Source organism: Lytechinus pictus, chromosome 2 (assembly GCF_037042905.1).
Source record: "Lytechinus pictus isolate F3 Inbred chromosome 2, Lp3.0, whole genome shotgun sequence".
Taxonomy (NCBI): domain Eukaryota; kingdom Metazoa; phylum Echinodermata; class Echinoidea; order Temnopleuroida; family Toxopneustidae; genus Lytechinus; species Lytechinus pictus.
In genome coordinates this window covers 70,184,514-70,246,340 of record NC_087246.1, presented here as the reverse complement: position 1 = coordinate 70,246,340, position 61,827 = coordinate 70,184,514, and the positions used below count along the sequence as shown (strand labels likewise).

Here is a 61,827-nt window from a genome sequence, read left to right as displayed (position 1 = left end):
GTCTTGCTAAGGAAATGATGCGCAGTGAGTGCGAAGCGCGAGCTGAAAATATGTGTCATTCCAATATGAAAACCAGACATCTTAAGCACGCTTTCAAATAAAGAGGATATAAATTGAATAAAAAATAATTTCATGCAATACAATACAAAAAAAAACAAGTGGGGATTACATGTATGTACACCATCAATCAACTCTTTTAATATTCATGAAGATATGCATAGACTATATTGTTTCACTAAAATAATGCAAATCTTTAAAATGGCATAATTTCGTTATTTCTTGTTCAATTTTGATCATATTTGCAGTATTTTGTTTATCTGCTTATTATCTGTTCGAGATCATATTTTTCAGCCTGGATGACCCCTTTAATGTGCATGAAAAGCGCTTGAATAATCGATATAGGCCTACTGACATGAAAACATGGAAAGGGGTATTTCAAACACTCACGCTTTGTTGGAATTTATAAATGAAATACGTATTTCGATAATCAAACATTTTAGCTATTCATCATTTTTTTTAAAATCACAAATAGGATGCGTAATTGCGTATCTCGATAAAACAAACTAATGAAAAAAAATCGCGATTAGATCATATAGATTCCATTAATAATTTATGTATTTGTGAATTTTTAGCCTCTTGTTTCATTCACCTTACTTTTTTATTATTCATTTCCCCATGTCCTTTTTAAAAAAAATTTTCCCCTATTTTTCTATCTTTTTTTACTATTGGCAAGCGGCGGGAGTCCTCGTAACCAAGAGAACTAACTCGTCCTGGTTACGGGACTGCGATTGTTACATTTTGTTTATTGCCAGAAACTTTAAAGATGAACTGTAATTCTGTGGCCCGGTTATTCGGTTTTCTCATTCCAACTTTGAACAAGAACGACAATAAAATTACAGTTTCCGTTTCCTGTTTATGTTTTTCACATTTTTTTTTGGGGGGGTGGCAAATTAAACTATGCGTTCCACATTTATCTTTATTTATTAAAAAAAGGTTATACGAATACCTAAATATGGAATTTCCTAAGCTAACAAATAAATACTGCAATTTGTAACTTAATTTAACTTCCGTAACGAAGATTGACAAGGGTAAATGCCACTCGAGGATTTGATGGTAAAGTATCTTGGGATTCCCAGAATTGGTCATGCATTGCTTAGGATCTTGCTTAGGATTACTTAGGACCAGAAACTTGTAAGATGAACTACAATTCTGTGGCCCGGTTATTCGGTTTTCTCATTCCAACTGTGAACAAGAACGACAACAAAAATGACAGTTGTCCGTTTCCTGTTGTGTTTTTATTTTTTATTTATTTTTTTTTTTGGGGGGGAGGGAAATTAAGCAATGCGTTCCACATTCATCTTCAATAAACTAAAAGAAAAATGTTATACCAATACCTTAATATGGATTTTCCTAAGCTAACAGAATAAGTAGTGCAATTTGTAACTTGATTTTAACTTCCGTAACGAAGGTTGACAAGGTTAAATGCCATCGAGAGGATTTAATGGTAAACTATATTTTGATTCCCAGCATTGGTCATGCGTTGCTTAGGATCTCAGGTTATGGATGAAAGTTATTTTAAGGTTGCCTCATTCAAATTATGAACATTAAACTAAACGAAAGATGAGCAATGATTTTTATGGTACTTTTTGTTAAATGTTATTTGGTAAAATCCTGCTTCTGAAAAAGAATATTGAATATTTTTGCTATCTTGCAAACATTTTTGCTTCAGTAAATAAAACTGTTGATACCACACTGAAACTAAATGGTGTGCATTTCTATTTCAATCATTTCAAAAGTGATTTAATTGAGTAACATAAGTGAACAATGCTAACGATTTAACCTCCGTAACGTTGACATACAGTGCTTGAGTTAATCCGGTCAGTACTTCAAATTGACGCAACAGCGACATGCCCCTTTTCTGTTGCCACTTTCTCATACATGGTACTTTCACAATATGTATTTTTCAACCCATTTTCTAGACTTCATTTTTACGATTTTTCCTCCCATCAATTGTAGCATTTTTCTGAGAATGACCCTGTGGCTTCTTATTTTACACACATGTATGATATTTTTTAATGGTTTCTTGTCAATTCGAGGGTGCTGATTACGAATCTGAATGATGCCACTCGTGTAACCTTGAGCATTTTCCGCAAATTGGCAAAATCCAATATGGCCGCCAAAATATGCAAATTACCCATGAAAATCATAAAATTGTCCTCACATCAGCTATGAAATGCATGAAATTGTGTGGCAGGAGTGAAATACTCTCTGAAAAAATAATTTTTGACAAAATATTTATTTTCCTGATATTGAAAATGGCCGCCATAGGCCATTGTATACTCTATATTATGTACAATATGAATAGGGAAAACTAATTTTCACAAAAATGAGCACTAAACTGCAAAAATTCGCGATCGATGAACAAAGTAATATATGCAAATCATCATTACTAACAAGATATATCATTTATTATGTCATATATGGGAACACTGCTGTATTTTGATATCCAGAATAGCTGCCACTGGCCCAAACAATATTGAGTACAATGGCCATGGGGGCCAAAAAATTCACAAGAGTGATCACTAAAATGCATATTATTAAGATTAAACAAGTGGAATACTGACTAAAAACATAATCGTTAACGAAATATATTATTAATATGCCATGTATGTGATGAATGTTGTATTTTGATATTCAAAATGGCTGTCAAAGACCCTAAAAGTATTATATTATGCACAATGAGAAAGAGGAGCAAAGAAATCACAAGAGTGAGCACTCAAATGCATATACATGTGATAAATTAATGGGATACCGTCTAAAAACGTATTTTCTAACGAAATATATCATTCAGGTTTCAAGTTTGTGTTAAATACTGTATTTTGACTTTCGCCATAGACATTAACTGTATTATGTACAATGCAAAGTGGGAAACCAATATTCACAGGAGTGAGCACCATAAATGCACGTAATAGTGATCTATGAGTAAAATATTGTCTGAAAGCATAATTTATATTAAGATATATCATTTATTCTGCCAGTTAGGTGATAAATACTGTTATTTTAAAGTCAAAATGGCCGCTACAGGCCCTTTCGTTATTATGCACAATGTGAGTGGGAACAAATCATTTCAACAAAATTTGGCTTTGCTTGGCCAAATGGTGATGTATGAGTGAAATATTGTCTGAAAACATGATTTATAACAAAAAATATCATATCTTCTGTAATTTAGGTGAAAAATACTGTATTTCAACATTCAAAATGGCTGCCATATGCCCTTTTTGTGAACATTATTTGTCTCCACTCAAATTGTATATTATACGATAAGGGCCTATGGTGGCCATTTTCAATTTAAAAATGCATCGTTTATCACCTTAAGTACACAACATTATGATATATCTCGTTAGAAACCATGGTTTTAGACAATAATTCACCCTTACATCACAATTCACAATTATATGCAATATTTAGAGTCAAGCAAAGCCAAATTCTGTCAAAATTATACGTCACATGTTACAATGTACACAATACTTTTAGGACCTATGGCAGCCATTTTGGATTTCAAAGTACAGCATTTATTACCTCCACGACCAATATATGATGTAATTAGTTAGAAATCATGTTTAAGACAATATTTTTACTCGTACATCACAGTTATATACATTTTATGATTCTCACTCTTGTGAAAATTAGTTTCCCTATTCGCATGTTACATAATTTAGTTAGGGCTTCTAGAGGTTAATTTGAATGTCCAAATACAGTATTTATCACCTTTATGGCAGAAGAAATGCTATAATTTATAAAAAAATATGTTTTCAAATAACATTTTACTCATACCCAACAGGATTATATGGATGTCATAGTCAAGCAAATCCAAATTATTACAACATTATATGTCCCCATTCACATTGTAGATAATACTGTTAGGGCCTATAGGGGCAATTTTGAATTTCATAATACAGCATTTATGTCATGCATGACAAAAGAAATGATGTCTTGCTATAAAACATGTTGTCAGACAATATTTTACTTGTAGATCACAATTACATGAATTTTATGTTTCTTACTCATGTGAAAATTAGTTTCTCCATTCGCATTGTACATGATAAATATAGGGCCTATGGCGGCCGTTTTGAATTTCAAAATACAGCATTTATCACATAAATGGCATATTAACAATTATGTTTTTAGTCAGTATTCCACTCGTTTATCTTAAAGGAGAATGAAACCCTTGAAACCAGCTGAATCCATATCAAAGAGAAAAATCAAAGAAACATATTGTTGAAAGTTTGAGGAAGATTGAATGAATAATAAGAAAGTTATGAGCATTTGAATATTGAGATCACTAATGCCATGTAGATCCTCCCATTGGCAATGCGACCAAGATCTGTGATGTCACAGACGTACAACTCCCTCATTACTTTAGTAGTTATTTCACTTATATTCTCACTTTTATAGAGTATTTCACAAGGTGAGGTGTTCTCTTTATGAGAGGACAAGTACAGAGGTTTCACAACATTATATCATTGATGAATCGTTTGTCATATGATTAGAATGAGCAAAAAGAGATGTTTTGGGGTATATTTTTCAGTGTCCAAAAGGGGAGAGTTGTTCATCTGTGACATCATAGATCTTGGTCGCATTGCCGCCGGGAGGATCTCCATAGCATTAGTGATCTCGACATTCAAATGCTCATAACTCTTCTATTGCTAGTCCTATTTTACTCAAACTTTTGTTGATCTTATTCTTTGATTTTTCTGCTTTCACAAAAGCTAACTTGCTCCAAGAGTTTCATTCTCCTTTAATAACATGCATTTTAGTGCTCACTTTTGTCATTTTTTTGGCCCCGGCCATTGCCATTGTACATTATACTCTTTGGGCTAGTGGTGGCTATTTTAGACATCAAAATACAGCAATGTTCCCATATATGACATAATAAATGATATATCTCGTTAGTAATGACGATTTGCATATATTACTTTGTTCATACATCGCTAATTTTTGCAGTTTAGTGCTCATTTTTTGTGAAAATTAGTTTTACCCATTTATATTGTACATAATAGAGTATACAATGGCCTATGGCGGCCATTTTCAATATCAGGAAAATAAATATTTTGTCAAAAATTATTTTTTCAGAGAGTATTTCACTCCTGCCACACAATTTCATGCATTTCATAGCTGATGTGAGGACAATTTTATGATTTTCATGGGTAATTTGCATATTTTGGCGGCCATATTGGATTTTGCCAATTTGCGGAAAATGCTCAAGGTTACATGAGTGGCATCATCCAGATTCGTAATCAGCACCCTCGAATTGACAAGAAACCATCAAAAAATATTGTATATATAAAAAACAAGGTTTGGTCAATTCTCTTATGGGGCCTATCCTGGACTATGATTTGAGGTTTAGTCTCGGCCACTCTATACATGGTATTATTTGTTAAAATTGAGTTTGTGCTTGCAGACTAGCCTGCATTAATTACTCCTACATTCCAATAGCAAAGGATACTCCTCCTTGCTAACAAATCACAAGCTCTCCTAATTTACTTATTATCACTCTGAATATACTTTAATCTTGGAGAAATCCCTGCAAAAGCTCTTGGAATTCTGAACAATCATACTTATGTATTGATAATTTTTTTTGGGAATATCATAAGGGTGAATTAAAAAAATTGTAATGAGTCCTTTGGGTCTAATTTCCAGTTATGCTTTATCAATTTCATCTCATTATACTTGTTCTAAACCCACTCAGTCTAGGCATTTGTGAAAACAAAGAATTATAAGTCTGGTTATAACTTTAAATACATTTATTAAATTCAGAATATATGTACAGATAATTATTAAAAAAACATTTCACATAATGTAAACATGAATAGTCCCAACTGAATCCCTACACCACATGTAACCCTGTCACTATTAAATTCATATTTTCAGGCTTTAAAATTAATTCCCCTTCTCAAAAATTATTCAACATTTGCAATAGTGGCATTTGATTCCTAATCTTGCCAAATCTGATATCAGATATGGAAGGATTAGATCGTAACCAATTTGCCTATAATTAAAAAAAATCAAAGCAGAAAATCCCAAATGAGGTGATTTTGTTTGCCCCAGAATACATGAATACTTTGAGCTTGTGGTTAGGAATTCTGTAGTACTTTGGATTCATGATTTTAAACTTTTATAGACACAGCTACCAAATCTGCATATCCCTCACTTGCCTTATATATTGCCCAATTTACATGAATAGTTGTTTTATGGTAAATAAACTTTCTTTGTTGTTACAGCATTTTATTCTGTAGCTTTGTGGAGATGGATAGTGCCTACTTTCTCAAATTACTAACCACAAAGTCAATAAATCTCCTGTCTTTACATAATGTGTAATTATGACAATACACATGGACATACCAAGTAAGGGTATACTGTACATGCACCAGGGACTTCACTTTATTTAAAGCGCCAAAACCAATCTAAAAGTGAAACAAACTATATAAGCACAATAAACAGCTTGCCTACTGAATATTTTGCTTATATAAACTCATATTAGTTTATTATAAAAGGCTTTATTTGATCGCATACATGTAGTTAGTCAGGTGGGTTGTGATTACATAGTTATGAACATCATTTTTTTTTTTTTTTTTTTTTTTTTACAGTTCACAGGAATATGGCACTAACAATGTCTTTGCTTAGATGGATAACAAAGACTTGCAGTTTATGTTCATAATTTGGTGATTACGTTGTTTGGCTCTATCCGGCCCAGATTATCACGAAAAACTGTTATATACTATCTGAATACAAGCTACACCAAATAAGCAGGAAATAAAACCTGACAATATCTAGTCCAGAGTTGCAGGTTTTTAAATTTGAGCATGCAGGAAAAGCCATCTATGATATGAGGTAGGTAAACAAATATTTTAGGGGTTATCTTGAATTGCCACATTGGGGAGATTGCTGAATTCATTTCAAGGGCTAGCTTTTTTTTTTCTCAAGCAATTATGCTGTAAAAGCATTTATCTCATTATTCTATTGTATGTAGAAACAGTAGAATACTGATTTTCTGAAGGTTGAATATTTGTGGGAGATCTTGGGGCAACTTTAAAAAAGATGGTTGCCCTAAAGCATTCCATTTTACAAATTTTAAGGGCTATTGTCATCAGGGAGAAATGACCCATTACTGTCATGTATTTCCTATGCTGTTCTCAAATAGTAGTAGAGTAAAAATAATAGATATCTGGAAAGCACAAAAACACAGTTTTTCTTCATACAAAACTTTGGATTTACATTGCTTCTGACACAGAATGTCAGAGGTGATACAAGTGAAAAGCACAACAGAGCCTACTTTCAAAGCCTTATAATTATCCTCAAGCAAACTACTCAGCTGGCAAGCAATGAAAATTAATAAACCTTGCTTTGCTATTTTGTGAAGCTCATAAGTTTTCAATTTACTTTTGGGTCAGGGTCTTTGAAATGTATCAGAAAGTATGATTTTCTAATCTAGAAAGGCACTTTGGTACACAAAAATTATGGCCAGAACTGTGTTGAAAAGTAGAAATTAATTAAATCAGAAAATAGCATTATAAATGGACATACCAACCTTTTCAACATGCACTTATCAGGGTCAATTGCATGAATGAACAGAATGTTAGAACAAAATGAAATACAAAATAGAACCAAAAAAGACAAAGGACACTAAACGTGGAGCTGTGATCAGCTGCCAAGATAATGAAATTAGGCTTTAAACAGCTGTTAATTTAAGCATTACCAACTTACATGACACAAGGGTAGGGCGGCACAGAATATGGTCCATTGTCATTTTTCGGTTATTGTTTTGTTTTGGCATTCTGTTCAAGCGATTTTACTCCGATCAATGCATAATGAAAAGTTTCAGTATGTCTGGGTTTAAAATAGAAATTATGTGTATTGAGTGAAAAGTGATGGTGTCCCTGGTGCTTACATGTAGTTTTGAAATACATTTTATGAAAAAAAACATCAACAAAAAAATGTGGTTTTTCATTTTCTCTGAAAAGGTTGCATATTATGGTGTAGCAGGAAACTGACAATTCATTGCAAGTCAAAACATTGGCTTCAAAATCAATTAGGTCTTACAATCATTTGCATAATTTGCGACCAATATGTCTGTTGCAACCAAAGGTATAAAAATTTTATTTTCGATGGCTACAATTGTTCTTTCTAAAATTTGGTAATGAAAGTTGAAACCGTTGTAACTTGCCATCAATTGCAAATAAATTGATACCTCTCCTCTCATTTTTTCAAACTTTAACCTTTATGTAAAAGTTTCTCTGATTTTTTTTTTTTTAACAAACAGTTCATAAAAGCAATGAAAGACTAAAATAGGCAAGTAAGAATACATATGACACTTAAATATTCAGCTTTCTTCAGCCTAAAGTATCTTCACTCTAATATACATGTATTCCTGGCTCAATGCTGGCATCAGTATTGTTTAAACCAAAACCAACAATAAGTTGCAGAAAATGAATTATGGGATTTCCATAAAACTTGTAAAAAGCACATCCTAAGTTTTACAATGATGTAACAAACCAGTCAAACGTGATCAACAGTAACACATATAAGTGCTTGTTAAATAGAAGGAATTCAGTGAGAAATTTAAAGAATAACGAGAAAACAAGGTGGAAGTTTGGAGTTCACTCAAGTATGAGGTGTGAACAATGAAATCTTGGTGAAACTGTCAAGTGGTCTGGAATATTAGGTACATGTAGTGTCAAACAATCTCTGGGATCTGTTTCATGACAAGATTCTTGACCATTCTTCCTAGATACAAAGATGGCCCGGTGACAAATTAACACTTTCCATTTCATGAGGGCATTTTTTTCACTCATATCCACAACATTTTGTGATAGAGATAGTACATGTATCTAGCCTTTAAAATGTGCCCTGAACATTTCATCACGGAATGATGATTTTTCATAAATTATATGAGATCAAATAAAAAAATTTTCTTACAATTTTAAGAGTTGATGTAGAAGGTTAATTTATGAGGCTATAACATTCCTGGATAACTAATTGTTGGTTGGGGTGGCTGGTCATAAATTGAACCTCCTTCTTCACACAAACACTGAATTTGAAACAATATTAAATAACCAAATTATTAGTAAAACTTAAGATGCAGTTTTCATAACTTATCTTAAATTGGAGGTCAGAATTAGTTCCAGAGGTAAGCAGTCATGAGTGCACATATATATCAGTAAATGAATTTTCCACAAGAAGTGAAGTTAGTTAGATGATATACATTGACTTATTGTTCAGGCATGAATTATTTGTTAATAGTTTTTGTTGTTCTGCTCTGAAGCGCCTTGAGCATTCAATCAAGAGGGAAAGTGCGCTATACTAATCTCATGTATTATTATTATTATTATTATTATCAATATGTGTTGTTCGATCAAAACTGATTTTACAGACTTCCACTACATCACAATCAATTACATGTTAAATGTAAAGAAATGATGTTGAATTTGTATTAAAACATGACACTGAGTGCATAACTTTTATAAGTCTATTCTACATGGATAGTACAAATGCATGCTAAAACTTGGTGGCTTTTTTTTTAATAAATCAATTCTAAAGTTAAAAAAAAACACCTAATCTTATATAACTTCAAGGACTCAAGTAACTTATCTAAATTTTAAAACTGTTCAGTCTTTATTGTCCATGAAAGGAATTTTATAAATATGCAGTTTATACTGTCTGTATTGGTAGAAAAGTGCTAAAAGGAAACTTAATGAAAAGCCTAATAACTTGTCACCCTTTTAGGGAAAAGTTTGTTCCCCCCCATCCGAAATTGAAGATTAGATAACTAAGAAGCATGATGTACTTTACATAAAACTTTCCCAATTATATGAAGTTCATGCGACCAGAGTTTTGTGAAACTTTGGTGGTTTTTCTTCCTAATACTAGTCATGAGCTTTGATTGTCATTAGATATGAAATATAAAGGAAAAAAAATCCACTATTGAAAACAATCTTCATCACCCATATAGCTGATGTGATACAGTGAAGAAAGACTTTCCCTACATTGATGATTTCTATGTTTAATGCCCATAGATTTTTTTCATTATTTCAACTGCATAATAATTTCACCGGGTGAAAAGGTTTGCACACAACAAGGATGTTTTCAGAAAAGTAGCAAACTATAAATTAGTGGTGATTTTTTTTTTTACCTGATCGCTAATAAAATATGAATGCTTGTAAGCATTAAGCAAGCAACCAGTGGACCAACAGCCTAAGGTCCTCTCTGAGGGGTCTGGTAACAAGGGTAAATGCCTTAACAAAGGGCACTAGTGCAGCAAGTGGGATACAAACCCTGGTCACCAGTATCCAAAACCTCCGCTCTACTGACTGAGCTATTGCGCCTCCATTTGAAATGCTCTAAAAGTGATTTCCAGCTCAAAGTCATTTGTGAGCCATCATAAGAGGAACTATATTGCGTTGAATATGTTCGGCAAATTTTTATCATTTATTCTTTCTTGATCGGTATCACCACTTCATCCACTTCAATAGGATTCTCATGCGACCCTGGAGAGTTCTGTCCAGGAGGAGCACTAGGGTTTCCAGCTGGAGGTGGCATGGGGTTGCTTGGGGCATAGGGGGGCGGTGGAGCTGAGGACGTTGGGGTCTTTCCTGTGGTACCGGCACCTTTCTTGGCATTGCTCCAAAAGGATTTGAAGATTGGGATCTTGTGACGGTAGTGACAGACAAAAATCAGAGCTGTGCAGCAGGTCAGGAGAAAAAGGGCAGGAATGACAATAAAAATACTCAGTGCAATGATGGCTGTCTTTTCAGATGTAGCTGAAAGCAAAAAGTGAAGGAAAAAATGACATGTTAATAAAATCATCATGTTCGACAAGACATGTAGGCTAAATTCATTATGTAATCTTTCAATAGTTTGAACTTAGCAATGTTTTCTGGTAGGCCTACATATAGGAAAATATTCATTCCATTTCAACTGTTGCTGTTACTTGAAGGATTTGACAACATCAGTTAACCATCTTGCATTTGTTGAACTTTTTGGTTTCTCCTCCTACACAGACGACTAGCCATCTAACACACTGTGAGGGATTTATGCCCCAAAGGCTCAGGAAAATTTTTCATGATTTGTTGTTTTTGGGGGTTTTTTTAGAGAAAAATTACACCGGGTTGGTGTTGAATACTAGATTCTGATTATTTTCTTAACTTCAATCATTCATACATATATATATTTTCATGAGAAATGTTACAGTTGTATTTAATTGTAAAAATCAATGATTAATTTTGGGGTATAGGTACTCTGTACAGAGTGGAAGAATGACTTCAGTCATTTGAGGAGCAGTGAAAATATAAGCAAGTGAATTTTTCATGAAAAAATGGACTGTCTCCATTTGCATGGACGTCCATTAAAAATTCAAATCAAATCGAGCGTTTTGGCCGAGTTAATTGCACCCGTCTGCTGGGCCTGGTAATACATCCTTAGACTACAACAGCTCAGGAATACTAGACCTATTCCATAAGTTGCAGATTCTCAATGGAAAAAGTTCTTACGTGTATCCTTATAAGCTCTAATCTTGAAAAGCTTGTGCGCATGTAGACAGCTGGCAGCCGTCTTTTTCGAGGAGTTTTTAAACATTATCTTATTTTTTCATTGAACTCCTTGTACACAGATGGCTTGCGAAGGTGTAACCCAGGGAGCCCAGGAGTTGACCGTGCAAAACAAAGGAGACACTGGGGCAGATTGGGGTCTCAATAGTAATCTTAATAAAATGTGGAAACAGAAATTATGCACTTACCACGATTATATGGATGAAGGTCTATCGTGACACACAAATCCTGACATCGAGGCACAGACTGGAACCTCAAAAAACCGAAAAGTTCTGTTTGCGATACCTCTCCTTCTTTCAAAATTCAAAACGAAATGGGCGATCGAGACCAAGGCTATATTTTGTTTTTTGAGGTTCAGTCTGTGCCTCGATGTCAGGATTTGTGTGTCACGATAGACCTTTATCCATGTAATCGTGGTAAGTGCATAATTTCTGTTTCCAAGTTTTATTAAGATTACTATTGAGACCCAATCTACCCCAGTCCCATGTCTCCCTGGATTAGCGAAGGTGCAGCCGCCATAGGGGGTTTGCAATACAATTTTTTTTTAAATCCTGGCGGGGATCTTTGATTTTTTTAGCTAATAAAAAACGTTTAGATAAAAAGTACTGTTAAGCCAAATAAAACTTCTTCAATCTCTCAGATTACATATTATCAATCAGTAATAAACAATGGTAAAGTTAAATATACCAGTACAGTACCAGTTTCTGATGTTTCTCAGTCAGAGTCAGAAACATCACACAAAAAATCGCACATGGGACCGAGTCAAGAGTGTAGTAACTAGAAAAAAAATTATAGAAAGGATGAAAATATGAATAATAGAATGTGAATAGTTAGGTCAGAAAAATGTCGTTGGAAGACACGTACATCCACGCTAACTTAGTGTAAAAAGAGAGTAGCGCAACGTGCGTGGAATGACTTTTAATAGTTTTATTGAAGTTGTTTCAGATCGGGAACAACTCAGAGACAGAGCTGATCAACAAAAATCTCTTCTTACCCTCTGCAGACTTCACAACGCCAACGGCAAGAAGCACCCCAATAACTGGAAAAGGTGACATTTTTCTAAACATTAACATCTTCACGACTCACGAAGTATTGTTAAATCATGTAAATGAATGTCGGCAAACAAAAAGAAGATGAAATTTAAACGACGGGTGGGCGCGGTCGAGGTCGGTCGTGCTGTATGTAAACAAAAACCATATCCAAATAGTGTCACGTGATTAGCTACGTAAGCTTTGTCACCTGACTGTAGAAACTTCAAAGGCGCAAAGTTCAAGTTCCGAAATGACTGTGTAAAGCAGCTTCATCTTTTTTTCTCTTATTCTCTCTTCCCCTCCCCTCACATTTTTATCTTCTCTTTTAATTCTTAATGAGCAGTTTTGTTGTTTGTTTTGTCTGTTCTGGTCTTTTGGATTGTTTTCTGTAGTGTTTTTTTTTTGGTGTGCTTTTTTTGTTTCTCTGTCCTGTTTTGTCCTGTCTTATTGTCCTCCTATTTTTCCTCTGTTGTTAATCATTCCGTCTTGTCTTGTCTAATTTGTCTTATGTACAATATCTGAATTGATGTCTTGTATATATTTCTTGTATACCGGGTATGAATATATTGTCATATGACTGTATTAATTTTTATATAGTGCATAAACTTACGAAGCTTGACCCCATTAATATTCTTCAATTATTCATGAACATTGTTAATTTCTATTCATATTATAATCAGTTATTACTTCAGGGGACTCACATAAACAAGCGATGCTTACCAGTGAGTTCCCTTTTTTCATTTCTGTTATTCATATTTTGATTTGTTCCTACTTACTTTGTTTATGAAATGACGAAGAATAAATTCAATCAATCAATCAATCAATCAATCAATCAATCAATCAATCAATCAATCAATCAATCAATCAATCAATCAATCAATCAATCAATCAATCAATCAATCAATCAATCAATCAATCAATCAATCAATCAATCAATCCATCCATCCATCCATCAATAATTGTAAATATGTTATTGTTAATATGTTATTGTTAATATGTTATTGTTAAACCTTTATAAATGTACATGTAATATGTTTAAGCCTTTATTTGCCCCCAATTCCCCCACGGGGCCAAAAGGCGTTCTTTCAAAAAGTTCAAAGTTCAAAGAAAAGGAGGCCCATATCGAATCTGTAGATCTGCAGCTCATTTTTTAACTGTGATCCATATCCACCTCACAATTTTCCTACAAAGTGCTTGAAATACAGAGTTTGAATTGACACTTTTTCAGATTGGAACAAAAAAAATATTTTAATGTCGCGCTTCGCTTTTTTGATTTTCATGATAAAAAAAAGGTATTTAGAATGCCTAGATTCTAAATCGCGTATGTTTATTCAGATACGCAGCTTGTTCTCTGTTCAAATCATTATCCAATAAATGAAACATTTTCTGCTCGCGATTTGCGCTCGCATTAATAATGTAGATAGATTTCCAATTACTCATCACTTTCATGATTTACAAAACATAAATAGAGTGTCCCATTTTTGGGTGTACTAAATCTCGAATTTTCTGCTCGCGCTTTGCGCTCGCATCAATGATAAATGTTTAGTTATATACTTATCCTTATGATCGCGCGAACGACTGTCGAGATCAGAACTTGGGGGGGGGGGGGGGGGCATGATGCCCCCCAGTCCTCAATACATCTCAAATAGCCCAGTACTTTTAGGATTATATTGATCTGGTAGCAAATTTATTTTATGACATCCATTACTCATTCCCAATCATTCGTCAGGGTCCCATTGCATAAAAGTTACTATTATTATATCTTTGCCGTCCAATGGTAACAACCATAGTAACGATGATCAACAGCCAATCAACAGTGGCGTAACAGGCAGGGGAGCTACCTCCTGGCGGATTTCACCGGGAAAATAAAAATAAAACGGGGGGTAAAAAAAAGAAAAGGGAGGAATAGAGAAGGGAAAGGGAAAGAAAGTAAGAAAAAGAGGAAATAGAAAGAAGGGAAGGGGAAAACGTGAAAAGAAAGGGAAACTAAGAAAGAAAAGGAAAAATGGAAGAAAAACAGGAAGGAAGGAAAGAAGAACATGCGAGGAAGAACAAAATATCCTGAAATACTAACACATTAGCATGATTAGCAAGAGGGGGATATAAAATCAAAAGATATGACTGAATGGCACGGACAATTATGGCGGGAAAATGGGAGAAAGAGACCAAAGAAACGGAAATGAAGGTAGAGCCAATAGCTAAATTGAAAAATCAGAATATGAAGAAAGGGGACAAGAAAAAACGAAAAAAAAACAAACTTAATAACACGACCGGGCTGCCGAGGAATGAAAAATATAAAGAACGGAAAGAAACTAGGTGGATGGCGTCTATTATAAGCTTGCCAAATTTTATGCAATAAAAGTCGCAATCAGGACAAAAAAATCCTTATCCAAGGGCTACTTATCCCCCTATATTATGTCCTAACCTAAGTAAAGCTTTACGCTGGCTAGATTTACCGTACAAAGCCTCTTATTAGCGCGTTTTCGCCCAGCGTCGTACGACGTAGAACGTAAGGGTCGTGTGCAAAAATCGCCAACTTCCATGGAAACAGAGGCCCGAGCGTTCTTGAGCTCAAATCACGGACGGTTCTTCCGCAAATTAGCGGGCGTCCGCATTAGAACGTAGGATTTGTCAACAGCCAATCAGATCGCTTGTAGAGCGAGCAAGCGCGCGCCGACAGCCAGTTCATAGAGCGCGGGCGCGGGATTTTCCCTAGTAGTGGTGACGTCATGCAGTCTACGTACTTCCGGTCGATCCGGCCGCGTTCAGCGATTTGCGAAACTGCTTAAAAGCGAGAGTTGAGCGCGACGGACGCACGAACCAAGAGATCGTTCTACGTCGTAGATAGCGTCGTACGACGCTGGGCGAAAACGCGCTAATGTTTACTTTGGCTAAATTTCCAAAACTACTATCACACAATTAGAATTTGATTTCAAAATCATTCTAGAGGGGGGGGGGGGGGGATTCTGGATCGCTTCACTCGCTGGCGACTTTACAAATTTTACTTCATATTCATTTGCTATGTTGTCAGTGGCGTACCGTGGGTCACGGCATGGGGGGGGGGGGGCACCAGCAAAAATTTCGAGTTACTTAGGGAGCGCGCTCAGTTGCCAGGTATACTGACCTAATAGAGACATTTTAAGGACATGCAGTGCCATTAAACGGCAAATACTGCGAGGGCGAAGCGCGAGCTGAAAATTTAGGATATTCAGATCCGAAGAGGGGCATTCTAAGGCTTGTTTGCAGGAATTCACTAAGACCTTACGTATTTCACTAACCAAATGATGCGAGCGCGAAGCGCGAGCTGAAAATTTTGATATTGAGATCAGAAAAATTGACATTTTAAGGACGGATTTTAGGAATTCATGAAGAGCAGACATCTCACCAAATGCGAACATTAGCACGGACAGGAAATGTTTTATATTAAAGACCTTCAATATGGCAATCACTTTTAGTAGTCATGAAAAAGAAGCAAATGTCACTACATGAAATAATAATAACTCAAATTGCAAGGACATATATTTGGTGTACAGTATATTGATTTGAAAAAAAACGGGAGGTTTTAGTACAACAGGATTATATATCTCTGAGCAAATAATGTTTCATAAACATGATAAAGTTATGAAAAATGCTTCTCATGTAATATAACATGATTATAATATAATATAATATTTATAATGAACATGATTTCTTCTTCGCCCACTACGTTTCTCTTCTTTTCTCCTTTTCCCCGGCTTTTTTTTTGGGGGGCAAGCTACCCCCTGTCGGACTTCACCGGGAAAATAGAAATAACCCGGAAAATGAGAAAAGAGAGAGAAAGAAAGAAAGAAAGAAAGAAAGAAAGAAAGAAAGAAAGAAAGAAAGAAAGAAAGAAAGAAAGAAAGAAAGAAAGAAAGAAAGAAAGAAAGAAAGAAAGAAAGAAAGAAAGAAAGAAAGAAAGAAAGAAAGAAAGAAAGAAAGAAAGAAAGAAAGAAAGAAAGAAAGAAAGAAAGAAAGAGAGGAAAGGGAAACACGGAAAAGGGAAAAGAAAGAGACCGAAAGAAAGAACATAAATTGCGTTTGCGTTAAAGTATGTTGTATATTATTATGTACCCGCGATTTGATAAAAGAGAGTCGCCATCTGCAATATTTAAAAATGTATCACGAGGTTCGATCCGGGGGCTCCGCCCTAGCCCGGTGACGGCACCAAAGGGGGGGGGGGGGCGCATTTGCCCCCAGTGAGTTGCGCCCCTCCCCACTTGCTCCCCCCCCCTCTCCGAAGTTTTGAGAAATTAAAATAATGCACAGTAAATGTTGTCATAAGTCATAAGCATCCTGCTAAAGCTGCAAAGTGCTCCAAACAGCTTTTTCGTTCTTTAAATGTAAAGAAGAAGAAGAAGGAAAAATGGACACGATGATAATGATGATGATGACGATGATCTTGATGATTATGATGATGAATAAAAAGGAGGAAAAAAAAACAGGACAAGAAAATTGAAAATTTCAATTTCGATGCTGAGAATTCTACTTAGCCCAACACAAGCAGTACAAGAAATGCCACGAAATTACCATTTTAGGGCGAGATGAGGGCCGTGGGTGTCACGGGCCTAATTACAGTGAGTAAGGCAAAATATATTTATTCGACACAACCCATTCCATATTTTTAAAAAGGTAATATAGATAATTGACAAAAATGTATGAATATGGGCTACAGGCTTACCCTGATTCTAGGATGGGCAACTGCTGAACTTCCTTTGCACAAAATGGGAAGAAATATATAACTCTTGAACTATTTTCACTGCATTATGGCGGGATGATTAGGGCTGTTTACTGTTTCAGGTGGTAAATATGATCCCGTCGTGAGATGTCTTAATGAATGCCGATATAAATGAGTCGTTCGAAGTACCCTTTTCTGGTCAGATATAAAATGCCAAATGTATATCCTATCCAAGGATAGTAAAACATTCGACCCTTTAATTTCAGCCTTATTTTTTATTGAATTTTTAACAATGGCAGTTTAATGAGTCTAATATATGGGAAATGTTCTAAGCACGTGAAACCTGCGATTCGTCCAAAAAGATTGAATGCACAGGCCCGACAAAGCGGGCGCTAATTAATCTTTATCTTGTCACAAGCTTTTACACTTTTTATGTATCTATTCATTGATTTATCCATATATTCATATTCCACAAATCCTCAAAGCACATTCCATAATAAATTATTTCCATTGAAAAAATACATTAAATGCATATGCAGTAATCGTACCAATAAAATGAAAACAAAGCCTTACTGAAAAGCAAAGCTTATTTTCATTTCATTTCGTTTATTTCAATTCAAACATTAACAATTTGTTTCGCACATTTTGATATGTAATTTAAAGCAGGAAAACATAATAGCAAATTTCTATGTACAATAATTCTTGGAGATTGTATAGAAAAAAAATGACTACTTGAACATAATACCAGATAAACTTTAATGAAAAATGAGAAAATGAAAATAGAAAAGGAAAAAATTGGAAAGAAAATATCAAAGGTTTCTAGAAGCTTGCCCCGGCACTCACAAACGATTAAGATTATTATATGTAGACCCCCTATCGAAATTGTATACAAGGGTAATATGATATAAATTTAGCAAACTAATCAGCAAAACTTTATAAATTTACTAAAATATAAACACTGAAACACGAATGTATACACACTGAAGACAAAATTATGTAGATATATTTTTTTTAATAATCAACCCTACCGTGGATAAAGTTCATAAGATATTTGATTAAATCGGTAAGAATTCAGAAGAAATATTTAGATGAGTAATTCAAATCGGTTGAGATTAGCTGTCTCTTTTATTACTCTGTCCAGAGAATTACAGACTTAGGGTCCTGTTGAAAATAAACTTTTGCTAGAAAATACTGTTCTGCATTTACATGTTTTAGGTAAGCGATAGTCATTTGAGTATAGTATTATATGGATGCAAAGTAATTCTCATAAAATTATTTTGTAAGACATTAGGTATATTATTTCTATCTAACTGATAAATGAATTGGAATAGTTGTAAGCAGTACAGATTACCATACTGGCTTGATAATTCTGACGAAACAGTTCATCCGTATGAACTCTAAAGGGCATATTGAATATTATTCTCAGTACTTTTTGTTGAAATGTTGTTGCTGTTGTTGTTATCTTGGGTTTGGAGGCGCGTGTCATTCAGATATGAATATTTACGCCTATGATAAATTTGTCGTTTTGTGGTTATAAAATTTGACGCATAATGGATTAGCGCTGCTTTCAGCAAATTTGAATGAGATCGTGAAAGGCGGCTCATCACAAATCCTTGATTGTTTGAATAGTATTTTCTGGCCAACCTGGTTCAGTAATTTGAACGGGCTTCTCAGCATGCGCGTGGTTGCTAATAAAAGCAAGCACTGCCTAGGCCCCCCAATACCCAACCAAGACAGTGTGATGCCTGTCAAACAGACCTCTCCTTCCGAAGTTTGAAAAGAGAAAATAAAAAGTGTGTAATATAAAATACATGTTACTGTATGATATATCATAACCAACTATAAGGAAACAATTAATTAATGCAGACATTCTGGGCTTGTGCTCGGTGCAATTAATCTCATGTGTTATTATTAAATGTTATATTTTTTAAATGGTTATCTGGAATATTCTATCGATTCATAGATGGGTGACACCTGTGTACATAGACTCAAGGGGAACTTCAAAATGCAGTAGCCAAAATACAAGTAATTTTAGAGAGAGGAAAAAAATAACAAAACAAAATAAAACATATCATATACATATATAAACATTATATACATTTATTTACAGGCGCTATATCTTATAATATGTTATGCAGAGAGAACTTAAAAATAAGAGAGTCTATGTGTCCTTCTTACGAAAGACACAAGTGCTCTCTGGTGTGAAGTTTCTGCTGAAGACAATAATCCTTCGTTGAAATAGTAAGAATCTGTCTAGTCTCGTTTGAGAGGCATTTCCACATGCCAGAATCCCATCCACTCTAAAAAATATTCGTTTATCGATACTTTGTGAAAACAGTTACATCCACACCGTCATGAATATTCATTAGGTGTACTGATAATGCCACACCCCACTTTCCCTTTTCTTATGTCACACATTTTCATTTTTCCGTATACATGTGTAAATGATGTGCCTCCATTATGATGAAATAAGTTGCGGCAATAAATATGAAATCTGAAATATGGGGATATGAAATCATCAGCCCACTTAATGAATACTCGATAAAGACATGCCTAGAAGTGTTTCAACGGAATAATGCAAATCTTTAAAATTAAATAACTTCGTTATTTGTTATCCGATTTTGATCAAATTTTCAGCATTTTGCTCAGTCTGTAAATTTTGCATTATTTATTTATCTCCAGCCTGGACCATCCCTTTAAAGATATGATAAAATTATTGCACAATACAACATGGATCGTGCATTGTGCTTGGAGAAAATTTTTAAGCTTCTTGATGACTCTAATATTTATTGCCATAGTTTTGCTGTTAAACCCGAAGGCAGTGTATCAATTTTTTTCAAGCAGTACGTGTTTTTTTTTTCCGGATGAATGGAGGCAGTAATTGTTCAGAAGAGGTGGAAGTTAATCGATGACTAATAACTCCTGTCACACGATCTGTACCTTCAGATGAACGAGTGTGTAAGGTCAGGGGCTATGGGAGGGGAGAAGAAAGTACATACAGTATCACAAAAGGAGGTCCATGCAGGCCTGCGCCTGGTGGAAATAGCGTTGTTAAGAGAGCTCAAAGGTGTGTAAAAAATGTGGCCGGTTTTTTTTTTTTTTTTTTGCTTTAGTTTTTAAACATAATTAATACGGGGAAGTTGAAAATTATGGTGACATTTGATCAACATTCATTTCTCGTCTGACAGAGAATATGTGAAAACTTTGACCCTTTAAAACAAATATATCGTTTAGTACTGAATCCACCATCACTGGGCCATGATATCCGAATAAAAAAATAGGTAACATACAACTGGATGATCTAATATCAATTATTAAAAACTAAACAAAGGTAACTCAATCGCATGTCTACCCCCAACAAAATAAGTTGATTTGAATAAAGAGAGAGAAAAAAATCAAACAAGCATAACATTGAACATTTCATTCATTCGGATGTAGAATGAGATGAGTTAGGATATTGTAATAAGTATTCAAAAGATGGGGCCGATGACATCACCCGCTATTTCTTTTGTAAATATTTATTTTCTCCTCATTTTCATGTGAAACAAAGGTTCATTTGCCCCTAAACACCCATGTGGAATTACTGTTTTACCCTTTTGTAATTCAATTAAGAGGTCCTGATTTTCAAATCTGTAAATATTGAAACATCGTATAATTCATACAATAAAAAAATTGTGATTGATGTCATCGAATATCTCATTGGCATATCGCTGGGTTGTACATATAACTTTTTTTAAAATCGATCTTTAAACGTCCCAACTTTTTTTTTTAAAACTATTTTACATCCGATTTTGATGACATTTTCAGCTCTATGCTTGTTTAGCTTTTCTTTATTGATGAAATGTATTTTTTTTATCTGGGGTGGGCTTGACCGTTAAAAAAATATTTAGTTCCATATTACACATTTCTCAAAACTATTTTCTCAATGGAATCCATGCGTGTTGTATCTCAAAACACTGTGCTTGTACACGGGACTTGAGTAAGTAATTCTCCTTCGATATCAGAGTATGGCCTACCCTAATTTGACAATGAACTATACTGTTCCATTGCGTCGAGTTTTTTCTTAAGAATTCTGATTTTTGAGGATACCGTATCCCAATCTAAATAACCTCCTTCTAGGTGTCTGATCGATCCTGGTCGATTGGTAAAACCTTTCCGTCCATGTAAAACTCGGTAATTATCCATGATCAGAATATCTCCTTCGGGATGAAAAAAAAAACACGAAAATTTATTGATGATAATTCAAGCAAGACATACTAAGTAATGATGTGATTCAGAGATAATGAGCCCACCCCCTTAAAAATGCTCATATAACAATAATGGTGTTTTGTAAGAATGATAAAAGTGAGCGAGCATTGTAAATATATATTTAAAAAAAAATCTAAATTGCTAGTCAATACCACTTTTCCTTATCATGATCAGTATATAGCACATCATAGAAGAGTTATTATAGTATAGTAATGGATAATTGGTAATACCTGATCATTGGCAGCCAGTGGCTGAAATATACACGTTTAAAAAATATAAAAACATACAAAGATGTAGAGAGTAGACAAATAAATTAACAAGTGATGTAGCAGCAGTGCAGGACAAAATTCCAATTGTTGCACATCCATTGCCTTTTCAATTGGTTTCAATTTGGGTTCAGTTGATATCGATGGGTTCCAATAGGTCCGATGGATCCAAATTAGATACCACACAGCAAAAACTGTGGTGTTAACCGGTGTACATAGAGGACCACACCAGTTATTTTACACCGGTGTTAAATTGGTGGTGTTAGTTTTACACCTATAGGTGTTATTACAACACCTATGGTTGTTACATTTACACTCTTTGGTGTTATGTTCAATCTCTAGGGTGTTATTTTAACACCTCAGGGTGTGGTCCTCTATTAACACCAATTGGTGTCAGTTTTAACACCACAGTTTTTATTGAGGTCCTATTGTAGCGTCAGTTGGTCTCAACTGGCCCAATTAGAATTCAATTTGGGGACCAAACAACTGCTCTTCACCAGATGGAATAAAATTTTGCACAATATCTCTGTCCTTTAAATTAATATATATACAGACAGTATGCTTCTACAGTAGCACAAGCAGATATTAGTGGAATTTCCTCATGTCTTACTGAAGTAATATTATTCTACTTATTTTACTTGTGCCAATTAGACAAGTTCCCATTGCTTCCCCGATTGGTCCTCAATTTGGACACCAATTGCAGTAAATTGGTGTCAAAATTGGGGACCAATCGAGACCAATTGGTTCCAAATGGGACCAATAGTCAATTGGTTTCAATGGGTACCCAATGGGTATTCAATTATTGGAAATTTGTCCTGGTGCTGACTTTGAAAACAGCTATTGAATAATTATTCACAAAAGAAAACATTCATATGATAACAAAATACTATGTCCATTGATCCAAAATGACCTTTGACCATGATCATGTGATCTAAGATGTGTGCAAACAATCATACTCATATGTCCAAGTTTCATGAACTAGCTCCATAAAAATTAAAAGGACAAGTCCATCGCCCAAAAAAGTTGATTTGAAGAAAAAGAGAAAGATGCAACAAATATAACACTGAAAATTTCATCAAAAGCGGATGTACAATAAGAAAGTTTCACTTAAGGACGTTCCACAGTTAAAGTGAAATCCATGTCATTTTCACCAAACTTTGCACATAGATACTTTAGAACCTTAATATTCGAAATATGCAAAAATTAACATAGGTCCATATGCTTGATTATTTGCTATAGAGCTTCAAAGTTCACCCAAATTGATGCTCTTAAGAATTGCGCATTCAAAATAATTTGGCATTTTTAGACCGCCCAAGATTACTACAATGAGTTTATACCTCTCTCACTCAAAATACATGAAAAAGTCATCAAATTTCGCAAGAGAGTTAATAATTGTATAGTTAGAATGAAGAATCTATTTATAGTGCTATTTTTTGCAATTTTAAGTCAATAACATTTCCCTTACTGAAAGGTTTTATGTTCAGGCCGGGTGTTCAGGTTGCTTAATTTGCAACACCGTTTAATCTAGACTTTAATGTGTGTTTGAGTCTGCAATACATAGGATAAGACAAAAAATATCATACAATTAATGATTTTCTTTTTTTATTAAAGTTGATTATTTTGATGCCAACAGATTCCTTGATCCCATAATAGGTGGTTTAGGTGCCAGCGTCATGATTCTAGGTTACTCAGAAACCGAGATATTGTCGAAAACCCTGCTTTTGGTGGCCATTTTGTAAAAAAAAAATCCAAAATGGCGGGTATATAGGTATCGGTGCAAATGGAAACATTTTTATTCTGATTCCTTATACAATAACCTTTCCAAAAATGTATAATTTTCAATTTCTCCAAAAAAATCCGGCGAAATAGCATAGTGAGAGTGACCAATAGTTGCTTTCACCATAAACGAATTAGGAAAGAGCACAGTAAAAATAAGAAACATACAATGTAAACAATATTTTGCAATTTTTGGCTTCCAATAATTTTAATGCAGGGTTATAGACTTCAGAATACGAACCGTTCGACATGTTGGAGTCAATGCATTATTTGCCTATTTCATAGTACATTATGTATTCTTGAGTTCAAACCTTGGGGCCCCCATGGACCGATTCCAACTGAAATTTGGGTGTCTTCGCCATGCTCTACCGAATTATGTATACAAAAACCGCTGAAATAAAACAAAAAGAAAGAAAGAAAATCGAAGACTCATATTTCTGTACTCTATTGTATCAATAGTAGTTTGCTTTAAAACGTGCCTAGATTAAATCTTACCGTTTTCCATCTTGTATTCAAATACGTTTTCCTGTGCGTACAGCAGATCAATGAACGCCATTAACGCTTTGTATGTATTGATGACGTCATCAGCATGCATCCGTGCAATGGCACTTCGTCCATGTTCAGTGAATGTAATTTGGGCAACTTCGTTTTTCTCATTCAACCTAAAATACAAAATAAAGATCGATGATATTCATGAAAATTGCCATCGGATGTATCTCAAATGCTGAGATTGTAATTCCGACTCCTCCCTTTATTGTCTTGCCAACAAGAGGTGATGAGGCGAGACTAAGGAATCCAAATGTCGTCCGTCCATCAGACACAAACAGCGAACTTTCGCAATCTCGAGGACGCAGACATTAGGGTCCCGTAACACAATGGTTAACGATTATACCTTGGTCACATTTGCTCTACGGCGGCCGTACGGCGAGTCGACAACAGCCGTTTTATTAATTTTAATTCAAACCACCTATATGTAGTTGGTATAAAAAATGTTGAAACGGCTGTTTTCGACTCGACGTACGGCCGCCGTAGAGCAAATGTGACCATGGTATTAATCATACACCCGATTTTAACATTGATTGTACATTATAGTCAATGGAACCAAACGTAGAAAACCGTTCTACAATCATTGCTAGGCTTTGTGTTACAGGCCCTATAGATCTGCTTTTCGTGTACAAAATTCTTTCATGGACACCATGCATGCCATTCCAGGGGCGGATCCAGCCTTCGCCAATAGGGAGGGGGGGGGGGGGCGGCGGAATTTTCAGTCATATTTTCCCCGATCGGCCGCTAAAAGATGAGTTTTGTTTGTTTCTTTGAAGGGGTAGTCCGAAAGTCACTTCTTACCTTTATTCTTATAAATCAACATAAAAATATAACCCTTATTTACATAATGCGAGCGAGAATCACGAGCATTTTTTTTTTATATCGTACTATTTTTTGCTAAAATTTAAACATTCTGGTCAAAGTTGCTATCATGAAAACGATGTGTATTCAACTAAATAACGAACGCGAAGCAGGAGCAGAAATTTTTGATACACGTTTTTAGATATAGATTTAGACCTACCCGTTAAAGACTGCTTGCAGTTAGCCATGAAAACGTTACATATTTCAACAATCAAATAATGCGAGCGCAAAGCGCGAGCAGAAATTTTTAGATACGTTTCGAACTGATCGAAAGGGTACCTGAAGTCCTGAAGGACTGCTTGCATTTAGCCATGAAGAAGTTGAATTTCTCAACAAATAATGAGAGCGCGAAGCACGAGCTGAAAAAAATTTGACATTTCTACATTAAGAATTGAAAATTTTAGTCAATTTTTGTAACTTAGAGAGAATAGCTATTTAACTAAACAATTGATGCGAGCGCGAAGTGCGAGCGGAATAATTCGAGATTTAGACCTAAGACGGGACACTCTATTCATGTTTTTTTTAATCATGAAAAGGATGAGTAAGATGGGATCTTCCTACATTAATAATGCGAGCGCAAAGCGCGAGCAGACAATTTTTGATACTGTGATTTGAAACTGGATGTTTAAATAGAGAACAAGTTGCGTAGCTGAATAAACATGCGTGCGCGCGTTTCAGATTTAGACCTAGAATCTAGGCATTCTAAATATATCTTTTATCATGAAAATCAAAGCGAGCGCGAAGCACGAGCTTAAAATATTTGATATTCCGATCTTAAAAAGGGTTAAATTCAGCTCTATATTTCAAGCACTTTGTAAGAAAATTGTGAGGTGGATATGGATCGCACTTGATAAAGAGATGATATTTTTTATTATCATTACGTTGAGTTTTGACATAGGACCGGGACATCCTAACATGCTATCATACGAAAATGATGAATATCTTCCTATTCCTCTTGCTAAGCCCGAGATTAAACGAAGGGAAAATTTAATTATTAAATGGATATCTTATTTATTAATGCATAATGAGGGAGCGGAATCTGATGATATTATGGCCTGAACACTCCTCATGCCAAGCACTTTTGTAATTATGAATAGGATGTATCACTATTCAGTTAATATATTTATAACCATTAAATCGCGAGCCGAAATTTTTGCTTAACTCATGAAAAGGGGATTTTAAGTAGTTTGTTTTATAATCAATATTGAGACATATACTCGCTAATCGAATGCAAGCGTGCAGCGCTAGTTGATACGTTTCGACAATCAGATCTGCAAAGGGATATTTTGAAAACTTTATGGAATACATGAAAATATAGGTACCTGATAAATCAAAATTCGTGAGCGCGCAGCGCAAGCAGAAAATTTGATTATTCAAGCAGAAAATTTGATTATTCAGACCATAAAACTGACATTTTTACAGAGCACCTTTTAAAAATCAATTTCTAAATCACACAAAACAATGAAAGTTCGATTACCGAGGTAAAATATGTTTTGTATATAGACTTCCAAACTTGATATTTAACCTCCATATTGAACAATACATGTTAATCACCCAACAGGCAATGCGAGCTCGAAGCGCGAGCGAAAATTTTGTATAGTGACATGAATTTTTTTTTCCAAGTCTTTCCTTCATCTTATTTTATTAATTCATCTTCTTCCTTTTCTTTTTCTCCTCTCTTTTTTTTTCTTTCTTTCTGTCCCTTTCTTTTTTTTTTGCTCTGCCAAGCAGTGGCGTAGCTACGGGGGGGGGGCATGTGCCCCCCCCCCCCTGAAAAAAATTGGCAGAGCAAAAAAAAGGAGAAAGAAGAAAAGAAAAAAAGGAAAATAAGAAGAAAGAGAGGAGAAAAAAAAAGAAAAGGAAAATAAGAGGAGGAAAACGAGTGAATGAAATAATGTGAGGGAAAGACTTGCAAAAAAAAATATTTCATGTTACTATATAAAATTTTTGCTGTCGCTTTGCGCCAGAATTGCCTGTTCGATGAGATTCATATCTTGCTCAATTGGCTGATATGGAGCAAGTTTTAAAGTCAATATACAAAACTTATTTTAGCTCGAACATCGAGCTTTCATTATTTTTTTCATTTACAAATGTAAGTGCTCTGTAAAATGTTCGGTTTATTGTCTACATATCAGCATTTAAAGCTCACGCTGCGTGGTCACATTGTTTGATTTGCCAAGTTCCTATTGTCTACGTGTATTCCATAACGTTCCATTGAACACATGTATTTAGAATGCCCAGATTCTAGGTCTAAATCTAAAACATGCGCGATAGCCTGTATGCTCTTTATTTAAAGTGTACTTAAATTATCCAGTTTCACATCAGAATATCAATATTTGTTCACGCTTCACGATCGCATTATTAATGATACCCAATTAACTATATCCTATTTATGATTTACAAAATATATGAGTGGCCCCGCTTTTAGGTCTAAAATATCAATTTTCCTCCTCTCGCGCTTCGCGCTCGCATCAATTGTTTAGTTACATACCTATCCCATTTATCAATCCAAAAAGTGCTTAGAATGACCCTTTTTTTTTAGGTCGGAATGCCCCCCCCAAAAAAAAAAAAAAAATTGCTCGCGCTTCGCGCTCGCATTATTGAAATATATACCGTCTTCGTGGGTAACTGTAAGCAGTCCTTAATATGTCCCTTTTCGCCCCTTTTCGATAATGCTAGAACCAGAGAACAGTTAATAAAATTTCTGCTCGCGCTAGGCGTTCGCAGTAACCATCTCGTACGACTGGTCATCATAGCGTAAGAAGTATGTTAGGCCTTATTATTACCGTAGACCTAATGTCATTAAGTTTAATCAGCTATTCAATGTTAAATCTATTAAGCACTTAAAGAATCTATCCAAAATATTTTAAAGTCATCATATCGAAGTTCAAATAATTTTGTTATCTTTCCTTTTTTCATGCACTTCCAGTCGTTGAATTGGTCTTTTTAAAATTAATTTACACGTACGTAGTTCAGACTATTTTTATGCCATGTTATTCAGTGGCGTACATGGGGGGGGGGGGGGGGGGCACCAGCAAAAATTTCGAGTCACTTTGAGGGACCTCAGTTGCCAGGTATACTGACCTAATAGAAACATTTTAAGGACATGCAGTGCCATTAAACGGATATGTATCTCACTGATTAAATAATGCGAGCGCGAAGCGCGAGCTGAAAATTTTTGATATTCAGGCCTAAAAGGGGACATTATAAGCAATTTTTTTGTAATCATGATACGTACCTGCCTCGCTAAACAAACAATGCGAGCGCGAAGCGCGAGCTGATTTTTTTGGTATATATTGACCCCAAACAGGGAATATATTATCATACGCATCTCACTAATGAAATACTGCTAGCACGAAGTGCGAGCTGAAAATTTAGGAAATTCAATCCTGAAGAGGGGCATTCTAAGGCTTGTTTGCAGGAATTCACTAAGACCGTACGTTTTTCACTAACCAAATGGTGCGAGCGCGGAGAGCGAGCTGAAATTTTTTGATATTAAGATCAGAAAAAATTACATTTCTGATTTTAGGAATTCATGAAGAGCAGACATCTCACCAATCAACTAACGCGAACGTTAGCACGGATAGGAAATGTTTTATATTAAAAAGGGCAATCACTTTAAGTAGTCATGAAAAAGAAGCAAATGTCACTACATGAAATAATAATAACTCGAATTGCGAGGAAATATATTTGGTGTACAGTATATTGATTTAAAAACTGGAGGTTTTAGTACAGCAGGATTATATATCTCTTTAAACAGTCTATGCGAGTTCCAGGAACAATGAAGACATAGACCCTGAGCAAATAATGTTTTAAAGTTATGAAAAAATGTTTCTCATGTAATATAACATAATTATAATATGCAATTTATAATGAACATAATTTCTTCTTTCCCCACTACTTTTCTCTTCCTTTCTCATTCTCTTTCTCATTTTCCCTGTGTTTTTTTTTTTGGCCAGCCGATGGGGGGGGGGGGGGGGAGGGGGGCACGTGCCCCCCATGCCTCCCGTAGTTACGCCACTGATGTTATTAGTCCATATATTTATTTTCGATTCTTGCCTTTTACCTGTTTGTTGTAAGAGTCTGATATTTTAACCTTTTGTTATCTTTTAACTTTTTTTTTATCTATATCTATATTTGTTGTTACTATATTGTATCTTCCATGCCCCTGAAGGGGCCTTATAAGAAATACAAATTACTGTATCACTGTAGCTATGCCCGCCTGAGCCCGCGGCGGGGCTGTACTCTGGCCGCTGGCTGGAGATATGCGAAACGCTAGATTATGACATGGATAAGAAAATGGTTTTTCAAACAAAGTAAATATCAGGGGCGGATCCAGCCCCCGCCAATAGGGGGCGGGGGCGAATTTTTTGTTCACCCATATTTCCTCCTATCGGCCGCTCAAAGTTGATTTTTGTTTGCTTCTTTGAAGACGTCTCAGTGGCGTAATGAGCCAAAATTTAGGGGCCTCGATACGGCATATCGCGTAAAATTAATAAGAAGTTGCGAGCGAGCGAGCAAAAAATTTGACATTTTAATTACAAAAATCAAAGTTTGTGATAGATTTTAACATAACATTTGAAAAATTATAGGCCTATGTTTCACACTTATCCCTTTCCCCATTTTCTATAGGTCGTGAAAAATTGGGGGGGGGGGGGGGAAGCAAAACTCCGATGTCCTAACAGTCAATCATTAGCTTTGTTCTTGTAAAACAACATAAAAAATGTAATAATCTCATAAGACCTATTTGAATAGTGCGAGCGCGAAGCGCGAGTTGAAAATTTTTGGAATTTCATGTATTTTGTCCTGAAAATTGAATATTCTGGGCAATGTTTGTGCACCTGAACAAGATGCGTGTAACTAGAATTACTGCGAACGCGAAGCGCGAGCAGAATTTTTTTATATGGGTATTGGCTTGATCGCAAAGGGAAGGACGATTTGCAGTTAGCCATCAAGACAATACATATTTCAACTTTTAGATAATGCGAACGCGAAGCGCGAGCTGAAATTTTGTTGACATTCCGACCTAAAAGATTGACATTCTAAGCACTTTTGAAATAAACGGTATAGGTATAAAACTAAACAATTGATGCGAGCGCGAGCGGAAAAAAATAAATGTTATATCTAAACATGGGACACTCTATTCATGTTTTGTTAATCATGAAAAAGGATGGGTAATTTGGTTTTCTTCAGGAAATTTGCACAATGTCTTTTGTAAACAAAAAGAAGCACACTGAATTTTCAAGAAAAATATGAATATGTGAATATACATCATATCTAGAAAATAATTTGAACAAACATGTATTTTAGATCTTGACGTTGCTGGCTTCCATAGTTGTGATTGATTTGATCAATCTTACTTCTTTGTAAGACGGGGTCCTGATCTCTAGAACGACCATTTAAAAATGTTTGTTTTTCCAGGTGGCACCTCGCTCAATGCTGTGCGTTGGTGTTTAAATCATGACATTATATCACTCCTATATTTTCGCGAAACATCTCCCAAACATTCGATCACGTCAATTATGGCACGTACCTGATTACATGATTACGGGAGATGTTGAAGAACTCTCCAAGAGAGTCCGTTCCTCGATCATAGAATTCCAAGACTTGTTTCGTAAGAATATCATACGAGTCTGGTGAGGTCTCCCGAAGGTCGTTAGCAACCTTGAACCCGTCTACGATGATATTTTCACCACCCTGATCCGATTGCTGTAAACAGTGTAGCATCTGAATCTATATGTCATTAGAAATGTATGGATTAGAAATGGATTTGGGGAAATATTTTAAAGAAAGTGCGCAGGCAACAGAGATTATGTTAAATAGTCTGTGTAACGATTAATTTCAAATATTTGTATCACTGAGTTAAGGGATGGCTGTTAGGTCAAAAAAATAGGAGGGGGATAGGGGGTTCGGAATGTCGAGTCGATAAGCAGTGAATTAAGAAAAAATAAATAAAAACAAGTAGGTCTATCAATGAAGGTAATGACAAATCTACTTGAATAGGCCTAACGGTTATAATCTTAGTTTTTACACATGCAGTAAAAACGCTGTTTAAGATTTTATACAACGCGGTTATATATGAACCTTACAGTATTTGTTTAACCGTTTAAACATGCATGTTTAATTTATTGAAGATTAGATATTGAAAATTAAACTTTGTTGCTTAAGATTTAAACATTTGTTTAAACTGTTTAAACAATTACTGTAAGGTTCATATAGTAAACAGCGTTAATTTTTATAATTTGTTTACTGTGTAAATCAGCTTACGTTGATACGCATTTTTGCCAATTAGAGATCGCTATGGCAAAGATCTTGATATATACCATACCGACTACGCGAGAGATGCATGCCATGATCGTGGGGGGGGGGGGGGGTGTTCTATTTCCTTAGAGTATAAAGAGAAAATTTTCCTACATAATAAAAGGACTTAAAGCGCATTCCAGAGATAAACGACAAAAGACCCATTTCTATCTTTTCGGTTTCTTTCATTAGAGACTAAAACTTATTAGCAATAAAACCTATTATTAGTCCGGCAGCCAAGGGGGGGGGGGGGGGTAAGGTTGCATTGGAATGTCATAGTTAAAAAAAAAACTGATTTTTGACTGGTGAAACCTTCTATTTGAAGAATATACATGCTGGAGCACTGTCAGCATTGAGCAATTTGGGATATATACGAAAATCCAAAATGGCCACCGGCAGCCATCTTGGATTTTCTGTTTTCTCACTTAAGCACATCAAGAAGTTTAAAAACTTGGAATATAAAGGTTTTAGTGGGCGGAGAATCAAAATCTGAAGTTATTTTGGGGATATAACCATGCTTCGATGTCGAAATATACAAATAGCGGCCATTTTCCAAGATGGCCGCCATATAACATGCATTATATTGTTTCTTTCCTGTATAGGGTACCTAGAATTTTCAAAATATGGAATATACTGGTTTTAGGGGGGTGTAAAGTCCAGATCTGAGGTTTATTTGGGGAGATCACCATGCTTCAATGTCGAAATATACAAATACATGTAGAGACCATTTTCCAAGATGGCCGCCATACAACATGCATTATACTTTTTATTTCCTGTATAGGGTACGTAGAATTTTCAAAACATGGAATATCCTGATTTTAGGGGGTGAAGAGTCCAAATCTGAGGTTTATTTGTGGATATCACCATGCTTTGATGTCGAAATATACAAATAGTGGACATTTTTCAAGATGGCCGCCTCGGAACATGCATTACATTGTTTATTTACTGTATAGGATACCTAAAATTTTCAAACCTTGGAATATAATTATGAAGGTTTCGGGGGTGGAAAATTCAAATCTGAGGGTATTTAAGGAATTCGATCATGTTTTGCTCTCAAAATATAGAAACAGCGGCCATTTTCCAAGATTGCCACCCTAGAATATGCACTATTTCGTTTAATTATGTACCTAGAATTTTCAAAACATGGAATATAATGGTTTTAGGGGGCAGAGAGTCAAATCTGTGGTTATTTTGAGGATACGACTATGATTTGATGTCGAAATATACAAATAGATGAAAATAGATGAAGAAGGTGGCCACCATAGAAAAATCATTACAGTACCTTTATAAGTATATAGACTCAGATAACTTATTTATCAGTATTTCCTGTTTCTATTCGGACAAGGTGGAAGGATTGGGATAATGAACAATATTGAGACTTCAGTTTGAATGAGCCAGTAATTGAAATATCAAGATTAAGTGCAAAAAGTAGGATATCTGAGTTCTCGCTACATGTATGTGATGTATATGATCAGGCATATTAATCATCTGAATAATTTCCAACTTATATCTCTGGAATGACTTTTTTGATGTTCGTATGGTTTTTGTCTCACCTGCATAGCAGAGTGAGACTATAGGCGCCGCTTTTCCGACGGCGACGGCGGCGGCGACGGCGGCGTCAACACCAAATCTTAACCTGAGGTTAAGTTTTTGAAATGACAGCATAACTTAGAAAGTATATGGACCTAGTTCATGAAACTTGGCCATAAGGTTAATCAAGTATTACTGAACATCCTGCATGAGTTTCACGTCACATGACCAAGGTCAAAGGTCATTTAGGGTCAATGAACTTTGGCCGAATTGGGGGTATCTGTTGAATTACCATCATAACTTTGAAAGTTTATGGATCTGATTCATGAAACTTGGACATAATAGTAATCAAGTATCACTGAACATCCTGTGCGAGTTTCAGGTCACATGATCAAGGTCAAAGGTCATGTAAGGTCAAAGAACTTTGGCCACGTTGGGGGTATTTGTTGAATTGCCATCATATCTCTATAAGTGTATTGGTCTAGTTCATAAAACGTGGAAATAAGAGTAACCAAGTATCACTGAACATCTTGTGCGAGTTATAGTAGTTTTCAAAATCAGCACTGCTGCTATATTGAATCGCGTGATGCAGGTGAGACGGCCAGAGGCATTCCACTTGTTACATACATGTATTTCAATCTGATGATGCAATATAATATAATTACTCCTTAAGATATCCTAGAGTAACTTAAAGTGTACGGGAAGGGGTAAGATGTTTATCCACTTCTTAAAGTAATGGTTTGACTGTGACAAAACAATCCTTTAATCCTCCTGAAGTAAACTACAACATTGCCATATTTGCAATGACAGTTGTTGAAACAGGGTGAGATCTGTATGCTGAAAGAAAATACTTGAAACAACTGATTGTTTTCATTTGAGAATTAAAAAAAGAAGAAAAATCACGTTTCAATATTTCAACGTTAGATGCAATTTGTTTTACCGGCTTTAGACCATGTAAACAGAGAGACTACAAAACTTTGTATCTGCTATGACAAAGAGCAAAAGGCAATTCTATAGAGCCCATGCATTGATCTCCTTTTACTCGACTACTGAATAATGCATTGAATAGAGCCCATCTATTTCATCTCCTTTTACGGGACCACTGAAAACATCTCTCGTAACTCTGATTTGAGCATTTTACGAAGTCATAAGTCCACTAGCAATGACCCAATAGTAAGCTCAGCTGCTCAAGTCAGTTCAGGTATGGCATCATCAAGAATCAGGGTACTAATGGATAATTCGTTTTTCATTCCCGATCATCGCAGAGCAAAAACGGAAATCAACCTCATGGTTCGGTCTTTGAAAACACAAAAACGAAATCACAACGAGAAAAACCTGTTGTGATTTCGTTTTGGGAGATCAAAAACAGAAGAATGAAATCAGAAATACTTTTGGGCTCTTTCTGATTTCTCATTCTATACTTGTGTTTGTTATATATCAAAAACAAAATCAGAACACGCTTTCCGCTTCGTGATTCTGTTTGGAAAAACGCAGACAGCGAAAACGAAATCGGAAACTCGCTTTCCACTTCCTGCTCTGTGATTTTGTTTTTTGCACAGCCAGCAGCCGTATCGAAATACGGTTTCCGCTCGTCTCTGAGCCGAGTTGTCCTTTCTTTCATGTATATTAAAGAACGCCCTCTACGTTTTCGATCGTTATACACACGTGCACGCAGTACAGTGCATGCATGTTACGACCACGTGCAACAAAAATTCACGTTAACATGGCTTTTTCCAGCGTTTTCGGACCTTCACAGAGCAGGAAGTGGAAAGCGAGTTTCCGATTTCGTTTTCGGTGTCTGCGTTTTTTCAAACAGAATCACGGAGCGGAAAACGTGTTCTGATTTTGTTTTTGATATATAACCAACACAAGTATAGAATGAGAAATCAGAAAGGGCCCAAAAGTATTTCTGATTTCATTCTTCTGTTTTTGGTCTCCAAAAACGAAATCACAACAGGTTTTTCTCGTTGTGATTTCGTTTTTGTGTTTTAAAAGACCGAACCATGAGGTTGACTTCCGTTTTTGCTCTGAAAAACGAATTTACCATTAGTACCCTGATTCCCACAATATCAACAGCTACCCGTTTGAAAGGTGTGTCAATGATAGGCATGTTTCCCAAAGGAACCTTTTGAACTTTGCCCTTAGGAAACGTTCGCTGGCATATGTCACAAGATTGTACAAATCTTGTTATATCACGCTGTATTCAAGGCCAGTAGAAATTCATGTGAACACGGTCACTAGTTTTCTTTATCCCTTGGTGTCCACCAAAGAGAGACTCATGAGCAATTTTCATTACTTGAATTCTGAGTTTCTTGGGAAGAACTACTTGTTGAGTTGTATGGTTCCCATCTTCTGGGGGCGACTGATAATGTCGATACAAGATCCCCTTCGAAACTACAAAGGTAGAAACTGATACATTCTTACCAAGTTTAGGATCGCCGTCTTCTGCCAGTTTGTAGTACTGACTTAGAGTGGGGTCAGCCTTTTGCTGTGTCCGCAGATCATCAGCGGTGACAGGAGAAGGCACTTTTGAGTGGTTGAGGTCTCGGTTCAGGTCTTGCCTTCTGTGCTCTTGTCTGTACTACATGAACTTCTTCAGTTGCGGCTTGCTTCTTACAAGGCGCAGAGACATCAACTTTATATATACATTTATATGGAAAATGGCCGCTATTTATTTGTATATTTCGACATCGAAGCATGGTTATATCCCCAATATAACTTCTGATTTTTGATTTCCGCCCCCTAAAACCTTTATATTCCAAGTTTTGAAAATTCTAGGTATGCTAAAGTGAGTAAACTGAAAATCCAAGATGGCTGCCAGCGGTCATTTTGGATTTTGAGTATATCTCAAATTGCTCAATGCTGACAGAGCTCCAGCATATAGATTCTTCAAATAGAAGGTCTCACCAGTCAAAATCAGTTAAAAAATGACATTCCAATGCAACCTTGCCCACCCCCCCCCCCCAAATCAGGGTTTGGCTGCCGGAATATATGCTGCAGGTCATTTCTTTCGTTTGTCCTTCTACCGAACAGCCACTTTTATCTTTCATAAATAGGAGTGTCGCATGAATGCCGCGAATAATAAAGATCTATACAAGTCTTGTTTATTGACCTCAATCTTCATGGCATTTGCACACTAGACTTCACCCGATTTGTGTTTTATTATATAGGCCCAGTGCTGTGCTCTAAAATGAAAGCTGTTCGTCCTATATTATTCAAATATTAAGACTGACATGCGCTCATATTTTTTTTCAAATGTCGGCTATACATAAGGACCGAGAAACGACCTTTTTTCAAAATTAATCCTCCTATTTCCCAACTGCGAGTATAACGATACTAACTTGAAGGAAAATCTAAGGAAAAAATATGTCATGGACACATAATTATTACATATGGCCTGGAATAAATCTTCTCCCGAATAATTTGAAGCCATGTTAATGTGTTAACGCTTGGATAATTAGAAGGTATTCTGTACTGCGATGTAAATTTTGATTTGCGCCAAAGTAAGGAATGGGTAAAAGAATGATTCCAGATGCCCGGATGATGTCATAATTCTACATGAGTTAGTAAACATATTTTGATTCTCACATGACAATGTCGAATCACATCTCTTTTATTGCCAGATCAGTTCGCTACCAATTGCGAAATATCGGTTGTATTAGGAAATACTTGTCTCGACCGGCCACAGATAAATAAGTTCACGCTTTAATTTCGTCCCGTCTCGATTTTGGTAACTCCCTTTTGTTCAATCTACACCAGAATCAGTAAGTCAAAGTTCAGAAACTTCAAAATGCTGCCGCTCGCATCGTTTCTCTATCCACCAGGCGCACTCACATTACTCCTATTTTAAGATCCTTACATTGGCTCCCTGTAAAACAACGTATTATGTTTAAGATTTTGTTGTTAACAATCCACTCTGTCACCAATGGCTCTTCTCCCCAGTACCTCATTTCACTGATCAAAAGTTAAACCCCTTCAAGATCCTTACGTTCCCCCTCTTCCAGTTCTCTCGTTACCACCAAAGTTTCCAAAACCTGGGGGAAAGATCATTTGTTCACTCATCCTCCAAGTTATGGAATAGCCTCTTAATGAAAACATTAAACAGTGCTTGACCTCTGAAACTTTCAAACAATACCTTAAAAAATTTCTCTCCAATTCTTCTTAATTCCTTTTATAAGTTCTAAAAAATGCCTTGAGCACTCTACAAAGTGGATTTGGCGCGATGTAAGTCTTATCGTTATTGTCATTTTATTATTTGTAATTCTACTTTTTATGAAAATAACTTGAAAATTGATACTAAAATGTGTTTATTAAAAATTCTGACGTCATTCTTTGGAAATTGATTTTAATACAACCCTTGTATGGCATCATTGACATCTGGATTCATTAATTTTAGCGCAAATCAAAATTCACATCACTGCAAAGAATATACCTACTGATTATCCAAGCGTGAAAACATACCACATAATTATAGTATCAAATTATTTGGAAAAAGATACCCATTCCGGCCATATTTATAATTATCATATGTTCATGACATACATTTTCCTTTAATCGGGTATTTATTAGGTGTCATTTTTTTACTCACACGGTATGTAATTATTATTTATTTTAAAGTTGTGACTTACTCCAGGTCTTATGCTGTTATAGGCAGTGTCTGTATGCAACGGTAGATCACAAGACAGATAGGCTGCAGTGCTAGCGTCATCTTTCAGCTGAACCTCAAATGATTCGCTTTAAAAAAAAAATATTGAAAAAATTAATAGACTCTTAGATCCCATTTTTACTAAAGAGACTTTAACCAGAAAGAGTGCAAAACCAAACCATGGACTATACATTTTGATTGATTGATTGATTGATTGAATTTTATTTCTGCACTCAGGCTACAAATATGCAACATAACATCTGGGTGGTACAATAAAGTTTTACAAAACAATTAAGCAATAGTCATAGTAAAGCAATGAGAAATAAATATTAACAATAAGCAATATTCAATGAAAAGAAAATAACAGTTAAAACGAATGCAGGAGACCGCCATCGTGAGCGGTTAAGCTTGAAAAAGATGGCGGCCTCGTAAAATGGTACATAAATGTCTTTCTTCATTGATCAAGTGGGTGCAATGCAGGTGCAGGTGCGGGTGAAGTAAAGGGCAGTTGAATAATCAACTTGAAGAGGGGGATGCATATGATTCGATGATTTTTCTTTTAATAGTGGCTTTAAGTGAGTATATTGTTGAACATGACTTAACGCTGTCTGGAAAATTGTTCCAAATATCAGGACCATAATGTCGAATTGATTTATGAGTTATTAATAATTTAGGGTTGGTGAGATGAAGGTTTCCTGATGTGCGGGTTGGGTAGGAATGAACAGACCTGTTAAACCTAAACATATCATTAAAGGATGGAGGAAGTTGATTATTAAAATATTTGAACATAAAGATGGCTACTTGGATCGTATTGATATCAAAGATTTTTAAGGTTTTAAGTTTATGAAACAATGGGTCAGAATGAGCCAAGTAATGTGACCCTGTGCACATACGGATTGCTCTTTTTTGTAGTTTAAAGACAGAGTTTAGTTTGAAAGAACCACAATTTGCCCAGACGATATTACAATATGTTATATAAGGGAGGACTAATGAATTGTATAACAAGAATAAAGTTTTGTCAAAAAGAGTGAATTTTAACTTGGAAATTATCCCAATACTTTTAGAAACGGACATCGTAACATGGTGAATGTGTTGATTCCAAGTCAAAGATTCGTCCATAATTACACCTACAAATTTAGATTGTTTTTTCTGTTCTAGGGGGGTGCCGTCAATGTTAATGTCAATCGGTGTGTTAATGTTATGGGAATGGTGTCTGAAATACATAAAATGTGTCTTTTTTGTATTAAAGGATAGTTTATTGGCTTTGAACCAGTTTGATACTTTATCAATTTCACGATTTACGATATTATTTAATGAGAATAAAATATTGGTGTCGTCGGCAAATAAAACGAAGGATAAAATAGAGGAGGTTGTAATAATGTCGTTAATGTAGAGTAAAAATAAAAGTGGGCCTAAAATGGAACCTTGAGGGACACCACATCGAACTAAAAGAGAATCAGAGTCGCTACTGTTAAAATTGACATATTGCCTTCGATTATTTAAGTAGTCTTTAAAAAATGAGAGACATTGACCTCGTATTCCATAATGGTTGAGTTTGGATAGTAAAATTTCATGGTTGAGGGTGTCAAACGCTTTACTAAGATCGCAAAAAATGCCAATTACGTGTTCTTTGTTCGCTATGGCATTTGTTATTTTGTCATAAATTTGAAGTAATGCTAAGTCTGTTGAATATTTTTTTCTAAAACCATATTGATTACAATTTAGAATGTTATATTTGTTTATGAATTTATAAAGTCTTGTGTAAACTATTTCTTCTAGAATTTTAGATATTGTTGGAAGTAAGGAAATGGGACGGTAATTACTTATTTCGTGAGGGTTGTCTTTTTTTAAAATTGGATTTACTTTTGCTATTTTGAATAAGTCTGGAAAAACACATTGAGATAGGGAGTTATTAAATATGTGAGTCAAAGGGCTGGCAAGAGGGTGAATTATTTGCTTAGGAAGAGACATGTTAATGCCATCGCAACCAGAAGATCTAGAATTATGAAGGGAACGAACAATAGTGATTATTTCGGAGGGGTTTGTTGGGGCTAAAAAAAAGAGATTCTTGATTTGGATCTGAGAGGTAATCTGTAAAATGTGCGTTGGGACTATTGATTTTGTTTGCAAGCTCGGGCCCAATATTGGTAAAGAAAGAATTAAATGAGTTTGCATAATTAGTGGGATCAAGTATTTCAGATCCATTGAGAGTGATTTTATCATTAGGTGGGGGTGTGTGGTTTTGTACCCAACACTTCTTTGATAATTTTCCAAGTTGGATTTGTATTTCCATTGGCATCGTTAATTTTATTAGCAAAGTGCAATTTTCGGGATATTCGAATTGATTTTATTAGTTTATTACGATATATTTTATATTCTTTTAAAGAATCATCAGTTGGATTGCGTAAGTGATATTTATATAGGCGATTACGTGTCTGTATGGACTTCAGTAAACCTTTCGTTATCCAAGGATTTTTGGGTTTGTTACGTTGGTTTTTTACTTTACCTATAGTGATATTCTTTTCATAATAATGTTTGAATGTATTATTGAAGTTATTGTATGCAATATTGGGATTTACTTCATTATAAACATCATCCCATTCTTCCAAATCTAGGTCTTGCTTCAGTAATTCTATATTTTGTTTAGATTCTTTACGATAAGTATATTCTTTGTTTGATTTGGGGAAAGAAAGTTTACATTCACAAGTTAAGAAAAAAGGCAAGTGGTCCGAAACTTCAGAACATAAAATCCCTCCTTTGGCTTTGTTATTATGAACATTCGAAAATATGTTATCAATCTGAGTTGATGAATTCAAGTTAATCCTTGTGGGTTTATTAATGATATAAATAAAGCCAAACGAATATATCAATTTCATGAAATTGGATGAATTATTAATGTCAGATGAGGGCGAGAAGTTAATATTAAAATCACCGAGCAAAAAAAAAATGTTTGTTTTCATTCCCTATTTCATGAAAAAAATATTCTAGTTCATCGTGAAAACGATCGATATTTGTATCAGGGGGTCTATAAATTAATCCTATGATGATATTTTTGGAATTAGAATTTTCAATCTCTTTAAACAATGACTCTGCATGCAATAATTTAACATCAGATCGAATCTTAAATTTGAGATTTTGTGAAATGTAAAAAGCAACTCCTCCTCCTCTTCTTCCCTTACGGTCCGCCCTTATTAATTTATAATTAGGTATATTAAACATGTCAGGAGAATTTTCATGTAGCCATGTTTCGCTTAAACCGATGACTGAAAACTGAAAGTTATTTAATGAGTGTAAGAGGTTAACTAAATATTCAAAGTTGCTATTTAGACTTCTTATGTTTGCATGTAAAAGGGATAGATTATCTGGAGTAAAATTAAATTCGTTGTTGAATTCTTGGGGAGTGTAATATTTGCTATCTTGCGGGTTCTCAATGAAAATATCTGGAGTAAAAGTATGTGACTCAAACAGGGGGACGTGAAAATGTAAAGTACCGGAGGTTTGGGGAGAGGTCAACTGCAATTGTGCAAGTGGTGCATGTGCGTGAGTGTGTGTGTACAGGTGTATTCATGTGTGAAAGTGGTGCTTGTGTATCAACAATAAGAACATAATATACGAATGCAAAAAAAGTAAGACCCATCTTGGTCAATGATGGGCAGCAGAGCAGAGCTCGACCACCCTAAAAATACAATGGATAAAACAATTTCAGCAAATAAAAACTTAGAGTTTACTACGAGGGGATTGGAAGAAGACAATATTTACAAAAAAGAACAATGAATCAACAAGATTGAGTCAATACTATAGATCTCTAAGCATGTAACAAAAAGATTCTTACATAATCTACATTGAATCAATACATTGAAACCGCATTACACACTTTTCAGTCTGGAAAATACCGAGAATGGTCTTCATCAAAGTATTTTTTTCCTAGAAATCTGTTGCCATAAGGAATAAATAAAAGAGGGAGACTGGAAATGAGCTTTGAATTAATTTGGAAGTATATAGAGAGTTCAAGAAAGCACTACAAGCCCACCATTCACAGTTTAATAATGTAGCAATGGATCTCTTTTCTGACAAACCGATTAAAATATTTGAGTAGTCAAAGAATAAGATGGGAACTAATTAGGGCTTTTTCTAAGTTGTACGAAGAGATTAAGCAGTTGGGGCCAAAAGAATGGGCGTATACGGCATAGTGATTGATTAAAAAAGTGGCGGGAAAAAAAAACACTAGTGATTTCAAAATACAAGACCAACACAATATAATGGATCCATCATGTGGCTGAAAAGACAAGACCAAAAACTTGTATACATTCTTGTGTATTAAGCATAACCAAGCATAATCAACACAATCAGGAATGATTTACTTAAAGGCATTGTGTCCCCCCCCTCTCTCTCTCTCTCTTCCCTATTCTTATTTTTACAAACGATTTAAAGGCTGTTGTTTCGATCAATGACCGTCCATAAGTAAATTTTATGAACAAAACAGCCGGATATCTACGTTGAAGTATGCATTCTTATACACGTGAATGTACAAAAACTATAGATAGAATTTTGCATACAGGTTGTTGCTGCTTTAAAAAAAAAGAAATATATATTGTACGTCATGACTTGCCGCTGTGGAGAGAGAGAGAGAGAGAGAGAAGGGGGGTGGTAATACTGATTGGTGCAGAGCAGTAGCGTTTGGTTCACTCATGCTATTCATCGACCAATTGAATAAAATTCATGAACAATGTTATAGGCGGGAAATGACCAGTGGTGCATAAAATCCATGCCCTGTTTGGCGAGACCTGTGGATGTGGGCAAACGAATGAACTGAATAAAAGAAGCTATATAATCGCTTTCTTACTAGACAAGTTGTTTAAAATATTTGGAAAAGTTAAGGAATGAATCGTATTATTACGTTAGGACTCTGCCTATTTGAATAAGATTAAGCCGTTGCCAAACAAAGGGTATTGCCTTTTGGAATGAATCATAAAATTGGCGGGAAAAAATCTATATAGAGAAGTAATTTAAATTCATGTCAAGGACGGGATTAAATATAATGGTTACTTCATGTACCTGAAGAGAATGTTAAATGAGTTTACCCCCGCATCTGTACCCCACTGTACCCAAGCAATCTAAAATTATTCTGTTCAAAAGTTACAATTAAGATGAATCAAAGTCATGATACTTGCCTTGTGACTTTTGAAAAGTGACAATTTTGCCTTCTAGCGGTGCTCACTGAAGCGTGACATAAAATACCTCCATAGCATTTACTCAGCGGGTAGCTTATAATATTACCTACACGCTCATGTAAAAATATATCCAAAAACTCCCATCGGTCCGGAAATTATGGATGTTTGTTTAAGGGGGGACCCCCCTTTTTTGTTGTGTCTGATTACTGGTTCCTTGTCACACACGTTATACGAGGTGGATTTTTTTTTTTTACAATCGAACAAGATTGGCTCACGTGGATTCGTTTCATTGGACGACATCCAAAGATTAGACGTGCTACTTGTATAAACGGAGTATAAAGCCGGCTGGATTTCAAGCTCAGTAAAATGACTCGAAATCTATGGTTCTCTGTATTGTACGACCTGCTTAGACAGATTAATGTGCCTCTGCCAGGCCCTTGTTTCCTCTTTTATGTGTGTTGGTAAATTCCTGTGTAAATTTCATATGCAAATTTTACATTTAGTATGATCATTTGTTTAGTATTAAAATCAACTTTTTCCCCTACGGGTCAAAAGATTTATTAGTCAAAAGACTTGACTGATAAACCATCGAGGCGTGCTAACCACAGTGGGCATGCTTATAAGTGGATATTATTAAGCATTATCCAGGCAATATGATAATCATATAAAGGAGGCCTGTATGGTTTTCATTGCCAGAGGCACTGCGCCAGAAATAAGTTTTTTTTGTGTTGTTGTTGTGGGGGGGGGGGGGGGGTCGCAGGACGATCTATAGGGGACATATTAGTTCTGGGTTTGATATCGACTTATCAATCTTACCCATTCTTTCTTTTATTCCATTAATCTTCTCCCTCCCCTTTTCACCAGTAGATTAAAATCACACCCTGGCCCGGACGCGAAATAATTTTTCCTGTAAGTTCGGAATAACCAATTCGAAGTTAATCATGGCATAAGTCAGCCGTAGGCATATGTAAACAGGTCCAGATTTGAGATAAAGTTAATGCGCTAGCCTATCATTTTTCCTGTTATCAATGGCAATTTGATAAGTGTTTAAAAATTGGATCTAGATCTAAGCCTAAGACCAGGGTACCGGCAATTTGAAGGTGCTGATTCATTCATGGCAATGCGAACGACCACAATTATTTTATTATTTTAAGTCCCATGCGCGTGTGTACTCTTATTCCGAAGACGCAAGTCATGAATATTCACATTGGCTTTCAGAACTGCGGTGGGGAAAATAATTTCGCGGCCAGGACCATTTTCTACGGAAGCTTAAAAGTGCCCCCAGAAGACGAGACAAAGAGTCAAGATGACAAAAAGACGAGGAAAGAAGACAAAAAGACGAGATCCTCGTTCTTGTCGTGTCAATTCATTTATAACGAGAAGACAGGATCTTCAATTCGTCAAGTCGACTTATTTAGGACGAGAAGACAAGAAGACAAGATCCTCAATCTCGTCAAGTCGACTTTGTCAGGACAAGAAGACAAGATGACGAGTTGTTGAAAGTCAACTTGTTGGTGCCGAGAGTACAAGATGGTTATTCGCGATAGACTATAATTCAGTCATTCCGTTTAATTTTTTGGTTGTCTATATTTCTGAAGTTGTCTTTATATTTCCAACACTTTTTCTTTTTTGTGTGTGAACCTTATCAAAAAAAAGGGGAAAGGTGAGAAAGAGGGAGAAAGAAATCATTGTATATGATATTTGTATCATACATACATGAAACATATATGAAACTATATTTCTGAAGTTTATATCCAGGGGCGGCGGAGCTAAGTTGAAAGTGGGGGGGGGGGGCACAGGGGAAAAAGTGACCTTCTCTTCCGAAAAGGGCACTAGCTTGAAACAAATGACGGGGATAGATATGGCGTATCACGTAAAATTTGTGAGCAAAAATTTTGAAAAATTCTGAAATATAGGTTCACTCAGAATATATAGACAACCACACACAGTGGCGTATACCGTGGGTCACGAAATTGGGGGGGGGGGGCACCATAAAAAAATTGAGTCACTTAGTAGTGGGTGCGCAAAGCGCGCTCATTTTTCAGGTATACTGATCTTATAGAGACATTTTAAGGACTGTGCCATTAAACGCACATGTATCTCACAGATCAAATGACTGGACAAGATCGAGGATTTCGTCTTGTCGATCTTCTTTCCTCGTCTTCTCATTTCGTTTTCTGGGGGCACCTTTAAGCTTCCGTACTTTTCATGTCAAAATACCCAGATTTATATCTTACCCGTAATTGATGGGGAAGAGAAATCCGACTTTCTGCGCTAGCTTCTTAACCTGCCCCAACTTTTGCGGTGCATTCTCAACCAATGCAATGCCAAGCACCTTCACATCCAGCAACATTTTGTACAATGTATGGTCATCGGACAGGAGTTCGTTGAAGTTGAACCGTCGCATACGATCACGACATCTCGATGCGTCCCATAAATTTGGTTGAATGTCGACCAGGGGATCGGGTTCCAAATCGTCAAATGCGTTACATCGTAGCCACCTTGCTGGATAATTACTCACGTGACCATCATCCCAGATGATGTTGATCTACACAGGAAATAAAAGGATGTTTAAAGCTGCTACAGTCACACAGTCACTTGAGCAAGGTTTCCACTTAGGCGAGTTGGAGTGGCGAGTCATACGCGAGCTGCGCGAGCTCTTACTCGCCTTAACTCGCACAAGCTCGCGTGAAATTTACAGTTTTTTCTGGAATTTGCTTGAGTGACAAAAGACTCAACATCGAGTTCACTACGCTCGCTGTACGAGTGAACCGAGCGCGAAACGAGTCAGACCGAGCTTAGTATGAGTTGCAGTGACTTTTACACGACTTAAAGCGAGCTGTGAACGAGTTATCAAGATTTTATTACGAGTGCTAAGAGCATGGGTGTCGATCGGTATTCTTGGTTGGGGGGGATGATTGACACAAATATTCTTGTGGATGTGGATCTTTCAATATTACCCCCACTTAAATCACAAAATTCAATTTGTGTTACAAGTAAGCCCAGTGGCGTACCGTGGGTCATGGCATTGGGGGGCACCAGCAAAAATATTGAGTCACTTAGTGAGCGCGCGAAGCGCGCTCAATTGCCAGGTATACTGACCTAATAGACACACTTTAAGGACAGTGCCATATATTAAACAGATATGTATCTCACTGATGAAATAATGCGAGCACGAAGCGCGAGCTAAAATTTTTTGATATTCGGACGTAAAAAGGGACATTATAATCAACTTTTTGTAATCATGATACTTACCTGTCTCGCTAAACAATGCAAGCGCGAAGCGCTAGCTGAATTTTTTTGTATATATTGACCCCAAACAGGGAGATTTTAAGGACTATATTTAAGGAATCCACTACATATCTCACCACAGTCATCTAATGCGAGTGCTAAGCGCTTTCTGATTTTGTTAGAATTACACATGAAGCACTTGAAGTCATTGTTATCATGATTATTAACATACGCATCTCAATAATCAAATATTGCGAGCGCGAAGCGCGAGCTGAAAATTTAGGAAATTCAGACCTGAAAAGGGGCATTCTAAAGCTTGTTTGTAGGAATTCACTAAGACCATACGTATTTCATTAACCAAATGATGCGAGCGCGAAGCGCGATCTGAAAAGTTTTGATATTGAGATCAGAAAAAGGGACATTTTAAGGACTGATTTTAGGAATTCATGGAGAGCAGACATATCTCACTAATGCGAACATAAGCACGGACAAGAAATGTTTTATATTAAGACCTTAAAATGTGGCAATCACTTTGAGTAGTCATGAAAAGAAGCATACTATTGCACATAAAATAATAATTCGAAGTGCGAGGAAGTATATTGAAAACAGGAGGTTTTAGTGCCACAGGATTATATATCTCGTTAAAGTTAAACAGACAATGTGAGCACCAGGAACAATGAAGACATGGGCCCTAATAAAATTATGTTTCATAAAGTTATGAAAAATGCGTCTTATGTAATATAACAGAATTATAGTATAATCTAACATCATCATGAACAATAATTTCTTCTTTCCCATTACATTCCCTTCCTCTCTCCCTCTTTTTCTCATTTTCCTCGTTTTTTTTTGTCAGCCGATTGGATGGGCATTGTAAAAATATGATCATATTATATTGAGCTCACTGAACCTCAATATTTTCATGAGAGGTATCTGATGGGGTCACATGATAAAATGTTTAATATTCAAAAGGGTTGTAGATTAAATGGGACAAACATCATGCACTTGGATGTGGGGAGGGGTAAATCTGAGAAAAGTTTTTTGTACTTTTTCAAGATCTACCCCTCTAGGATTTACGTCCATGAAGGTTTCCCTGTTTATCTTGCCACCCTTTTCCACCCGTTTATTTTCCACCCTTTTGAATTAATTGATTTCTTAAAAATAATTTATTCACCACTGGTGGGATGGAACACCCAATCAACAAAAGTTTTTTTTTCGTCGGGGTCCTTTTATGTCATGTGTTTAAAAAATATAATATACCGGTACATAAACATTTCATTCTTTTTCATCTTGAACCTCCACCCATCTGTTTAAAAGCCCTGGAAAAGAATGTTTTTATTTAATAACAATATTGCGAGGGAAACAAACTGATTGATGGCATACTATAATCATCATTATCAAACTTTTCATTTTTTCATCATCATTATTACAATTTTTCTACCCTGAATTATTGGGGGGGGGGGGATGATAATACAGGCCATCCCCCCCACTTGAAATATTGGGGGGGGGGATATATCCCCCCCATCCCCCCCGTGATCGACACCCATGGCTAAGAGTTTCATACGACCAAGGGTCGGGAAATGCACATTTTTGGCACTCAGAGATGGATACCGGCGGCGGTGGCGTCATCACCAATTCTTAATAACCGAAGGATAAGTTTTTGAAATGACATCACAACTCAGAAAGTATATAGACTTAGTTCATAAAACTTGACCATAAGGTTAATCAAGCATTACTGAACATCCTGCATGCGTTTCAGGTCACAAGACCAAGGTCAGAGGTCATTCAAAATCTTAACCTATGGTTAAATTTTTGAAATGTCATCATAACTTAGAAAATATATGAACCTAGTTCACGAAACTTGAACATAAAATTATTAAAGTATTTATACTGAACATCCTGCTTGAGTTTCAAGTCACATGACTAAGGTCAAAGGTCATTTAGGGTCAATGGACTTTGGCCAATTGGGGGTATTTGATGAAGGTGAGACTGCCAGAGGCGCTCCACTTGGACCTAGTCTAGTTTGGTGTCTTGTTCTTTTACCTGGCTCTGCTCGTCATTGACCTCCTCTTCCGTTCCAATTGTCTCTTCCTGCACTTCTTCTACTTCTACCCTTGTTTAAATGACATCTTCTTTCGGTGTTTCCCTACCTGAATGGCCACAACTCTTGGATCTCTTGGGTCGAGGCATATTTCTTTCCTTATTTGTTGGTAGTTATAATAATGCAGTGACAACAGCCTTTTTAAAAGTACGCGTACATGCGTGGATCAGTTAAAATATGCTCTCACTTTAAAATAAACTCCTCAAAAAAGGTTTGGAAATCTAAATTTGATCGATAATCCCTCCTCAGTTTCAGTACATATCAATGTGTAATTAAAATCTATGAATAAATCATTTAATTTTCTTAAAAATTATATCCTACATGATACGATTATGGTTCACATGGAGGTGCAGTGCCTTGAAATGTGGGGCAAGGTCAAAATTCAAAAGCGGCAAAATTACACAATATTGAAAGTCACTGTTCTGTTTTCTGTGGTGATGAGTGAGTTTCTCAGCGGTTTCTTTTGACTTTGATTGATAATCCCGCCTCGATTTTAGTATATATCAATGTGTAATTAACAGTGGCGTACCGTGGGTCACGGCATTGGGGGGGGGGGGGCACCAGCAAAATTTTTGATTCACTTAGTGAGCGCGCGAAGCGCGCTGTTGCCAGGTATACTGACCTAATTGAAACATACTGACCTAATAGAAACAAGGACAGTACTTGCCATTAAACGAATATGTATAGTAGGCGGCAAGTAGTAAGAATTCCAAAAATTTTCTGTAGAATCTGATTTTTTGTGCTTATCCCCCTATTTTTAGGGTGCTGAATACGAATCTGCTTGTTGCCAAATTTATAAATGCCGTCTTCGACCGTTGCCATGGCAACAGATTAATTTCTCAAAAATTGTATGTATTCCCCTGTAAATGGTAGATAAACATGATATAAATTAGCCAATAGATTGATTTCAGGGTTCCAATCAAATACAAATGAAATTCAAAAATATTTAAGATCATCAAATTGGTTCCAATTGGCCCGTTGTCATGGTAACGGCTCATTTTTCCTCCAGAAAAGTAAAAAAATTGATTTAAAGTTGTAGAATCTGTTTTTTGTTTCATTTTCCCTGCGTTTAGGGTGTTAAACATAGGAGTGGTTTTTGCTTAATGTATAAATACACTCTCATTCCATTGCCATGGCAACCAGATAATACCTAATTTGGTAAAAAAAGGAAATAACATGGTAAAAAAAGACAATGGTGAGAAATACAATAAAAGCGACCTACATGTAATCTACTTGCGTTGGGTTTTTCCCACTCATTTAGAATAAAAACTACATAAGTGTTATGCATGAGTTTATTGGAATGATAGGAATTGATGTTGCCTTGAGAATGCTTGAATTTAAAGATAAATATCAATATTGCAAATCGCCCGTTGCCATGGTAACATCTTATTTTTCTCAGAAAAGAACAAATTTTGATAAAAACATATAGAGTCACATTTTTTTCGTTCATTTCCGCTAAGTTTAGGTTGCTAAAAATAAATATGCTTGTTGGTAAATATGTAAGTACCATCTCAGACCATTGCCATGGCAACCAAATACCAACTTATTTGGTAAAAAATAACATGTTGAAAAAGGTAATGGTGGGATGTACAGTAAAAACGAACTAATCTACATGACCAAAACCAAAAACAAAACCAAAATTATGTAATTATTCTGCATGAATTCATTAGAATGATAAAAATTGATGTTCCCTTGGGAATGCTTGATTTTATTAATAAATATCAATGTTGCAAATTGCCTGTTGTCATGGTAACGGCTCATTTTACACCAGAAAAGTTTTAATAAAAATATGCAGAGTCTGATTTTTCTTTCATTTCCGCCAAAGTATACACGTAGGTTGCTAAACTTGATATTCTTGTTGCTGCTGCTTTGATAGTGGTTAAATAATTTAATTTTATATGATAAATATCAATGTTGCAAATGGCCTGATGCCGTGGTAAACATCACTCCTCGCAAAGTTCCCTTCTGCAGACTTTCAACCTGAAGAAAGTAAACTGAGCAGTTTGGCATAGATCTGGATACATATCTTCAGAACCTCCCTGCACTCCCTACTCATTACGACATATTTTTTGAGCTGCTGAAGAAATCATCAAGGAAGAATATTCCACAAGAATGCCGTACAAGCTATACTCAGGGCCGGCAGAAACACCATGCAGATTCGGATCCTTGGGAAAGACTCTACAAAGTCCCAATCTAGGTCCCAAGTGGCCAACCAGCTTCTAGTGAACAGCCAAGGTAACCCTCATAATTACCCGCAAAGATCCAACCTAAAAGTGTGCGGACAGCCTGCCAAGAGTCATCTGAGTTCACAAGACCTTTCAGCATGAACGACTTGTGCAATGCTATCAAAGCAATGAAGATCAGCAAGGCAGCTGGATTGGATGATGTCCTCGATCTGTGAGCAGATGAAACATCTTGGACCTGTTGCACTCCAACGGCTGCTTGACACGCTAAACTACTGTCTGAGTGAAAGCACAATGCCAAACTTATTGAGGAAATCAAGGGTAGTTGCCTTACTCAAGCCAGGCAGAAAACCAGCCAATGCAAAGAGCTACCGGCCCATATCTCTGCTTTGTCACACATACAAGATCTTTGAAAGGCTCCTACTCAACCACATTGCTCCCTTGGTGAATGAGCTCCTCATTCCAGAACAGGCAGGATTTAGGCCAGGAAAGTCCTGTACTAGTCAACTGCTGAATCTGGCACAGTACATTGAAGATGGCTTTGAGAAAGGGTTGATAACTGGAGCAGCCTTTGTTGACCTCATTACAGCTTATGACACAATCATCGAATACTCACAAGGAAAGTCTTTGAGATGACAAAGGAAGGCTTAAGCTGACACAGATGATTCAGAGCATGCTCTCAAATCAGCAGTTTTTGTGCATCTCAGTGGTTTCAGTAGCAGAAGGCTGACACACAAAAGGTCTCCCACAAGGAAGAATCATCGTCCCACTCTTTAGCATCTACATAAATGACCAACCAATCCACCAAATAATGAGAGCTACCTGTACACTGATGACATTTGCATTGCTTCACAGAAACAGTCCTCTGAAGAGATGAAAAAGCACTCAGCAATGCTCTGGTAGGCCTGACTCCTTACTACGCTGCAAATCATCTCTGGGCAAATCCAGAAAAAACCCAACTCAGTGCTTGTCACCTAAAAAACAGAGATGCAGACCAGTAACTAAGGTTCAGATGGTATAGAAAATGGTTGTAACACACCAGTAAGCCAATCTACCTTGACGTCACCCTAGACATTTCCCTTACCTACAAAGACAATGTTTCCAAGACAAAGGCTAAAGTTTGAGCAAGGAACAGCATCCTGAAGGAGCTTGCCAACATAAAACGGGAACAGATGCCAAAACCATCCGTGCGACAGCTCTTGCTCTATGCTACTAGACTGCTGAGTATGCAGTCCCCATCCGTTTTCGGTCATCACATGCTGCAATGATTGATACAGCCCTGAATGCTGCTTGCAGAGCAATTACTGGCTGCGACAAAACAAGAGCAGATGATCTCTACCTACTGTGTGGTATTGCCCATTTACACATTAGAAGATAGGTGCCAGCAAAGGTGGAAAAAACAAGCAAGAAGATCACCCTCTTCATCCACCCTTTAACTATGAACCTGCCAAAAAGAGATTCAAAACAAGATGTAGCTTCCTTCACTTGACTGAATCCCTTGATGGCTCTGCTCACAATCAAAGGGTCACCCAATGGTCCAACCATCTACAGTCTGTGACGCACAAGCTCTCCTATGGACCTAGCGAATCACTTCCTAGGTTCAAGTGAGGAATGTGGAGTGTAAAGATCTTTTTTTGACCATTTGTGCTCTAATAAATTAAAAAAAAAAATAGCCAGTATGCCAATATTTCTAAGGGTTTGTGAAATTAGGGAGAATTCAGCTAGAGACCATTTTGAGAATATTTTGGGCCATTTGGCCTAGTAATCTGACAGAAATATTGATTTAGGGGTAAAGTTTTCAAGAGATTGATATGTGACATCTATTTGCTGAATTGAATTACCCCAACTTCAAACTTCAAGGTGGCTGCCAATCTAAGGGTCACAAATGTCTATATTTTAAAGCTAAACGTTAATGGAATAAAATAAATTTGCCAATCACATTCATGTATAATGTGTTTCTGGACAATTAATTGTATGAAGAAAAATTGACCATGAAATTCGTATAAAAGCTTTGAAATGGCTGCCGGAAACCATTTAAAAAAGAAATTTTGGGTGGATATTGCTATAAAGCTGATAAAAATATTATAAAGAATGAGTTTTATAGGGAAAAGGAAATCAAAATCTTAAGTCTATTTGATGAGTTGAAGTGATCTTGACCTCCTGAACAGAGATTGACTATGATATAATTAAAATATCCAGAGTGGCTGCTGGTGGCCAGTTTGAAAAAAAAGGAATTTGGGTTCATTTGTGCTATAAATGAGTTTTTAAAATAGCAACATGGAGATTTTTGAGGTTAGGAAATTAAAATCTTAAGTCCACACAGTTAACTGACCTAAACTTGACCGCCTAATCAGAGATTATCGCCATGAAAAAATCAAACTGACAGCTGCCTGTCATTTTGAAAAATGACAACTTTACGGGGTGATTCCATTTTGATAGAGAGTTGTTCAAAATATTTATTTGGGGGTGTTAGAGTCAAGAAATCAAAATCTGAACTACCTTTGACATACTGACCTTGCCTTTAAAACGAATCGCGGTCGGTAGCCATTAAGAAAAAAAGGGTCAAGGGTTGCAATATGGCGTTCCTCAGGGTTTTGTACTGGGACCTTTAATTTTTACTTCGTATTTATAACCACTTGGGGACACTTTGAACTGGTGTTCAGCCGCCTATAATAGTCACTACAGCACATTCAGAATCGAGCAGTCGGTACCATTTCAACGGCCAGAAAGTATGATCATGTGTTTCCTTTGTTCAAAGAGATTCACTTGCTACTGGTCAAAAACAGAATTATAGAAAAAATTGCTTTGTTTACTTGTCCATTGATAACCTGACACCACAATACATTTCATGCTAGGTTTTTGTTTACAGACCCTTTTCTATCCCCCAACTTAGGTCAACAGTGCATAAGTTTCACTGGTCCCAATATTCAAAATCCGTTCATGTCCTTCTGTACAATTGTTTTTTTAAAGCTTACAAACCTATGAATTTTATTTGTAACACCCACTTTATGTATTGAAAGCACTTGAAAAGTAGAATTATTCATTTTTATAATAATAAATAAAATAATACAGGATTTGTATAATGCTCCTATATTACCCTGGCTAAGCTGGACTACCGCATCCGGTGCTCACAGCTTTTTAATGACTTATATCCTGCAGGTACCCATTTATCTCACCTGGCTTGAGTGCAGCACAATATGGATAAATTTCTTAATGAAGGAAACACACCCTGGCTGGGAATCGAACCAATATCCCTCAGATTGAAAAAGTCTTAACCACTAGACAACGACGCCCCCCCCCCCCACAATTATATTGGAAAGTGCTTTGAGCATGTTTACATGAAGAAGTGCTATAAATGTTAAAATGTATGTATTTATTTAATAGAAAGCTGTTCAAGATAATTTAACTCCAAAGTTTATTTGGCAAATTGACATAATCATGGCCACCTATTAGATATAACTGACCTTTTGAGGAAACAAAGGTAAAATTCTTCCATTTCTAATGTAGACTCAATGTGGGACTTTCATGAAAGCCTATTCATTTAATAATAGAATCCTAAGGGTTTTTTAACCTCAAAAGACCCTTGACCTTCACCTAGTGACATGATATCTAATTATCTTGAAAATTAATAAACCTAAGTAAAGTTTTTGATGTTGATACCACAGTACAGTCAACGTTCATTGACCATAACTTTAACCTGAAACTCATGCACAATGATGTGATAGTTGAATACCTTTATGTCCAATTTTCTTGAAATAGATTTATATACGCACTCTCAAAGGTTTGTTTTTTCAGAAACTTTATGAGATTCAATGATAATAAAACAACATGGTCAAATTTTGGTGATCGTAAAATACCTATGACCTTGATCATATGACATGAAACTTGTGCAATATGATTAATTATATTTAATGATTACCCAATGTTTTGTTGAAATATCATAATATAGATCCATATATTTCCAAAATTATGAAAATATTTCTAAGTTTACTTTTTCAAAATGGACACCACCTGCCAATTTGGTTATGGCAATAATATCAGATTAGGAGGTCAAGACCACATCGCCTCCTGACAGATTTAAAATTGTCATTCATCAAATGTATGCCCCCCCCCCCCCTTATTACATGTATTATATTTTACACTTTTAAGCACAAATCACCCAAAATCACTATAATCAAAATGACTATCTGCGGTCATTTTGGAGTTACAATACTGGATTTCATGCAGAATAAGTACCATTTTTCTTCAAAAATTGTCCAGCATTAAAATGAGTGTAATTGGATAATTCATTTGAGTACATGTTATGTGGATTGGATTTAATTCTAAATTGAAAATGGCCCGAGAGAGTATTTTTACATTAACAAGCATATGTACAGTTGAGGACAGAAGTTTACATACACCTAGGAATTTTTTAAAAAGTTGACAATTGCCAAACATCATTAAACTTACTGTATCTTATAAAATATTTTTTGCTATCATGACAAATTTGATATCAAACAAATGAGTATGTCTTGCCCCTTCATCAAATTGCTTTGTCATCTGGAGCTGAAATATTTAGGTGTAATTTTTCCAAAAAAATCTTCATATTTTAGACGATTTGAAAATAAAAACTTGACAAAAACATTTCATATTTTTGCTAGTTACTTGTCAACACAAACATTTCAGATCACACTTTTTGTTCAGTGGTGACATATAATGATAGAAAAAGTGATATAAATCATAGATTTGACATTTATATATTTCTATGAAACGACGTTTGAAAATACAATAACAATAGAATAAATTTTATACAAATATTACTACTTTAATCCCATCGGCATCCTTATCATGTGAAAAAGCTTAATATGCTCTTTCATTTGACACCAAATTCGTCATGGTAGTATTTAAATTTCTGAAGATATAGTAAATTTTAGGATGTTTGGCAAACGAACAAATTTGACTGAATTCCATGGGTGTATGTAAACTTTCGGCCTCAACTGTATGTTGAGCGACCTAAAATTAGGGGAAATGAAAGGAAAATTTGTTTTTTTCAATTTTGTAATTTTCTGAGAAAAATAAGATGTTACCATGGCAATGGGAGGTTTGCAACATTCATATTTATATTTATATTAAATGCAAGTGTTACCAAGGCAACAGCAATTCTTTTCTTTCTAATGAACTCATGCAGACTACTTTCTGTATTTTTTGTTCAATATTTAATGGTTCAAACCTTACGCATGTAGATTGTGATTTTCATGGTATTTTCCACCATTATCTCCCCCATGTTATTTGGTTGCCATGGCAATGACCTAAGATTGTATTTATACATTTAGCAACAAGCACATATAGATCTAGCATCATATAATTAGAGGAAATGAAAGAAAATTCAGATTCTACAATATATTTTATCAAATGTATACTTTTCTGAGAAAAAATAAGCTGTTACCATGGCAACGGCCAATTTGCAATATTGATATTTATCTTTAAATTCAAGCATTGTCAAGGCAACATCAATTCCTATCATTCCAATGAACTCATGCATAACACTTATGTAGTTTTTTAGTAAATGAGTGGGAAAAACCCAATGCATGTAGATTACATGTACATGTAGGTCGCTTTTATTGTATTTTTCGCCATTGTCTTTTTTTACCATGTTATTTCTATTTTTACCAAATTAGGTATTATCTGGTTGCCATGGCAATGGAATGAGAGTGTATTTATACATTTAGCAAAAACCACTCCTATGTTTAACACCCTAAACGCAGGGAAAATGAAATAAAAAACAGACTTTAAATCAAAATTTTTACTTTTCTGGAGGAAAAATGAGCCGTTACCATGGCAACGGGCCAATTGGAACAATTTTGATGATCTTAAATATTTTGAATTTCATTTGTATTTAATTGGAACATTGAATTCAATCTATTGGCTAATTTATATCATGCTTATCTACCATTTACAGGGAAATACAAGCTATTTTTGATAAATTAATCCGTTGCCATGGCAACGGTCGAAGAGGGCATTTATAAATTTGGCAACAAGCAGATTCATGTTCAGCACCCTCAAAATAGGGGAAATAGCACAGAAAATCAGATTCTACAGAAAATTTTTGGTAACCTTAAATATTATGACGAGGAGCTGTGTACTAGTATCTCACTGATCAAATAATGCGAAGCGCGAGCTGAAAATTTTTGATATTCAGACCTAAAAAGGGACATTATAAGCAAGTTTTTGTAATCATGATACCTGTCTCGCCAAGCAAACAATGCGAGCGCGAAGCGCGAGCTGAAATTTTTGTATACTGTATATTGACCCCAAACGGACATTTTAAGGACTATATGTTAAGAATCCATTTCTCACCATAGTCATCTAATGCGAATGCCAACTGCTTGCTGATTTTGTTACAATTACACCTAAATACAATGAAGCAATCGTAGTCATTGCATTCATGATTATCACACGCATCTCACTAATCATATATTGCTAGCGCGTAGCTCGAGCTGAAAATTTAGGAAATTCGGACCTGAAGAGGGGCATTTTAAGGCTTGTTTGTAGGAATTCACAAAGACCATACGTATTTCACTAAACAAATGATGCGAGCGCAAAGCGCGAACTGAATTTTTTTTAATATTTAGATCAGAAAAAGGGACATTTAAAGACTGATTTTAGGAATTCATGAAGAGCAGACATATCTCACCAATCCACTAATGCGAACGTAAGCACGGACAGGATATTTTTTTATATGAAGAGCTTAACATGGGGCAATCACTTTAAGTAGTCATGAAAAAGAAGCATATTTCACATAAAACAATAATAACTCGAAGTGCGTGGAAATATATTTGGTGTATATTGACTTGAAACAGGAGGTTTTGGTACAACAGGATTATAAGTCTCGTTAAACAGACAATGCGAGCACTAGGAACAATGAAGACATAGAAAATGATGAAACTGTTTTTCATAAAGTTATGAAATAAATATTTCTTATGTAATAGAACATAACATAATCATAATATAATATAAAATTATAATGAACAATAATTTCTTCTTTCCCACTACGTTTCTTTTCCTTTCTCCCTCTTTTTCTCCTTTTCCCCGTTTTTTTTTTTTTTTTTTTTGCCAGCCGATTGGGGGGGGGGGGGGGGTTACGCCACTGGTAATTAATATCAATGAATAGATCATTTGGTTTTCTTTAAAATGACACTTTACATGATATGATTATGGCTCAAATGGAGGTGCAGTGCCTTAAAATGTGGGGGCAAGGTAAAAATTCATAAGTTTCAAAATGACACATTTTAATAACATGGCCTAATTAGAACTTCAGATTTGAAAAAAATTCCAAACCGCGTAAAAACCCTGAATATATAATGAGAATAAAATAACACTTCAAAACAGACTTTGCTAAACTTATTTACTACAAAGCACAAAACTACATCACACAAATGATTATCTTATGGTGAAAATATCACTAATAGGCCCATTTTGACATATACTCGTTTTTGGCTTTGCCCCCCCCCCCCCTGGAAAATACGTTCGGCCGGCGCGCCCCTGCCTTCCCATCCTCATAACAATTGAAAATGAAAGTGTTTCTAGCCACCCCCTCCACCAAGCTTTCCCTACCGGTATTCCCGGCTTCGCCACAGATTATTTCAATTTTCGGATTAACAAACCTTCGGAATAACGGACCTTATTTTATTTTCGGATTAACGAACCTTCGGAATAAGGAACCTTATTTCGTTTTCGGATTAAGCCTTCGGAATAACAAACCTTATTTCATTTTGGACTAACGAACATTTGGAATGACGAACCCTATTTTTTTCGGATTAACGAACCCTTTTTCTTTTGGGATTAACGAACATCGAGGAATAGTCAATTTACGTGTTTCGGAATTACGAAGTGTAACCATGAACATTTCAGTAGTCATGGTAGTTGTTTAACAGTTCAGACATCCATGCTTACCCTTTTCCAGTATTGGATATTAAAAATTAGACTTTGTTGTTTAAGATTTTAAACACTTGTTTGAACCATTGAAACAACTACTGTAAGGTTCATATTTAAAAAAGAGCGGTGCATAAATAATTGAAACCGCGTTTTTACTGTGTACAGGAGTTGGGAAAGAATTATGACAGGAGAATTGAGCGTACAAAACCCTGTAATGGAAACCATTATCTGTTAGGCATGTTAGGAGGTTGAACATAATGTCAACAAAAACTGCTCCAACATCATAACACACAGTAAAAATAATAATAATGATAACTTTTATCATGGTGATGATAATAATGATGATGATGATGATAATAGCAGCAATAGCAAGTGCAATAACGTGTGTAAAAACACTTTTGAAAAGACTGCCAAATATTGGTAGGTAGAGAAAAAAAAAAAAAAAGGATGAGAAAAAGGAATTATTTTGTAGACCAATCTATAAGTAGCAGGATTGGTAGTAGTAATGATGGTAATGGAATAGAAGAATATGATGAAGCTGAAGTGAAAGAAGGTGAAGAAGAAGAAGAAGAAGAAGGAAAAAGAAGAAGAAGAAGAAGGTTAAGGAGAAGAAGAAGTTTATGAAGAAGAAGAAGGAGGAAGAGGAGGAGGAGGATACCGAAATCCAATTCATGTAAAATCATTTTTATAGTTAAGTTTAAAAAAAATCGAGCAATTATCATTCTAAGAAGGTCCCGGGTAAAAACACAAATAAAATTCAAATAATTACAGTAAAGAGTTTTTGAACTTACAGACTTGCATTTATCGGCCAGATATACGGATTTGAGCTTGGCGTCCATATTCTTAATGGAGATGATGCGATTGAAGGATGTAGTATCGAAGCACTGGGGACATCGACAGTTATCTCTCAGCCATATTAGTGGGAACGATGTCGACGATGATGACGATGTACTTTTCCACGTCACACACAGTCTGTCCATTGATGGGGCGAGCTCGATTTCTTCGATTCCGATGTCGGCATAAGCTTCCCAGCTTGATGGATAGATTATTGATTCTGTAGCATATACATTAGAATTCAATCTCTTTGAAGAAGAAAACTGATCACAGCCACCACGATGACCGTGATGGCCGTTGGCCCAACGTGGTGCCGACATAACAGCCCAATCCCATGTTGAAAAATATCGTGGTTTGCAAACAGTTCGCAACTCAGAAAATGAGAGGCTTCTGGACTTCCCACTTGGACATGTAGTCGATAATTTAATGGGACTCAGCGTAGGGAGTGGCGAGTACGAAATTGACTTCAAGTGGCAATGCTTATCAAGGATTCGACGTGATGTACGAGTTGTAGACAACATGATGAGAAGAAAAAAATTGAGGATGGTGGAAGCCTTTGTATTATTATCAAACTGCTGCGATCATGTGCGTCTATCTATAATAATCAATTATTATATGTATAAATGCAAGAAAAAAACCCACTGAATAGCCATTGTAACTGATTTAACGCTCCCGTAACTCATCACAAATACATGTACATGCAGACAATAGGGTTGAAAAGACACACATAATATATATATATATTTGTGTCAGTGGCGTAAATACGGGGGGCAAGGGGCACGTGCCACCCAATCGGCTGCCCCCCCCCCCCAAAAAAAAAAAAGAATAAAATATACACCAAATATTTCCTCGCACTTCATGTTATTATTGATTTATGTAGTGACATATACTTCTTTTCAGGACTTATTAAAGTGATTGTCTCCTTTTGCGTTCGCATATGTGGATTGGTGATTATGTCTGCTCTTCATGAATTCCTACAAACAAGCCTTAGAATGCCCCTCTTCAGGTCTGAATTTCCTAAATATTCAGCTCGATCTTCGCGCTCGCAATATCTGATTAGTGAGATGCGTATGATAATCATGATTACAATGAATACAAAAAGTGCTTCATGTGTTTAGATGTAATTCTAACTAAATCAGCAAGCGGTCGGCACTCGCATTAGTTGACTAAAACGACTGGGGGGGGGGGGCATGATCCCCCGCCCCCTTCGGCGCTTCGCGCGATATTTCCGAAACACAAAAAGATACTGTGGTGCAGCAAAATCTTATGACTTTTTTTTAATGCCGCGCAACTTTGGAGACCAAATTCGCGACATACGGGTATTGCATCGCAACATCACGTGACTTTTTACGAGACAATGTCATGCCGAAAATGGCATATTTTATACTTTGTGTACAAAGTCTAAGGGAAGATGAAATTCATAAAAAGGGTCTGTGATAATTTCCATTGAAAAAAAAAGAAAAACAAAAGATAATAACAAAGAAATATATAAGAAATTCTAAAAACAAAGAAATACATAAGGAAAAAATTGACTTGCAATTTTTCTTTGTGGAAGCCTTTAAATTAGATTACAAAGATGACATCTGGAAAAAAAGAAGAAAATTGGAAGTAAAATTAGGTGTTAAATTTGCAAATAATTTATTTCACGAATAAATTTGCATATTTTCTTAATAATAAATAAAATCATTATTTTCAGATTTTTTAAAAACCTGCTTGTAGTTTATGTGGTAAAGAATGTGCTTGCCAAATGGCGACTGAGATCAGAAGGGGGCATCATGCCCCCCCCCAGTCTTCAATACATCTCCATTTAGTCCATTTAGGGTTAATGGACTCCTTAAAAAGTCCTTAAAATGTCCATGGGGTCAATAGAAACAAAAATTTCAGCTCGCGCTTCACCCTCCTATTATTTGTTTCGCGAGACAGGTATGTATCATGATTACACAAATTTGCTTATAATGTCCCTTTTAGGTCTGAATATCAAATATCTCGCTCGCATTATTTGATCAGTGAATTATATATCCGTTTAATGGCACAGTCCTTAAAATGCCTATAATAGGTCAGTATACCAGGCAATTGAGCGCGCTTAGCGCGCCTACTAAGGCTGCGTTTATCCGACCTCAAGCCAGAATCGTGATTTGAATCATGATTGGAATCATGATTCAAATCACAAACATGAATCACAATTACTACAGAATCAGGGTTTAGACGACCTTCGTTCCAACGCTGTTTCTCCTCGGATTCGGACCGATCCAGTGCGCATCACAGTGCGCAGTTTGACCCAGGAAGTATAGGTCAACGTTGGACACTTAATTGGAGGTCGGCGACGTACATGTGATGTGACAACGTGGGGCGCGCGCCTTGGCAAGAACCGGAAATAGCTCGACACAATGACGTCATATAATCATGATTCAAATCACGATATCGTTTATCCGAACATTTTCGTACGTGATTCTGCAGAAACGTCTTTCCAAACGCCCTTTTTTTCGTAGTTCATGTTTGTGATTCTAATCATGATTATATTCAATTTTGACTAAACGCAATCGTGATTCTGCAGAATCGTGATTTGAATCATGATTGGAATCATGATTATAGGGTAAAAAAGTGGCGGATAAACGCACCCTAAGGGACTCAATTTTTTTGCTGGTGCCCCCCATGCCGTCACCCACGGCACGCCATTGATGTGTGTATTTGTTTGTATGTTTAAGAATGAGTAGTGTGTGGGTTATCGTTATGCTGTGTTATTGCTGGAGTCTACTTCGGAGCCCGCCAGGTGACGGACACGAAGGAAAAAATCCCTCGAAATGATTATTTAGTTCCCACGAAATATTATTTCATTCCCTTGAAATAAGTCGTATTCGTGAGAACGAAATAATATTTCGTAGGAACGAAATAAT

General features: G+C 35.9%; 2 protein-coding genes across 2 annotated transcripts; both read right to left on the bottom strand.

Moving 5' to 3' along the window:
- Positions 1–5,786: 5,786 nt before the first annotated feature.
- On the bottom strand, positions 5,787–12,763 carry LOC129253717 (uncharacterized). The gene is made up of 2 exons (XM_054892138.2): positions 12,598–12,763; positions 5,787–10,817 (listed from the first exon to the last, which is right to left on the bottom strand). The coding sequence occupies exons 1-2, from the start codon at positions 12,674–12,676 to the stop codon at positions 10,486–10,488; spliced, it is 411 nt and encodes a 136-aa protein (XP_054748113.1). The 5' UTR covers positions 12,677–12,763; the 3' UTR covers positions 5,787–10,485.
- Positions 12,764–17,871: 5,108 nt separating this feature from the next.
- On the bottom strand, positions 17,872–59,522 carry LOC129255073 (gamma-butyrobetaine dioxygenase-like). Its single transcript, XM_064095537.1, has 6 exons — positions 58,891–59,522; positions 44,911–45,221; positions 37,486–37,591; positions 30,561–30,760; positions 24,116–24,282; positions 17,872–21,529 (listed from the first exon to the last, which is right to left on the bottom strand). Exons 1-6 carry the CDS (start codon positions 59,452–59,454, stop codon positions 21,348–21,350), a joined length of 1,530 nt encoding a protein of 509 aa, XP_063951607.1. The 5' UTR covers positions 59,455–59,522; the 3' UTR covers positions 17,872–21,347.
- Positions 59,523–61,827: the final 2,305 nt, after the last annotated feature.

Excerpts from the sequence above, each read along its gene's own strand:
- LOC129253717 (XM_054892138.2), bottom strand. The coding sequence starts at position 12,676 with ATGTTAATGTTTAGAAAAATGTCACCTTTTCCAGTTATTGGGGTGCTT. Across the intron at positions 10,818-12,597 it reads CGTTGTGAAGTCTGCAGAGG|CTACATCTGAAAAGACAGCC; the intron begins GTAAGAAGAGAT and ends TTTTGCTTTCAG.
- LOC129255073 (XM_064095537.1), bottom strand. The coding sequence starts at position 59,454 with ATGTTGTCTACAACTCGTACATCACGTCGAATCCTTGATAAGCATTGC. Across the intron at positions 24,283-30,560 it reads TCCCGTAATCATGTAATCAG|GTTGAATGAGAAAAACGAAG; the intron begins GTACGTGCCATA and ends TTTGTATTTTAG. Across the intron at positions 21,530-24,115 it reads TGAATACAAGATGGAAAACG|GAGATATTCTGATCATGGAT; the intron begins GTAAGATTTAAT and ends TTCATCCCGAAG.